We start from the raw sequence: 62,982 nt of genomic DNA on the forward strand, positions 1-62,982 counted from the left end.
ATTGTATTTAAAAGCTGAGGTGCCGCGCCGCTTATGCCAAGGCTGGTGGGGCCGGCTTGCGGCATTTAGGAAGCGGCACCTGACCTGCGCACTCTTGGCTCTTCTGCTGATCTGCAAGCGCACCAGCACAGTCAGGGCAAGGAGACACATGGACGATCCATACTTGTTCTAGTACTATGCTTCGCCTCCTCCTATTGGTTTTGAACGCAAGCACGTAAGTGGCGTCCCCTGAACCAGACTTCGCCATCCAATGGCACGCTCGGAATCATCGCGGAGAGAGGTGAGAGTCCGCGAGACTTTCGTCCCTCGCTGCCCACGCTGCCCACTCCTCGCCACTATGGAGTGTCCCAAAGTCAAACGGTGTGATCGCGCTCTTTTAGCACGAGGCCAATCCTTCTCCGGGTTTTCATCTCCGGGTTGAACTTGCGGGGGAGGAGGCACTGACCTCCTGCGCGAGACCGCTCGTGCCCAAACCCCGCAAGACTGTAGAACGACCGAAGAAGATAAATAATTTCGATGGAAATTTTCCTACACTCAAAGGAAAGAGCTTTTACTGTCTTCTTCCCTTACGAATGTCGTCGGTTGGGAATGGGACAGAATGCTCGCACCACCGAATATCGCCACCATCCGCGCTCTCCCTGAGTCCCATCTTCCTCATGTAAAGAGGACTGCCCAGCGCCCGGTCGATGACCCTGCCGCGCTGGTGTTGGAAGCCTGGTCTCAGGGGTTGATGACGGGCTCACTCGTTATCATGGCTGTGGTCACGCTTGCAAACATGCGACGCGGGGTCTTGCTCCACAAGCTGATTCTCCTGGAGGTACAGTCACATCCCAGTCCAATGCGGGGGACTTCTGTCACTAATTTCCAGCTGTGCTGCGATAGTTGGTTCTGGCGACTGGCCATGGCACATTCATCTTTGCCCCGGATCCAGTCTACGGATGGTATCTCGCCTCCACTGCGATCGGACTCATCATCTCCTGGTCCTTGCACAATGTCATCGCCTGGATGAAAAACAGGCCGTTCATGAGTCGCCCGCTGTCGCTTTTCTATATCGGGACGATCGTGCTGGTCCAGCCGTACTGGGCGACAGAGATCTACGCCAACTTCGCGCACTTTAACAATATCAATCACACCGTTTATGAAAAGATTCGGCCCTGGGAAGCACTGTTTCGGTAGGCCTCACCGATTGTCGATGTGGACAACCCTGTTGATAGGTACTTTAGGGATCCCTGGTGGATCTACACAACATGCAATCTCTTCTGGGTAGTCAAAACGCACTACAACTTTGGTATAATCGAGCTGGTGCGTGAATGCCCTCGCTTCGGCCTGATGCTGGGCTCGATGTGCCTGTCAATTGTGTTCATCGTGCTGGATGTCCTCAGCGTGACTGGCGTCCTCCAGGCTGCCACGCCCCTGGGCATCAACCCATTCTGGAAGGCAAGTCCACACCACCGGCAAGATTCCCACAGACTCTGGGCACACCCTGACGAAGGTTCCATTATAGCTTTGCTTCGTGTTCAAGTGTCTCTGTGACGCCATCATTCTCGACGACTTCAAGACAGCGCTGGACAAGCTGAGCTCGCGATGGATGATGCGACAGGGGGTGGTGCATTCGCTGGGTGAGTACTCTCCTGAGGATTTCCGTTTGTACCTTCCAAGTCGATGTGCTCCTATCTGACAGAATGGTGCTCGTAGATCTGAGAAATAACCCGACCTTTATTGAGCAGCGACCACAACCTTTTGATGGAGATAACGTATCACTGAAACTGCCACTCAGTGTACATATTGCGTGAGGGCTCATTTTGAGAAATACAAGCGTTTAAAGTCAATCCGCGCGAAGAGACAACCTGTCAGTGGTGCTGACTGCCAGGTCCGTTATCACAACTTCAACACTCAGAGACTATGATAACGCCACCCTCACCGTCCCTGGCTTAACCGGGCTCACCGGGAGTAGCATTTGGTAATGATTATCCGGCCCAAATCCAGGTCTCACGGATGGCGCCATGTTTGCAGGCCGAATAATCGGCGTCCCGATGGGGTCCGGGGTCTGGTCTGGACACCCTGGACCCGACGACGGAGCCCTTGCAAGCCATGATTGGATTCCCGGGCACCACCATGGCTGCCGAAAGCGACATTACATCGGACCTCAGCTCTCCGGAACGTAGCAGGGCGTTGCGGTCGATCCGTCCAATGCCTTCGAGCAAATTCTAGCGGCAATTAGTGCTTTATCTTTGCTCCACAGCTTGGCAAGAGATTGGCGGCCGCGAACCTTCGATGGTGCATTGGCGCTGGACGGCGCACCCCGCTGCTGTTGCCCGACGGCCTGAGCGCTCTGCAGCCTGCACTGTTCAGAGCACTCGGGTGTGGTCGGCACTAAACTAGGGGTGGGTGAGCCTGGCCTCCAATTCGAGGGCTCTTGTGCCCCGGCCTCCTCCAGAGTGCCCCTCCCCGCATCAGATGAGATTGGCATGTTCTTCGCGTCTTCTGGAAGGAATCTGTCATGGACAGCGCCATCAGATCCGGGTGCCTCCAATCTCATTGGCTGGCATTGCTCAAAGCCAGTTCAGTAGAGCACCATACACTACCTCCCTCGTCCAGCGGGATCAGTAGGGGTGTTTCATTTCCTCAGGATGATCACCATTAGTAACTGTTTGAGACTGTCTAGAAAAGCCGAGTACATAGTATAGGCCTCGGACAGCATTCACTGCTGTGGTCCGCGCCCGGTGATGCCCTCAGCAGACAGGAACCAAACAATGAACCTCGACCTACCCCCCGGGCCTGATGGCAGGAGACGCCGAAGTCCACTTGCCTGCGATACATGTCGCGAGAGACGGACAAAATGCGATGGCCAGCGGCCAAAGTGCTCTTTTTGTCTCGCGCGGAGCAAGGACTGTTTCTACCAGGGGCCGCAGGACCCTCCTCCATCGCCGTTAGTGACACGCTGTCTCTACTAAGCCCCATATCCTGCTTCTAATTGTCTGACTGACCTGTCTAGCTTGAAGGTCGAGCTGACGAGGATATGGACGCAAATCGAGCGTATCACGGTTGCGGTGCAGGGTCGGTCACTGCCTTACCTCCAGCTGCAAAGCGCACCCCTTTCTGGAACGGCACAGAGATATCAGTCGCCCTCTGGTCGAGACGAGTCGCTTGATTTCCCCTTCATGATCTTGCAGAGCGAGGCGTTCATGGACTTGCTTCGTCTCGACCCGTCCCTGTCTGTTCAGCTCGAGCAGTGGGAGCGCAGAAAGGAGATGGTGTCTGTAGACTCATCTAATGTCCCCATCGTGATGGATGATCTCCATCGTGCTTCGGAGTAAGTAGAACGGAACGGTCCCTGCGGATAACCCTAGTCCATCGTCGCAGAAACAACGTACTAGGTTGTCTGACTGGCTCGACCAGGCTTCTAAAGGCATTCGCCGAACATATCCACATCTGGTATCCGATCCTGCATGCCGACTACACGGATGAATTCATCCAGGCAGTCACGTTGTTTTTTCCCTTCTCGGTACAATCGTGCCTTAGTCTTCTTGTCCTGGCCATAGGGTGTGTGGTGGAATGCGACTCCATTGCCCAGGCTCTGTGGACTCGTCCGGAGAGAAGATACATTCAAGCTGCGATGGAGATGCTTCCCTGTGTGCTAGAGGACAGTACTCATCGAAGCGCACAGTGTCTACTATTGTTTGCGATATATCATCTCTGCTGTGCGCAGCCGTGCCAGGCTCACGATTTTGTGGCAATGGCGTCGTATAAATTACAGAATAGTATGATGAAGTGAGTATCCTCACTGAGATCGAGAAATGAGTGTATCCAAATATTTACACTGACCGATAGTGATTTCGACGCAGAGTCCGATCCCATGCAGTTGTCAATACTAGGGAACTGCTTCTGGTCAGCTCTACTGATAGAAAGGTTGGACGACCACAGCTCCTCGAGTCAAATGCAAAGCTAAATAATAGAATATTTAATCTGCAGCGAGCTCCACGTCCAACTAGACCTTGTCGACAGCGGTATCTGGAACATGAGCTCATTCGCCCCGGCACCAACAGCCCTAGAAACCTGGACCTGGGCCTGGGGCCACTCTCACGACACAACAGTCCACGGCAACGAGCACATACACCTCTATACCCCACCTGCCGGCAGCGACCCGTCGTATTTCATGGCCGAGATTGCCATGCGCAAGATGCTGCAGCGCTGTACCTGGTCGTTCAGAACTTTGTCCCCGGGAAATCATGTGTACGCACCAATTATGGCGGCTGAATTGGAGCGGCAGCTGGAAGAGTGGCGCCAGCTTCTCCCAGAGAGTTTGCGCTTTGGTATTGGCAGCGGGCGGAATTCAGTTTCAGCTCCGGGTTCGGGTTCAGCGCAGGTCGCGTTCCTCCGGACGCAGTACTTTGCTTTCAAGGCTTCGATCTACTGGTCAGCTGTGTATGAGGCTATCGCTGCAGGATCAGCGAGCGCTGAGCTTCTTGCTCACTGCCGTACGTTTTTCGACGCGTATGGGGAGTTTGCTGCCAGTGCTGTGGCAACTGCTAGTGTCTGCAAGCCCAATACCTGGACTCTGTATACGAGGTGAGTAATTCTTCCACTGCTCAGCCGGCGAGACCTCAAAAACGTTCAGTAACTGACCTTGACAGTATATTTACGATTTCTATGGCGGCACTAACCGCCCTTGCCGAGCCTTGTCTACTTGAAGTTGTCCCTCTGAGCGTGGCTCAGGGCCTGGAGCTGACGGTCGACGCCTTCAATAGAATCACGGATGTCAGCCCCTCGCTGGCGAAGATGGGCGAAATACTAAGAGAGAGGACATTGAGCTTGCACGGGGCGTCGGCCTTCAGTTAGAAACAGCATTCGTATTCCGAATAGATATAGACATTATAGATGATTTTTATGACAAGTCTTTAGACGGAGTCAGCTTATCATGCACTTCACATTCACTAGTTTGGACCCTGCGATGCTCCTGAGAGCTGAGGGGCGTACGTCTACCACGCGGACGAGACCAGTCGTACCCGAGACTCGCCCGACCAGAGAATCACCTGCCGAGCCGAGACTCGCAGACTTTCCATTAATCCTACACGCCTAAACTAGTCTCAAGAGTGGGACCCGCTTTCCTCTGAGCGTGGACCCCGGCCGGGGTACGGATGGCTGGCTGGAAATGAATTCTCGCGGAGGAACCCGATAGCCCCGGATGCCATCCCCAGAGCAGCCCTTCGACCCCGGCCACCGGGTAAAGGGGGTTTGGAATCGGGCGTCGTTGTGTTTTTGCATATGGACGATCTGCGAGCCTGGCGAGTCTTGCTGGTAGACTCCGCTTGCCGATCACCGCGGGTATAAATACTTGGAGTATCGCAGCACAATAGTTCATCTGAACGCAAGCTCCTCAAGATACAAGCCAAAGCTCTTATCTCCTATACACTTCGCTCGCGTCATGGGATTCCTATTCAAAAAGCCAGAGGGAACAGAGGGGAAAGCATGGCCAGCGATCCTCATCAGTGGCTTCGTTGCATTCGGCGGCATTCTATTCGGGTAAGAGGCCCGTCTATCATCTTCCTTCGAGAATTGTCGTTCTCACTCTCGTCAAGCTATGACACAGGCACTATCAGCGGTATCCTCGCCATGCCCTACTGGGCCACGACCTTTTCGACCGGCTACAGGGATAGCACCGGGCAGCTGAATGTCACATCGAGTCAGTCTTCGGCCATCGTCTCGATTCTCTCTGCGGGGACCTTCTTGGGCGCTCTTGGTGCTGCTCCTATCGGCGATATATTGGGGCGACGCTGGGGGTTGATTGCCTCCAACTCGGTCTTCGTGCTTGGAGTCATATTGCAGACTGTCGCGACGTCCATTCCGCCGTTTCTTGCTGGGCGGTTCTTTGCCGGCTTAGGCGTTGGGTTTATTTCTGCCTTGGGTATGTTTCCCTTTCTGGGATTTCTTCCTCTGCACGGGTAACTTCGGGTACTGAACTGTCCCTCAGTCCCTCTATACCAATCCGAGACAGCCCCAAAATGGATCCGCGGGTTCATCGTCGGCTCATACCAGTTCTCTATAACTGTCGGCCTCCTCCTTGCCTCCGTGATCAACAATTCCACGCATCTCCGCAACGACACAGGCTCCTACCGCATCCCCATCGCCGTACAGTTCGCCTGGTCTATCATCCTAGTCGGCGGAATGCTAATTCTTCCCGAGACCCCTCGCTATCTCGTCAAACGAGACAACTCCAAAGCCGCAGCTCAGAGCCTCGCCAGACTCCGTCGCCTCCCGGAAGACCACGAGGCCGTGCGCATGGAACTGGCTGAAATCCAAGCCAACCATCAGTTCGAAGTCACTCTGGGGAATTCTGGGTATCTAGACTGCTTCAGAGGGAATCTTGGGAAGCGACTTATGACGGGGTGCCTTCTGCAGGCGCTGCAGCAGCTATCGGGTATCAATTTCATCATCTACTACGGAACGCAGTACTTCAAGAACTCCGGCTTCCAGAACGAGTTCATCATCACTCTCATCATCAACTGCGTCAATGTTGGCTCGACAATTCCAGGCCTCTACGCCATCGACAAGTGGGGTCGTCGACCTGTTCTTCTTCTCGGGGCGATTGGCATGGCTGTCTCGCAGTTGATCGTTGCTGTCGTTGGAACCACAACGACAGGGCAGGACAGCAGCGGGACCATCATCGTCCATAACGTTGCGGCGCAAAAGGCGGCTATTGCGTTTATTTGCATTTATATCTTCTTCTTTGCTGCTTCTTGGGGGCCGATTGCCTGGTGAGTAATCTATTTTATTTTATGTTTTTTTGCTTTGACTCCCACAATCCATTCTTTTATATCGCATGCTAACAATGGTTGAAAGGGTCGTCACCGGCGAGATATTCCCCCTCAAGACTCGCGCAAAGTCTCTCTCAATGACTACAGCAACAAACTGGCTCCTGAACTGGGCGCTGGGCTTCTCAACACCCTACCTGGTGAACTACGGCGAGGGAAACGCAAACCTGCAGTCCAAGATCTTCTTCATCTGGTTCGGGTGTTGCTTCCTGTGTATTCTCTTTGTGTATCTCATGATCTATGAGACGAAGGGCTTGACGCTGGAGGAGGTTGATGAGCTTTATAACGAGGTCTCCAGTGCTAGGGCCAGTGTGGGGTGGAAGCCTAGCATTACCTTTACTCAGAGGAGGGAGAAGGCTGAGGTTGCTCATGCGGAGGTGGCTGGAGAGAGCAAGGAGGGTGCGTGAGTAATTGTACTTCTACTTTGCCCTGGGAATGGATGGTTAGGTATGCGTTGGGTAGGAGTAGGGTGAGAGACTGTAGTGAGGAACGGTATTGGTAATCAACAGAGCACTGGATATTGGTTGTATCCAAGTACTGTAACTGTTTATTGGAGCTAGATGTTCCTTTTTTGGCATATAGATCAAGCAAGCTTGCGTCCATGAAGTTATCCTTTCCTATACGGGGTCGTGAAATTCACCTTATTCTCAGGAGTAATCGGAAACTTGCAGCAATGAAGACTTTCAGTTCCCGATTCCAATTCGGTATCGCAATTTAATCACGCAACATCGTAACACCACGCTACAATCGCCCTAGTTGTATACCCTGTGCATATAAAATTAATATACTATATGATAATATAGTTCTGTTTATATATTTTTTATTGTATGTCAATAAGGCTATTTATTGTTAGGATATAGTTCTTTAAAAAACTAATATATATATATGGAGAAATTGGACTGAGCATCGGCATGGCTTGGAAGTTTATACTCGTAGCATGTATTTCCAATGGCAGACGGACAACGAGACTTAGTATTCTTTAGGTTGAGATATAAACTCAGCCTATAAACAGCTTTAAACTAGAGACTTTGGCTGTGTTTCCTGCAGTGCATATTCCCTCTCCCGACTCACGGCCCGAAAGTGTCGAGGCGTAGTCCCGCTCGCGTATAACTCATCCATCGTTTCAAAAGACACTCCCTATTCACGGCATCAGCGAAGGACAGACTACTTTGCGAGCCATGAAAGCCTACCTTTGTTTCTGGGTAGAGAAACCATCCTCCAATCGCTGCAACAAGACCAGTCCCCAGGAAGATGAACCCGACCTTGCCGCCGAGGTTCCCTGCATCCGGATTGATCTAAAGAAATGTTACAAACAAGCTCAGACAAGGGAGGCGGGCGTGCATACCATATACGGAATTGTAAACTGCATAACGAGCCCCCAAACAGCATTCGTGATCGTAACAAGGCCCTGAGTTGTGCTTCGCAGTCGCACCGTGGCAATTTCCGACGCAAGCACGAAGCCGACTGCGCCAATGGACAGCTGATATATGATTGCCCACATATAAATAAATACGACGATTCCCCAGCTTGCTTTCCCTTGATCGGGGACGCATCCCAGGATGCCAATCAGGAGCAGCATACAGCAGAGAACGAACTGCGGCATGACAATCATTGTCCGGCGTCCGATGATTTCCGTAAGAGGGAAGGCGGCCATGCTAGATAGGAGCATCACAACGTAGAGCACAATCGAGGCATTGAAATAATCCTTTACACCGATCAAATCCAGGAAGTACGTTGCGTAGCCGATTACGAATGTCGCTCCAATTAGTTGTTGGCCGCTCGCTGCGAATATCGCTGTTAGGGTTCGCTTGCGGTTCATACGCTGAAAGCACTCTGCCTCGCTGGAGATATCGAGACCGAAGATCGTTCGCCGGTTCTCAGAGACACTCCCTTGGATGGATAATGCATGGCTATTCTCTGATTCCATGCGTTGGACCTCGAGATTGTAGAAGGTGTTGTTCTTGATGCCGTAGACTCTCTGTAGGGCCTTCCGGGCCTGTATGGGCATTCCCTTCCGGACTAGCCAGTACGGGGACTCCGGGAAAAAGAACCAACCGGTCGTCAAAATAGCTGTAGAGGTCAGGAAGGTTGTTAATGTTTGGGTCGTGGCATTGTCGTACCTGGGAATGCATACATCCCTACCACCGGTAACCACCACTGCCTGTCAATCAAGTGTTATTCTCATGTTCACTATATAAATGGGAATCAATGCTAGCTCACCACTTTCCACTCAGATAGCTACTTCCCCTAGACACGGCAGCACTGACATGAAGTTAGCAGGATGATCGCAGTCCTCATCTAGAAAGTCGACTCACATGGCAAACTGTCCAAAAACGATACTCGTATTGAAAAAGCAGAGAAAGAACCCGCGAAGTTCAGGCCTACATGTCTCTCCAATCCACAAAGGGGAAATGGTGAACATCAACCCAATCGCAATACCTATACTTCATCAATAATCAAGCCAATTCACCAAGGACAGCCTACAAACCATTTATTCCACGACCAGCGAGGTGCACGCGCCAATCAGTTCCCAACTGTTGGAGGAGAACACCAACAACTGAGATAACAGCACCGACCAGAATCCCGGGCTTGCGCCCATACCTCTCCAGCAACGGGGCAAATATAAACGTCGCAACTATCTCGCATGCAGGGGCAATAGAACTCCACGCTGAAAGGTACCGAGCCGGCAAGATGTGCGATCCATCAGGCTGCAGGTGTCCGAATTGTGCCTGGAATTCCGGAAGTGCGGCCAATTGGCCACCGGCGACGATATCGAACCCTTGCATGACCACGCCGCTAGACACCCAGAGACCTGTGAGGCACTGAAAGTCAGATATCAGTCGGGAGGTAAGGTGCACAATCGTGGCAGACTCACACCAGAAGAAGAAACGTTTCTGGGTCCGGAGCATTCGCCACCGCTGGCTTGGGTCGATGACCGAATAGTCAATCCTGTTAGACGTCAATATTGCCCTTCGAGTAGGATGTAAAGGCATTACCCGTTAACTTGAGCTGTCGCGGCATTGGCCATTTTGTTCTGTACTATCTTGCAATGGGGATCGTGGGCAATTGATCATGGTGAACAGCCAGCAGTCACGTCTGTCGTGGACAGTTTTATAGATCTCACGGAAGGCGGGGTCCCCAGATCAGCGACATACTCCGTATGGGGGAGACCAAGATCTACCAAAGCATACTCCGGAGTAGACTGAAAACAACAGCGTGCAACTGCAGACTCACAACGTCCCGAAGTGGCGGCTGGTCTCGACCATCGCGGAATGCAGCCCTCACTCCGCGTCCGGGCCAATTTAGCGTGATGTAATAAATTCAAAGTTCCAAAATATACTCAAAGCTTCTTTGGTTGGTACTAATCACAACGGAATCTTCGGTGGGTATTCCAATACGGGGACTCCACCAGATCGCGGGATGAGACTTCTCCGTTGCGGTCAGCCAGACCCCCGATGGCCAGGAAATCAAAATTGAATGTCTGGGGATTATTGAGGCGGCAGAGCTGGATTATGCGGGCAAGCTCCAAATTACATGCCTTCCGAGTCCGCACTGTAAACCCATATAGATCCTTTCTGGATGGTGATGAGCGAGATGGGCTTTTCGCGTTTTCCGGGTGGCAGGCTGCGAGCTTCTCTGGAGGCCGACGCCCTTCTTGGAGAGCCGACACCAAGTTGAAGCGGTGCGAAACTGTCTGGAAAATAGGAAGATGCATTACCGTTTAAGCTGTACTAACTTTAACACCTTTATGTATGTCTTGCTATGCAACCTGAATGCGACTTGTTGAAGGAGATTCGCCAAAATATGTTAACCAAGTCTCGAAAATGATCAATGATCCGAAACCCCATTTATAACAGTCCTCATTGCTGCATAGCTGCCGCAAAATTGAACCACATCGAACAACGCTCCCGCTGCTCCTGGGGAACAGCCTCCATCTCCGATGAGTTCGTCTGCAGCTTCAACCGCTGAGGTGTCCCAGAGCCCCAAGGCTCCCAAATAGGCGCTCTCGGCAGGCGAAGACTGTTCGGGTTCAAGTCCTGGATGAAGCTGAGGTAGTAGTTCATCGTGACGGGAATGATATTCGCATTAATTGTGGCAAAGGAATACTCATGTTCGTTGGTCTGTCCTAGCCCGAAAATAGAAGGTAGCTCGAAGACATGCGGTACGCCCATGCCTTTGGCAGCCTCTGTTGGATCACGAACGTTGAACCGGTAGTTCCAGACGTGATCTGGGGAAAAATGTTTCGACATACTTGCTGCCATCAAGTTCCCCGGGCAAATGAATGTGGATTCGCCATAGGCTTTTGCTGCAGAAGGAAAGTATGCTTTATGCATGTTAAGCGGATCGGTTTTCGGGTACGCCTCTTTAATTTCGCTGAGTTGATTCTCATCCAGGCCTGGGTAATTATTCTTCATAAACTGCGCCACTTCATCAGCGCTAGATGCGTTATAACCAAAGGGTGTGCCTTCGTTAGTGTCGTCGGTCACAATCAGGGGCACGTGAATCAGCCTATCTTGTTCGAAGAGGTTGGATAGCCGGTCGGGGACGAGGGTGCCGTCTACAATAGGGAGGAAGGACCACAGTGGAAGAGGTGAGTCGCTCCCGCCGGGAAAGGGTTTCCTAACGTTATATTTCTGGATTGTGGCAATGTCAACGGAGCGTAGACAGGACAGGGTATCGGCAGACCCATTACAGCCAGTATCGTTGACCAGGAGTTCGTATTGGAACGCCATATCCTCTACTGTGCGCTGAGTCGGCCAGAAAGGAGACTCGGCCACGGCACCCACAAACAGGTTCGAGTTATGGCCGCCATACGCGGTCAGGTGGTGAGCGACGGAGCCAGCTCCAGCTGAATCGCCGTGGATGACCACATGGTCCGGATTCCCTCCGAATTTGTGGATGTGGTTCTGCACCCAGCTGAGGAGCTTGCGTTGGTCGAGTAGACCAACATTGAGGTCGCCGCTGGCCCGCATTTCTTCGCAGGCCAGGAATCCCAAGACGCCGACGCGGTAATTGAAGTTGACGAAGACAATATTATGTCCTGAATTCTCCACAACTTTGGTGCCATTATAGTTGGCATTCGTGTTATCCGCGTACCCACCCCCCTGAATGAACAACCACACAGGGAGGTTGGATGTCGCGGACGTATTAGTCGGCTTCCAAACGTTAACAAAAAGACAGTCCTCTGCGAGATTGTCGCCAACGGTTTGCCCGACACCAACACAGATAGGCCCGAACTATTCCCGCAATTAGTAAATGTACTTATCCAAAGTCTCAGCTTTGCACCTGGGACGCCGCGGATTAAAGCAAAAGCAGTATTACCTCTGCCGCGCTCTGCACTTCACTGAAGTGTTCCGGATCCTGGGGAGCACGAAATCGCAACTCACCCAACGGTGCCTTCGCAAATCGCATTCCCAGGTATTGATCCACGCCATTGCTCAGCGAAACTCCCTGATACGTCGCGTAGTCCAGGTCGATGGTCGGGGGTTGTGATGCGATGGTCGGGGGTTGTGATGCGATGGTCGCTGGCAAGGAAGGTGGGCTCGATGACAAGTCTCTGAAGAGGGCGGTCATTACTACCAATGTTGTGGCTATCAAAGCGAGATAACTTGGGACGTCAGCAATTTCTCCTCTACATTCTCCGACACATGGCCGCCGGATGCGTCTCGTGGACTCTTACTCACACGGGCGGAGAAGGCGCCTTCGCGCGCTCAATCTTGTCTCCCGCCTCAGCCTCAGCCAGAGACTCATCGAAGCGTGTCCCCTTCCATCTTTCCAGAAGCCCACAGGAGGGCAAGAGCTTCATGGAGAGCCGGATTCTCGGCCGCGAGCCTAAGCCCGCGATGTTTTGTGATGAATTCAAGGAGAGAACGGAATCAGCTCAACGCCCAGGTTTCCTCACCGCCAGCGGCTTAGATAAGATCACTTGTTCGGGCTCCAAAAACTCCGATGATTTATTTCCTTTTTTCCCTTTTTTTTGCAATTTTGATATTGCTTCCTTAGTGAGACCATGCTCAATCCTTTGGCTGAACTTGCACGAGAGAAACTTGCCGCTATTAATCTAGATATAACTAAGTAGACAACTCTCCAGGGCAAAGTACCTGCAAATAGAAATTGGTAATTGGATTGGGCATGTCTATAACGCGTGTGCATGAAGCTATGCACAGCATCTATGGGCAATTGTCAGGGTTAAAGGCAGCCTGAATCAGGGATTTCTCGAAGACAAAAGCTCCACGAATGAGTTCTGTCAGGCTGTGAATGAGACTGCTGCTTACCTTCATGTCGTACAGTTAAGGCCATGGGATCTCAGACAGAGTACATCCACAAACTGCCCAGGTGCTACTACCGCATGAAATCAAACTTTGACACTGAGTGTGAAACCCCCCTTCAGAACCCTGACCCCCGACATAACCACAGCAGCAACACACCCAGAAACTCCCCCATAAACCCACAACCCAGTCCAATCCAACGGCTCACTCCCACCAAGAATAGAACCCGCACTCGGCCCCCCTGCCAGCAGCCCCAACCCGCCAATAGCGAATCCCTGACCGATACGCGTGCCAATCATGGACGGATCCTTGGTGAGCATGCGGAAGCACACGGGCGGCATGGCGACCACGACGCCGCTGAAGAAGCCTGTTACGACGGATTCGACGATCATCCCCGCGGCATTGTGTACGCCTAGCATGCATAGCACGGTTACGCCTAGGAAGAGTGTCATAGGGACAATGGTGTTGAAAACGCCGATGCGGTCGGAGAGGGCGTTGGGGGCGATTCGTCCGAATACAGAGCCTGCGTTGAAAATGGCCACCATGTAGAAGGCGAGTGACGGGTCTGTGAATCCGCGGTTCTCCGGGTAGAAGGAGATGTAGAAGATGAGGACGGCGTTGCCGATGAAGAGGATCAGGACACTGAGTGTGAAGAGCATAAAAGCCGTGTCTGTGAAGGCGGATATGTCGATTGCTGCGCGGGGTTTTGGGATCGCTATACGCGTGCGCATAACGCATAGTGGTAGGATGAAGGTTGCTAGGGCGAGGAAGCTGAGGGTGCGCACGGCCCAGGGGAAGCCGATCTGGTTGAGGAGTCTATTGAAGACGATTGGGTATATGATACCGCCGAGGGAGGAGCCGGAGGAGGCGATTCCCACGGCAAGGCCGATGCGTGTTCTGAACCAGGTTGGGAGGAGAGATACGGTTGGGGTGAAGAGGAGCCCTCCACCGATGCCGATGGAGAAGGCCTGGGCTAGTAGGGCCTGCCAGAATTCGGTGCACAGTGAGAGCATCATTAGTCCGAAGACGATCAGGAAACTGCCAGTCACGAGAAGGAGGCGGAGGTGGCCACGGTCGTAGATAGGGCCGGCCACAAGGCCTGTTAGCTGCAGGAGGAAGGACTGGATGGATCCGATCCAGGAGATGTTGGACGAGGATGCCTCGAAGAGTGCGCCGCTCTCGTAGTATGTTTGAAAGACGGCAAAGGTGTTGATCATTCCCCAGGTGTTGAAGAAGAGGACGAAGCCGGCTGCCACCTGGAGCCACGCCATGAGTCCGCCATCAGGGGGCGCGCTTGGGGGAGCCGGTAAAGGTGGTGTCGGTTTTTCCTCTGTTTCATTGCTGGTGCTGGTGTTGGTTTGTGGAGGAGCGTCTTGGGCGCTAGGTTGAACAGCCATCTTGATGCAGGTTGATATACGGCTGCGAAAGGCCATGTGTTGATCGTTACGGGGAATCTTATATGGGGGGGTATAGAACGAAGTAGGGCAAGGCTTGTCGGGCGTTTCTCCGCCGTCACGGGCGAATCTACGAGTGCTTCCAATCACAATCACAAGTCCACAACAATTAGTAATGCCTTTAATCATGCTTGGCCCGTCACGGCGGAATAAATGCATTAATAATCCTGTTCCGGGTCCAAGAACCAAGTCCTCATCTTCCAATCCCGCGCAATGAGTGACCTACAACGTGTACCACCAGCCCTAACAAACCATGGCAAGCGCAGAAGAGTGCGCAAAGGGACGCACTCATGCTGGGAATGCAAGCGACGCAAGATCCGCTGCCTCTTTGCCGACCCAGGCAATGCTACCTGCATCAGCTGCCAGCACCGGAGGATCCCCTGCGTCAGCCAGGAGATACCAGAGGATCTCTCGGCTGCCAGACGGGGGAATAGACAGCTTGCCGATCGCGTCGCTCGCATTGAAGATGCCATGAAAGACTGGCTGGCGCGGTCGCATGCGCCTTATGATTCCACCCAGGCTAACCCTAATCTCACGCCTGCAGAGGTATGCTGCTCTCGCACGGCATCTATTCTCTGCTAATCATTGACAGAATCTCGAGGAGACAATATCTCAACCTCACTCCCTACTGCCCTATCAGAATGCCCACCCTGGATATGGCGATGTTTCCGGCGAGGTTGCTCTTCAGCATCTACTGGCGGCATTGCCGGCACCCAGAGATGCACAGATCCTCCTCCGAGAGGGCGCGCGCCCATCACTATACGCCGAGCTGACCAACAGCCAGCCACGAAGAAGGCTGATCCCAGAGACCCTCGCAGTGCCTCCATCACCGCCGGAGTTCCCTCCACGAAACCGACACCCAGTTCTTCTCGCCAAACAGATGCTTCTATTCGCCATCACGCTCCAAAGTCCCTGCGGCGATGAGGTTCTCGGCCTGTCAGAGTCCCCAACTATCCTAATGCATCGGTTACACTCAGCAGCCACGACATGGGTCACGACCAGACACGAGATGCATAACACCGCCGATTCCCTAATCTGCATTATACTCGAGGGCGTCTTTGAGACCAATGCAGGCAACCTCCGTCGCGCCTGGGCCGTGTATCGCCGCGCCTTGACGGTCGCCCAACTTATGGGCTTGCACTGCTGTCCCAGACCCCGTTTGCCATGTATCGACCCGCAACTAGATACGGACCCCGAGTGTCTGTGGTTTAGAATTGTCTATATGGACCGCTACCTCAGTCTGCTTCTTGGACTGCCACAGGGTACAACTGATCAGACGATGACAGATCCTGCTATCTTGCGCCACGAGACCCCTCTAGGTCAGTACGAGCGGCACCTCACCGTCATCGCCTCTCGGACCATCGAGCGCAACCAGTCGCGTGTTAATATAAGCGAAGACGCCACCACACACGCGCTCGACGCAGAGCTATTATCTGTAGCACAGAGCATGCCGCCAGCCTTCTGGCGCGCACCAAACTTCCATGCACTCACCCCAGGATCCCCCGAGGCCCTCGTCGAGACACTCAGATTAGGCGCCCAAATCTACTACCACAGCCTTCTAATCCACCTGCACCTCCCTTACATGCTGCAGCGAAGAGAGCACAACGATAACAACAACATTAAATCTCAAGTCTATTCCAAGAATACCTGCATAAGCTCCAGCCGCGAAATAATCACCCGATTCATCGCCCACCGCAGCTTTAACCCCATGTCCTCCTGCTCGCGACCGGTAGACTTCTTTGCCCTCGTCGCGGCAATGACTCTCCTTCTTGCGCATATCGATGCTCATCCTTCTCATCAGGCCAGGGAAATGGTGAACAGCCTCTCGCATCAGCGTCCAACGGACCGTGCTATGCTCGATCAGGCTCTGGAGCAGATGGATCTCCTTGCCCATCTTAATAATGATGATGCGTCGCGGCAGAGTGCCGCCCTTATTCGGCGGTTACTTGATATCGAGGCTGATGCGGCAAAGGGCAATAGGTATACGGTGCGGAACGTCAGTATCACAGTCGATGTTAGTGGCGATGGGAATGGGAGCAGTCACTCCCCGGCAGAGAAAAAGCAATCGAGGGGCGAAGATGACGATTCGAAACTCTGCTTGGAGATACCCCACCTAGGAATTCGCATTGCCCGCCAGCGCTGTGTCTCTCGAGAGCCTGGCATAGACAATGGTGTTGACATGCCGCAAATCAGCTCGGGTTCAGGTGATTATCTGCTTGAGTATGTGGCAGTTTCTGGCGACGAGCCGTCGATGCGGCAGAATTCAGAACCCACCCTTAATCCACGCGATCTACATCTGCAGGTGCAGGAGGCTTCTAATGAATTGGCGTTGCAAGGGGTTGACATGGCTTTTTTTGATAGCCTGATGAGGGGCACACCGTGCATTGATAGGGCAGGCTAAGAAGGTCCATATCTTTCCCACTCGCCAGGATATTAATCTCTTAGTAGACTACGGATTATAGTATGAACTGCGCCTGTACTGACGCTCTAGGCTTGAAGTGCATTGTCCGCGAACAGGTATTGAATAAGAAGGATTCCAACGCCGGAGATCACTAACCTTAACCAGCTACAACATGATAGTCAAACCCCTACAACCCGTATCAGGCACACCGGGAACCAAAACCTACCCCAAATCCCTGCAGGGCCTGGATCCCCATGCATCTCTCAGATTATTTCTCCGTGGTTACATCCTTTCCAGTTCCAACTTTGTTTCTGCTGCCCATCATTTCTCGGCAGTGAGATGCTGAGGCTGCCAAGCTCCCTGCCTTCAACAAAGCACAGAGTCGTATTCTTCAATGAAGATCCAGAACCGGGCAATGTCCACTCAGGATCTGTCGTTTCATCACGCCGAGACCCCTGCCAAGCACCGTTACATTTGATATGTCTCGGCAAGCCGTGCATAATCTATATTGGGCAATTCCCCGATACTGAGGGCTTGGCTCGCAGCCATCGTGCTCGGAATCCTGCGGGTCGGTCCTTGTCTGATGAAGAACCCCCCTTTGGCTGTTGTTTCGAACTGGAGGACGGGATTGTCCCCGACGAGGATCTGGTTCCTGAACGCCCCAGGAGGGCTAGGATTGATTTTTGTCATGATTAGCAAGCGGATTGATTTAATTAAGCCGGGTGTATATAAGGGATGTTGGTCCTTGCGTGGAAAAGATAGGCAAGATTCCAGACTCTCCCACCATGCGTTCCTGGGCAGCTTTCCTCGCTTTACTTCCCGTTGCGCTCGCGACGCGGCCGTTCCTCAATGAGCCCGACACCGGGTACGTCCCCACCTCCAACCAGTAGTACTAACCCATCCATACTGAAACCTATCCAGAATCGAAGAAGTCCTCGGTGACACCCCCGAAGGCACCCTCCCGGATCTCGAAAACATCGTCGGCCTCCCAGACTTCGACTGGGCCGCACGCCGCTACCTCAACGCCTCCTCATACACTTACTACCGCCTCGGCGCCGCAGGCGAATGGTCGTACCGCAACAACCTCGAAGCCTACGGGCGGTTCCGGTTCCGACCACGCACAATGGTCGACATCCGGGGCATCGAGTCGAGGCTCTCGACAAGCATTCTGGGATATAACTTCTCCGTACCCTTCTACATTAGCCCCTGCGCGAGAGCGGGGCTCGCACATCCGGATGCGGAGGTTAATTTCATGAAGGCCGCGAATGAAGAGGGGATTCTTTATATCCCTTCGTTGTATGCGACGCTTTCAATGGAGGAGATTGCGGCTGCGAAGCCGGAGGATGGATCGCAGGTGCACTTCCAGCAGCTTTATCTCGATAGCAACGATACGGCAACGCAGGAGTTATTCTCGCGGGCGGAGAAGCTAGACGCGAAGGCGATTGTGTTTACCATTGACTCTGCGGCGGACGGGAACCGGCAGCGGGGCAATCGGTACAGCCCTCCATCTGAGGAGACGGAGTATGTGCTGTCGGACTGGGAGTACTACGCGAAGATCCGGGAGATGACGAAGCTGCCGATCATTCTCAAGGGGATCCAGACGGTTGAGGATGTGCGGTTGGCGGTGCAGCATGAGGTTCCGGCAGTGATCTTGTCGAATCATGGTGGGCGGCAGTTGGATAGTGCGCCGTCGCCGTTGGAGATTGCGCTGGAGGTTTATGAGGAGGACCCCGAGTTGTTTGAGCAGATTGAGATTTATGCCGATGGCGGGGTGAGATATGGGGCGGATGTCCTGAAGTTGCTTGCGCTGGGGGTGCGCGCTGTTGGGGTAGGGAGGCCGTTTATGTTTGCGAATGCATATGGCGTTGAGGGAGTGAGGCATGCAATTCAGCTTCTGAAGCATGAGCTTGCCATTGATGCGGGCAATTTGGGCCTTCCGGACTTGAAGAAGATTGATGCTTCTTATGTGAGTCCATGCCCTTACTATTGCAGTTTTGGTGGCTAACGTTTGCAGGTCAAATGGAACAGCAATGGGTGGTATACCTAGTGAAGCATCTGATGTGCTCCATGCGATGTATTATGGTCTTATTACTTATTCTAGAGCGACAATGCCATAGGCTATATTCTATGATTCTATTCTCGTCTAAAGCCCACCAGCTATATAACCTTCCCTTCTATACTTGTGCGTCTAATATATTATCAGGCATCCGCTACACCACAGCTGGACCCCCCCCCCACCCCCCGGATTCCGCATCGGCGGTCCCGCCAATACCCCTGTCTAGGTTCGCGGCAAACATCCATCAATGGCATTTTCATTAGTCGCCGTTTGCCTGGTGAGTCGGCATCTTGATAGTAATAAGTAGTAGCTTATACAGTTTAACGGGTATTATACAAGGGGTGTTAGGCCTATAAAACATGAAGTTAGTTAAATTTAAATCTCTTCACCATAATTTTACTAATATTATTAATTTAGGTAAGATAAATAACCTTAATTCAACATAAAATATGCAAGAAAAACGTCAAAAATACTACGCTGAGAGGTTGGGGGAGGTTTGTTCCGGAGATGCGCGGATTTTGGTGGAGCGGTGAACACGTCCGCCCCAGACTTTGCACGTGGGAGATTCTGGTTGCGAAAAGCTCGCAGAAGACATCGGCCCAGTCACTCGAAAGAAACTGCCATTGCGGCCTGAGTGTCACCGGGTCGCAAAGAAAAGAGAGGAAAAGAACAGAAAGGTGACTACAACAGGACACCTAACCTGTAACACTTCATTTTCTTTGCACACAATTTTGTTCAGTTTTAAGACTTACGATTATTGCAGGATACAAATATGTCCGCGAGCTGGACAATGCAATCCTTGCGATCGCGTGCTGGGCGAGGTTTGCCAGATCGGACCTCTTGGCAGAGTCTTCCTGCAGAAATCCAGGATCTCATATTCGACGAATTAATTCCTCACCGTTTGTCCAGTCACCCAGTAACAGGAGCGTGGGGAGAGCTTCTCCGCTGCATGCTTGTCTCTCGTATGTGTTTGCCTACAGTTGATCCCCGCAGGAAATAACCAACTCGGATTTAAATCATGACAGGGTTCTGGAATGTATCCCTCCTGGACACGCTTGTCAGAAAGCATTCACTTGCTGCGATCTTACAATTCGCACCCGAGCCGCTCGCACTCAGGGGGCTGCAAAGCTTTCTCCTGCTCAAACCGCCAACGCAAGCAGGAATAGACCAGAGTACCGTCGACGCGGATGCACACCAGGCTCCACGAACATACCCGGAATCATCGCCCGAGAGACTGGGTGAGCTGCTGGCGATAGCCACGCGTCGCGGCTCGCTTCCCTGTATGTCTATTTTGTTGGAGAATGGTGCAGACGTTGCCCGCGCGAACATACCCGATGACAACTCTTATAACAGTTTGCTCCACGATGCCGTCGCCAATAAGTGCCTGTCCAGTGTCAAGCTCCTCCTTCAGTACGGCGCTCCGGTGAACGTCCCTGGCCGTAGTGTCCCCAATACCCCCCTGGGACAGGCTGCAGTGACTGCATGGCTCGACACTCCTCCCGAACCTCCTGATTGGGCCGTAGTGACTGGGTTGTTGGAGATTGTACGGTTGCTACTGCAGGCTGGAGCTAGCTCAAATATCACGGTGTTCTTTGGCCAGTCCTATACGGCTTACTCTCATTTACTGGAATTCGCCGGGAGCAGGCACCCCTGGACAACAACACTGACCAAAGCCTTGCTGGATTACGCGACGGACCTTGACCTCGCAATTTCCAGTTTCCCACCAGAGTCCAATCCACTCACGCAGGTGATCTGGACAAGAGATTATGACCTTATTCAGTCGGCGCTGGAGCGAGATGACACGCGGCCTGCAGTCAAGAATTACGTCGAGACCCGGGCTCATTGTCATCCGGAAATGAGGAAGTTCCTGGAAGAGAGATATGGATTCAGACCATTACTGTGGGGTATGAGAGAGACAGTAGCCGGGAAATTTTCTCGGTGGCTATCCTCTATCCGATCGTGAGCCTTTTTACTTGGGTGTACTGGGTCAAATTGAGCATAATTAGCTCTCGGAATGTACGAAAGGGACGGAAGACAAAACCGGATTTTATGCAATACAGACTTGAACCCCCGGCGAAGAACTGGAGCCGATCGCATCGTAAACTGGAGAATGCGGCGCTGAAATTTGGATCTGTCGATTGTGCTGCCAAACATCGTGAGAACAAAACCTCATGTAGGCAAGCGGGCCGGTTACTCACAGATACCTAAAATGCTTGAGTCTGTTGACGCATAGCCATCGCAATACCGGATTTGTGAAGGTTATATATTTTGCGAATCGCAAGACATGTAACTGTACCACAGAGAGAAAGTGCAAACGCCGGCCATATGCAATAATAGGCTAGATGAGACGCTGAGATAGTGGTGAGATAGTGGTGAGGGAACTCAAGCCGACATTCCTGGAATTGGGCTGGACGTTGATGCCTGGATAATGTGCAAAAGGGGGAGGAGAAGCTCTGGTGGCAATGCGTGGCGAGCATAAAGCTGACCCCAAGTTAATCCAACAGCGGCGTCCAAGGAAGCAATAAACCTTGAGAGATTTACGGGGGGCTTAAGAGTCTTGTCTTAGTCGCCTCGGAGAGCAAACAAACAGGATATTAATAGGATTCTTCGTAGCGCTGCCGAAGCTTAGAGCTTGGGCGAGCTCGTAACCCGAGCAAGCTTCGAACGCGAGCAAGCATAGAACCTGAGCGACGACAGGAGGCCACATCAGTATTAGACCCTTCTCACCGCAGCGCTACGGCATTCGTCTGCAAAGAATGGCATATACCAATGATCTCATGTCAGCATTTTGAGACGGGATGCCAGTCTCGGGACTGTTATAGTCTTATCTCATGTAAAGAGTTGTGATGGCCAAGATGTGACTGTATTTGTCATAAAACAGCAAGCAAGTAGAAGACAGGTAAAGACCTATACCGTGTAGCACAAGAGAAGAGACATGTGATTAAATTCTTCAGAAGAGTGAAACGGAAGAGGCCTCTCGTCTTCCCTCTCTTGTGTCTGTTGTCTCAAGACAGTCGTGTCACGTGGGTCATTCGTCAGTTTGACCTGTGTCAAATAGCCTGGGCTACTCTTTGTACTGTACCAATGGCGAATACGGGTTATTTGACCCAGCCAGTCTGACTCGTCCTCATATTTGATCTATGCCTGCTCATGGCACGGCCGATAGTAATAGTCCCTATTCTAACCTATAGCTCTTGACCCGGGCTGGTTAAGGAACTAGGTCAAAAAGTTATATACAGCTTGCACCGGCCACTACCATGGGTCCCCCGCATTCATCGTCAGCCACGGGATCCGGCGTAAAACTGAGCGAGTTCTCGAAGACTTCCTCGGACTCGTGGACGTGCAGGATGGCCATGCAGTCTTTCACAACCCCATGCATCCAACCCCTTCAGAGTCAAGTCGCTACATCCATCCTCATTAGGTGGCTGTCAACACGTTGAGTGGAAGAGACCGCCGACAGGTTTTGTCTCAATAAGCTTGTTATAGATCTCAACGGCAGCCTTGGTTTCTGCAACATGGACCTCGACGCCCTGGTCTGCAAGGGTTTGTAGCGTTTCAGGCATAGTTTTGAGCCGCTCCTCCATGCCAGAGCTGAGCACGACGACGGTTGCGCCATGGTCGAGAAGCTCCTTGACGTCGCCTGGCTGGATACCTGGCTCGTGGCGAGTTCCATACTCTCCCCAGTCCCATGCGCGACCACCACCAGGGTAGAGCTTGAAGTCCTTTCCGGTGCCGATACCTTCGACCTCCATTCGGCCCCATGAGACGTGGGTTACCATGGGGGAGACCGTAGTGGAAGCCGCCTCAGTTGGATTGGGAGTGTTGTCTGAGCTCCTGTCCATTGTGTCGATTGTAATCCAAGCCCACTGTCAATCAGGGGCAATATCCGGTATATAAGAGATAACGTAAGTTGGTTGTTCGGGGGCGGGGCGGCGGGGGAGGAGATGAAGTACGCTCGTGAGTTTGACCAGGCTAGGGGACGAGCTACGGACAAAGGTGGTGGTTCACGTGGTAACATGATTCCTGACCAAGCCGATCACCCGACCAAACTGATCACTACCTTAATTTTGACCCTACTATTTAATATGTTAAACTTTAACTACCTACTATACTGCTCAAATTGTGTTAAAAGTCTTAAAAATTCCTTAAGCAAGAGGGTAGGATTTAACTTTTAAAGCAAGGACCTGTGAATTCCTGGTTGTGGTTAGTTTTGCTGCTTCCAAGATAGCTACCCTGCATACTATATTGTTATTACTACTTCAAGGCTCCTCCAAGAATATAAGAACTGTCCTTGCTGCTCTTCTCCTAACTTCTTCTTCTTCCTTCATGCCCCCTCCCATATTCTGCACTCACCTGGGGACACTCCAGCACGACAGATATCTGCGACCGCCAGAGCGACCACATAAGCTCTACAATATGGCGGAAGCCAGAGTCCAAACCGGCCGTCAAGAGAAAAAGAAGTGCCAGTGCGCAGCAAAAGGAAGTTGGAACCAATGGCGAAAGAGCAGCACCGAAGAAAATCAAGTTTCGACACTATCAGCCTCTTCCACTTCATCAACCGGTTACATCTGGAAGATGCCTGACGCACTAAGCATTAATCAAACGTGTATCACACATGTGAATTGTCACAGGGCTCAAGTTGAGACCCACATTTAGTGCAGTATTAGTTGATCTTGGTTGTCTAGGGTGTAGAACGTCTGTTATTAAGAGCTCCCTCCCTTATGTCGCCGCTGAGAATCAGATCTCTGGCATGGTTAGCCGCATTGTGCGGCTAGAACTTGACATCCCTTCAAATTTAGGAGGGATGTCCAAAAGACTGAGAACTCACGACGCCTTACTATGGACAATGGTGAACTTAATGTGAAAGCTTAGATAGACTTAATACCAATCTAGAAATTCTCAATATTCAATGTTCCTCCAATGCCTGGAGGATAATCTACCTTAGTCATGAAGATTTTATAATAACCTAATAATACTCTACTTCTTCTATCAATGAGTTAAGAACAACCATTAATTCTACTCTCCAGGGCCCCGATACTCCTTAGGTTAGAGCTAAGTAAGATGTTATAGACTAGTATATAAGGTTGACAAATGAGATATAGTAGAATGAATATATAAGATGAAAAGATCAAGAGCTGCGCAGTTGAGAACAGGTTGAAATGTCCTCAGAAGTTAAGTAAGACGCAATGTTGCGATTTTGTCGTCGCTAGAGACCACAAAACTAAACATCAAACTTATAGATAACGTCAAACATGAATTGTTTACGAATCGATAAATTACCCTGGGGACCTCAGATAGCTTTCTATGCTTGGAAGCTATCATAGTAGCGTTGGTCTAGAAACTCTTTGGATAAATGAGGGTTTCGGTCTGCCAATGGTGATGGGTCCACATCGGCAGGGACAAATCCCAGCCCAAGGTAGGCATATCTGTTCTTCTGTGAGATTTGACGGTAAGCCTAGGGTTTCTAATTTATTTCAGGGAATTCTAAGCAGACAAATCAACTCACGTGGCTGTGATATTGAATCTCAAAGTCTTCGAATCGTGGCTCTTTAATCGCTTCCATATAATGGAGGGCGCTCCCAGGCCATACAGAATCGACTCTGCCTGTTTTTTTATTTTTATCTGAGAAGTGAGCATATTTGTTAGACACCACACATAATATACTCTACGGAAGTCCCGGAAGAAAGGGGAGCAAATGTCAGAACGTACACCAGGCGTTGCAGTTGTCCTCCCAAACACTTCCATTCATCCATGTCTGAGCGTGATCATTAAATTCATCTGTCGCTGTTTGCTTCGGAACCCAGTACTTAATGTTCTCGCGTTGCATCTTTTCAATGATTTTGATAACGTAGCGCGTCACTGAGGAAAGGGGTCCTGAACCAAACATAAGCATATTCAAGCACGCAGTCGACTTCATTGGAATTCTATCGACTCACCCATTAGGCTGCCATTTTGGACAGGGAAGGTTGGGCCTCCAAACACTTGGCGCAGGTTAGGATTATCTCACATGGCAACATGTACGAACTAGAGTGAGTGATCACTTACCGATATAGTTCGGAATGTCTGGACAAGCAAGCTGGTAAAGAAAAGTTAGAAGCAAGCTCGAGACATCCGACGGCGTTTAAACCCAAAAGTTTATTCACATACCCCGAAATAACCTTCAGGAACTGTAGCCCACTTGTCGCGGAGGTCGATGCGATTCAGTCCAATCAAAGGGAACGAGGGTCGATAAGATACGTCTAACAGCGCGTTGTAAATTAGCAATTCGTGATATCGTTAATCAGCCATGACCTTAATTGACAATATAACATACCGAATCCGGTAGCGCAAATAATCGTATCGCACTGCCGGAGGATCCCGTCGTCGCCAATAATGCCATCTTCGGTAATCTTCGCAACACCGGTAAAGTGAACATCCACGTTGGGCTTTTGAATACTAACGAATAAATTGTCAGACCCGTCTTTCATTCGCAACAAATGCCTTTCTGGATAAGTGCTAGGCTCACGCTTCGATATAGGGGTCACCTGGCGTAATTCTGCGGCATCCGACGCTGAAGGATGGAGTAAAGCCAGCCAAGAGACGGTCATCTTTGATGAGTCTTCTCATACGGGCCAGTAGTTGCTATATATATCTGAGTCTAGGATGTTCTGTTTTAGACTCAGCAAAATCATACCTCGCGAATGATCTTTTGAGCATCCCCGTAACGGATCATCATGTTGAACATCTATCAAGAGCAGAAAACAGTCAGAAAACAGTCATTTGGTCGGGAATGAACATTCAAAGTGGATAACTGAGACACTGAGAGCCCGATTTACCTTCATACCGTTATTTTCAGCGCTTTTGCAATGAGCAAGTAAAGCATCCTGATCGGATCGGAATTTTCGCTTTTGTTCTTCCGTATCTGTGATATAAATTTAGAAATTCGGCAACTGGTTCAGCAAGTCTTGAACCTACAAGCGTAGACAGCAGGGACCTCGCTTCCATCCAGGGTTGGGCTGACGAACCAAACGGGTGTTCGAACAAAGATGTCCATATGATCCACGTACGGCTGCATGCCAGGCACAGTCTGGATGCTACTCGCTCCACTGCCGATCACGGCTACTCGTTGTCCTTTCCACTGCTCCGTCTGGTAATCATCGGGCCATCTGGAGATATTAGATATGATCAACTAGTTGTGTCAAATAGCAATCGATAACTTACCCAGCCGTGTGAATCATGCTGCCCTTGAAGGTGTCGACTCCAGGAATATCTGGGAAATCCCATCTCGACAGAATACCATATGCCCCAATCAAAAGATCGCAGTCATCCTCAATTTCGTGGACGACTCCATTTGCATCTCTTTGACGGATCTTGACATCCCAAATGCCTTTGTGTTCATCAAAAGTGGCAGCTATAACTTCGGAGTTGAAGTGGAAATATTTACGAAGATCGAGCTTCTCCACCACGTCAAGAAGATAGTCATGAATAGCTTTGGCGTCGGAATTGATTTGAGACCAATCTAAAATGAATTTGACGATCAGCATACTGAGTACTTCATCCCATTCCATTCATTCCAGGTGTTTTTCTTCTCTGTTGTTCTTACCTGGATTCAGTGCGAAGTTCAGCTGATAACTTGCACTTGGAACATCACATGCACAATTTGGATAGCGATTATTGAACTACCATTGCATCTCCATCAGCACTCTTTTTGATATTCTTTATCGCAGGAGACAGACTTACCCAGGTTCCTCCAATTTCTGGGTTTTTTTAATAGATCACATGCTCCACGTTCCGCAACTCACGTTCCAGATAGTAAGCCAGCGTAACACCACTAATGCCCCCCCCAACCGTGATAACCTTGAGCTTGCGGTTTTCGGAAGCGCCAAGGACTGTAGTTGGCACATGATATCCGGTGTTTGAATTTTTGTGGAAATTTTCGGAGAACCTCTCTGCGAACAGATTCCCTGGTCGCGTTGTAGGTGTCTCGGTGGCATCCACACCATTGATAGAACCCATGACGAGTGCTCAGAAGGATTTGAATGATCTTATGTAGTGACAATGTTGATGTATGGCAGTCTTGAGCGGGTGACTAGGCGGGAAACTCTGGCCGCTTTTTATATGTCCTCCGGCGACCCGTGCAGCTTTTTTCATCCAGCCAGCCGGATTGGAGGAGCCAAGAGAAGATCGAATTTTGTAGTTTCCAGATATTCTGGGCAAATTTGTTGAAAACCCCGTGCCCTCGCCTCGGATAACGTTCGGATGAAGGAAAGCGAGGCAACACAGACCGAACCTCGCACTGTCTTTCTTCCCTCTGCGCCGGACAAAAGGGTGGATCACAAGGAATGCACATGCGGAACGAAGCTGGCACTTGAAAGTTGTGGGGATGTTTCGAACTGCATATCCGCAAGGAGGCAACTCGATTGAAAGCCCAAAACATGATCCAAGGGCGGAATGAAGCCCTGTTCCGTCACCTTGTTCGCACAACCGCCTTGGACATGTTTACGACAAATCAGAAGCATAACAGTCGCACGCTGGCTACCCCACAAATTGGAACTGCGTTTCTCCATGTGGAGTAAGAGGGTTGTCCTTAATATGGAAGATGGAAGCAATCACATTGGTCAAAGTCGCACAGTTCCCTCAAACCTTGTATTCTTCTCACGTTTCATATGGGGCTGTGGATCGGCCAATCGGAAGAGGGTCAGTCGCACAGTTCCCTCAAACCTTGTATTCTTCTCACGTTTCATGTGGGGCAGTGGATCAGCCAATTGGAAGAGGGTCAGTCGCACATTAGTTCCTTATACTGAAGTTTGCACGAGAACATCCTCGAGGTGAAGTGAGCCAGAGAGACGAGAATTGAGAGGAACCTGAAAGGATCAATGAAAAGCGCGCTCCTTCACCTTCTTTTTTCTGAGCCCAGAATTGTTCAGAACTCAAGATTCAGTATGGGTGCTAAGTATCGCGTTGTCCAATTCCACGCGCTCGATAATACATTGTTGCGTGGGCACTTGTATAGCGGTGGTCAAAGACGCCCATGCATCATCATGACTCCAGGGGTGAGTGTTTGAGAATCCTTATTTGCGAATTGTGCCTTTCGGATGAAGCAAGAAACTGATCTCAACTTTTACGAGAGCATGGTTAGTTCAGTGGACTCAAGGAGCAGTTCTTGGGCGACTTCGCCGCTAGATTTCAGCAATCTGGGTTTACCGTGCTTGTCTACGATCCTCGGGGATGGGGAGAAAGTGGAGGGACGCCTCGAAATGAAGTCGATCCCCAAAAGCAGATCCAAGACTATTATGACGCCTTTGATTTCGTGTCCGGGCTCCCGGACGTGGATCCTGGGAAGGTGGTGTACTGGGGAAGCAGCATGTCTGGAGGTGTTGTCCTACAGGCCGCCGCATTCGATCCGAGGATTTCTGGGGTGATTGTTCAAGCCCCGTTTGTTTCGGCTGACGCCCAGGTCGGACCAGTGGCTTCTGCGATGGCAGATACCCTTTTCAAAGAACGTGCAGCAGTGCGCGGGGGTAGCAGCCGACAGATGCTGCCAGTGTTTCCTGAAACGATAGAAGAAGCACGGAGCGGAACATCGCATGCTATACTCAACCAGCCGGAAGCTTTCATTTTCATTGATGAATGCAACCGGCAGGGCAAGCGCCTCGAGCGTTATGTAACAGCAACCACCCTTCTGAATGTCATGACTTTCGAGCCTCGAAGTTTCATGAGGAAGATTTCACCGAAACCTATTCTAATGGTGGTTGCCGAAAATGATCGAACTACCTCGATCGAGTCTCAGCTCGAGGCATATCAGTTCGCGCATGAGCCTAAAAAACTGAAAATCGTCAAGGACGCAGGGCACTTTGAGATATATTTTGGTGAGAAATTCGAAGAAAACATTAAGGCGCAGCTGGAATTCCTGGACGATTTATTTATTTGAAACCATTGCCGTCCACCTTTCTTGCAGCAATGAGAGGCTGCTACCATGTCTACGGATTTATCTCGGGATCATTCTCCACTATCCTCCTCTCCTCCTGCCACATTGCTTTTGAGGATGGAAGGGAATCTCTTTTGTGTACGTAGCCGATTCTGCCTCGCAAAATCCCCCATGGTTCGTGAATGAGTGTACATTGATAATATTCAATAAAAAAGCACATACTTCACTTGTGTAGCGCTATGGAAGACAGCAAAATTATCCGATATGCAAACGCAATAAGTAGCCGTCTCTAGTAAGCAACCCCACCCCCTTTCGGAGGGTTGGTCTGCTTCACCTCAACGATAAATTTGAAGCTATCTAGAGTATTATACAACAATGCCTTGCGAGTCCCATACAAAAGAGGCTAATTGTTATCTTTACCTTCCTGCCTATCTTCTGGTTCAATCAGAGTTTCTTTATCTGCCTACGTTGGCGAGAAATCGAGTCGTTTAGCTCTCGCGCGCTTTGCCTGACGAAGAATTTAACGCTTTCCTTCCTCACTCCGATATTAGATATGGCGATTAGCGTCTTCTGCATCTAATAGGCCAGTTTCTCGAAGCTTTTTTTATCGATTTTCTTACATTTTGAAGCGTTCGGTAGCGAAGAAATAGCTATAAATTATCTTGAAATCAACTAGCTTGTTCCGACGTCTGCAAAGGACTTTTAAAGATGCGGCCTAGATAGAGTATAAAGCTTTGATTAAGCTCTGGACTATTATCAATGTAATCCTGCGCTTTTCCAATACTTCGACGAAGTCCTCGTATAGTAGATAGCGACGATACTAAGCTAGATAGCGGCAGTGGCGTAGTATAGATCTGAAGCTCAGGTGTAGGACTTTTTGCCCTTTACAGCAGTCCTAAAACCTCTATAGGATTAAATAGGTAGAGGCCTCGCTTTCTAAAAGCATCTCAAATTATCCGCGCTTTAAAAATTTGCTTGCGTACGCCTGGAATCTCCTTTAAAAAGGCACCTTTGTCGTCGGTTTCCACGTCTAGCCCAGCAAGAAAATTGTTCCGCTTTCAATAATAGTATTTATTGTTATGGGATGAACAGGGATGGATCTTCCTATCTAAGCGTGCCGTGTGAACAAGAAGGAATAGCTGAAGAACAGGAAGTCGAGTAGCGGTCAGATGTCAACAAATAGGGCGAGAAGACGGTATGCAGCGGCAGAAGCGAGGTCCTGCCAAGCTGTACCTACTGGCTCGTACAAGCCCATAGAACTCATAACATTTATACACCTGAAATGGCTGGCCATCGAGCGGTTGAATAAGGTGTGTAGTATAAGATAGAAAGCAGTACGGAATTATAGAGTTCTGCTTACAGAACTCTAGGAATTCGTATGTTAAGTAGGAACCATAGCCATCAAAAAGTAGTAACCGCGGCTTATTTTTCTGCTGAAGACGGGGTCGTGTCTAGCAATCGAAATGATGAATCCAGTCAAAGCCAATTACATCGGTAGTATAGCCTTTAGGCGATAAAGCTATACGGAAGTTGCTAGGAATCTTTAAATCGTACCATCGCGCCATATAGAAGGAGCCTTTAAAAATGAAATAAGGCGGTAGAATAAAACCGTCTGTAGCGATATATCTTATTGCAGACTAATTCTCCTATCTTTTTGATACTCTGCCTCGTATAGCCTGATTAGGTCTAGTCGTAACGACCTTTTGGGCTTTGCCTTAACCTAATTGGAAGGTAGTTTCGTCGAAGTTGTAGATATTTCAAGGCGGAATCCGCGAGATATAAGGCTCTAAAACATTAAACCAATGCTGAAGTAGCGTAAGATCTTCTGCATCTAATCCCTTTTTATCCTTCGGTTTCTGTTTAATTAATTTGAGGTCTCTTAGGAGGCGTTTTATAAAGCGATAGACCTAGGCGTTGCTAACTATACATGTCTTAATCGATTGAATTCCGCTGGAGAATTTGATTTGCAGCAACTTCAATCATTACAGGCGTAGGAGGAGAATAAAGTTAATACATTTATCGAATCCAACGAATGAGCGCTTTTCTTGCAAATCGTTAAGCGCTTTAGTTAAGGTAGGACGTGAAGGTCGAGTTGCTCGTCCTTGGAGACGTTGCCCGAAGTCGCTGGTAAGGAATATCGGATTCACGCGACAACGCGCTAATATTCGGATTTTCGACGCGTCTAGCACCTTCGAAATGCGACTCTCGATTCCAAATTGGAATTCATGATGGTGGTGGTGGTGGTGGATAGCAGCTGAAAAAGCCTTCAAATTTATCGTTGAGGTGAAAATTATCGTTGTGGTGAAGCAGACCAACCCTCCGAAGGAAGGGGGTCTGCTTACTAGAGACGGCTAAAACTTAGAGCAAATCTCTTGAGCGTAGAAGATGCTGAGCTTATCCAGATAGTAATTCATCAACCCAGCACAGAAAGTGTGTGAAATATACGTAGGAACTGGAATGGATTTTCTCGGTGATGATGGCATAAGAAATTTGTGGTAGGCAATACATTGGCATCTCCCAGACATGGGGCTTGCCAGAAAATCCGAACCTATGGTAAATTTTCAAAACATCACTTGAAAACACGAGCTACAGTAGTAGGCTATGACGAGTGTGAGTGCCCACCCAGCACGACAGAAAAGAAGGCTGATGCCCCAATTCGTTCAACTATCAAATGGCTTGAGGGTGTTTGCCATACTGTCGCGGACGATCTCCTGTGCCCATGACGGAAATCCTCGAACACCGGAGAGGAGAGACAACCGAGCTGGGAGAATAAGCTGACCGCCGCGCCCTGAATAAAGCTGACTGACGATGGCCTCGGCGACCGTCTCTGGGTGTAAGCAGAATTTGTTGAAACTGCCATCTTTGACTAGTTTCTCAACAAGCGGAGTTTGAGTCCAAGTCGGGTGAACAATGCTGCCGATCGAACAAGATCCCATAATCAGTTTGTTTCAAGGTAATCCAAGAGCGTAGTCACACCATGATTGACATTATAGGAAAGACTCACCTTGTGCGAACCCTCGGAGCGTTATATTTATGCTTCAGCTCCTGTGTAAGTCATGCAAGAGCAGCGGCCTTTGACGAAGAGTAGCTCACGTTCTGAGCCATTGTAACGAATGAAGCCATGCTCGCTACTGTGACAATATGACCGTGATTATGTTCAATCATGGCCGGTAGGAACTGCTTCACGAGATAAAAATGAGCTAGTACGTTGGCATCAAATATTTTCTGGATCTCTGAATTTGACTCGTTAAGGATTGTTTTGCCGAATCCGATGCCAGCATTATTGATCAAAACGGTTGGATTGCCGTGCTGCTCACAAATCGTTCGAGCGATCTCTTCAACCTTCGTTGATGATGATATATCTGCTTGGTAAAAGAAGACATCGTCGGCTGCCATTATCAGGTCAGCGAATGGTTTCCAAAGCGCCTGGCAAGAAAAAGCGCCTGGCAAGACAATTACCTGTCTTTCCCTTGGGCGGGGCAATGTCAAGTATCACGATCTGGGCGCCACTTTCTACAAGGCGGGCAGCAATTTTAGCCCCAATCCCGCTAGACCCTCCAGTAAGAACAACGACTTTGTTCTTCCAATCCCAATGAGAATTTGGCGTAAAAGCATTCAGATGAAGAGCGGAGAGCCGATCATTGACTTTGCGAAGGACTCCTAATCCAAAGAGGGCGGCAATAGTGTATTTTAAGCTCGGCCTCAGAGCAAGGGTAGATGTGACTGAAAATGATTGCAAATCTTCGGGCTGTTTCGTGAGGAGGTAAAGCAGCGGACTTGTTAGGATCGGCTGCAAGAGAATTTGCAAGGGATACTTCGAAAGTCAACCCTTCTCTTGGCAACAATGATGACATGACGGTTACGGCTCTCTCACACAGGATTGGAGTTGTTGCAAATGTGTGCGGTGAATAGAGTGAATGGTTTTGGTTTAATTCTGAACATGATTGGAGGAACTTGCGTTAATTTAAATTCCTTGTTCCCATGGCACACTCGGAATCCTGAATGCGGAGGTAAGTACTGAAACCATGCTCTTCCGTTTCTCTTCCGCTCCATGGGCAGAACGCCTGGTGGCGGAAGCAATTGGGGTCGGAAACGTGCGACTTTCTTGTCTCCGATTGGTGGGAATCACAAAATGTTGCACCCGCAGTTAGTCCACAGCGGCAAAGCATCCCCGCACTCCCCCAGATGCCCCGCATATTCATTCCAGAACTTGGACCGTGAAGGTTTTCGTTTTGAGTTCAAATTTCATGCAGCGAAAATCGAGATAAATATTCACTCCCCGCAGCCGAATGGGATGTTCAGGTATTGGTGATCATCGCGTCCCAGGAATATTTAAGTAGGGTTCGACGCAGTCATCGCGAGTTCCACAGTGATCTATTTTGAAGCCGTCTTCTTTTTGTTTGGCTTAGACACATGCAGGATCCAACGATGGTTGAAGCAAACATTGTGAAAAAGATGGTCAAGCCAGTCAGAATGCCATGGTCGTCGGGTCGCTTGTTAACTGATGCTGAAAGGGACCGCAAACGAAGGGTGAACCGTGAATCTCAACTTCTTCGCCGGCAAAGAATAAAGGAACGGCTGCAGGCGTTTGAGTCGCGGCTAGGCAAGGTAGAGGAGCATTATGACCAACTTTGCCGCTCCCAGCCTACGGTGAGGGTTTTTCGGCCCGCCCTTTGTGTCCCTCGAACTTGGGAACGCCGGCTCTAATGGATCTCTTTCTCTATCAGGCGCAGCCCCCTTCACAACCATCCTCTCAGAACAGCTCTGAATTTGCGGAAGAGCCTACATTGGGGGGCACTTTCGCATCAGCCCAAGATGCCCCACTAGCCTTTTCAGCCCTCCGTTCAATTCGCATCATCCAGACCCCCTCCACGGCAAGCCTGCCATCCCTCGTCTCCAAAGCTAACCAGAATACTACTCTTCGTGATTATCTTGAGGAAGCGCTAGAGAGTGTGTATTCGGTGGATCCACGACAGGTCTGCACGAATGATATTCACAACCAAGATGCCTTGATTCGAGGAGTTGTTCTGGGATGGAATGATCTTCAGAAAGAAAGCTTCAACTGTCCCTTATGGAGAATCCTCTCATGGGCAGATGAGTTGTTAACAGCCAGAACTGCAATAGCCACTAGGCTAGCCCTACTTCGGGGAGCGCACCTAATGCTCATGGTGTGTCAGGCTGCTGCCGGATGTATTTATAGAAAGATTTGCTGACTTTCTATAGAATCTTATCTCTCCAGATCGGGTTCCAAGTCTTCCGCGATGGTTTAGACCTGGGTGTGTATGGCCTGCTTTTTGATTATCCCATCACCTCACTGATGAATTGTGAACAGGAAATTTCAACTTTATATCTCGCATCATGTAACATGCGATTACTTTCCATGGTAAATATTCATCGTCTTTATTCGCCATGGAAGTGTGGTGGCGACTTGGTCCCTTCCAAAGCGCCCCTGTGACCTTCTAAGGAATCAACAGACAGTGCTGACCGACGACAGGCCTCAGTTCCGGGATCGGCTGATAATTTATGATTACCCAAAACTGGATGATGCTCTCCTGAGTCATTTCGTTAAGAATGTTCATTTTGCATGGTCATCCTCGCCAGCTCGTACGATTGAAATGGATGAAACTTCCGGCAAATACCGATTCTCTAATCAATTCCTCGAGGCCACCCAATTGATGCAGAACTTCAAAATGGGCCGGGAATTTTTCGAAGTCTATCCAGCAAGCTTTTATGACATGAGAGTCCTGTCAGACCCTTAGACAAAGTCGCATCGATTGTTTCGATGTCCATTTCCCTTGTGAACTAAACAACAGGAGTTTCGCAAGCTACTCCGGCTGCACCGATCTATCTGTCTTTAGTTACAACTTGTTTTCAGAACGGATTATTGCCGCAAGAAGAAGAGATTTCGTTCTCATAGCAACCCGAATCAATCCGGAGGCGAGGCATCCGGTAGATTATCCGTAATATAATTGACGAACGATAGTAACGAAGTTAAAATGATATTTATATCGTCACCGACAATGTCAAATTGAAGACGGATCGAAATGCCTATCAAATGCCGACTCCGTTCCCATGAACGCTGAGGGGACCCGTGGTTGCAAGTCCTGCCACCGCGAGTATGTCCAGTTTGCCATACATCGTCCCACTTAATATCATGCGGATCCAATCCAGATATGTCCAATTGTTCGCTTCTGATAAGTGCTGTTGCAGTACACCGTTCAAACGCTACATCTACAACACAGGGGGAATCTTTCGCAGTAGATAAGAGAGATGACTAAAGTTATGATGGAAGCTCAAGCGGGGGTAGTTGGTGTACACAGGTCACGGCAGCTGGTTCTAAAGGTCAAGTGACCCATACCCTGGCATGTAATGCCAAGCAATCAATAAGCAAATTTCGGGTCGCGCGAGTTATAAATAATACTACTATTTTTTTCCTTTCGCGCGATCCTTTCTTATCTTTTTTAGTAGATAGTTTACTTTTCTTTTTCTTTTTCTTCTTTTTCTATTACTACTGCCGGGTCCTTTATTAGAGTAGTTAGGAGGACGGGCTATAGAGAAAAGAGAACGGCGCGCCATGGTCGAGTAAGAGTTGAACAATCTTATCGTAGCTATTCTCAGCGTGTGATAGGTCAGGGGCAGCGCCGCTAGTCAACCCGAAGCGGCCCTTGCCGGCTAAGCAGCTACCATATTTGGCGCTCCTGGAGATATGGGAAATGGCAGACTTGCAATATTTCAGGCGACCGAGACATTCCTAGACGCGTATTCCTCCTCTAGGGGTCTAGAATGGGCTGCCACCGAGCTTAAGTGGCTTGGGCAGCGGGGCTGTGGGTACTCCTCTTCTATGCGAAGGAAGAGACTGTTACGGTCAGTGGCGGTCTTGCTACACACATCTTGTCCAGGAGGTAACGGAGTGTCTGCACCCCAGGGCGGCGCCGATGCACCCAAGATCTGGTTGTTTTGCTCTCTACCGATATGCACCTTGTACGCATGGAATACCGCTTATCTTGGCTCAGAAGTGTAGGGTCTTTTGGAATTATGTTTGAAACATCCCTTTAACTGTATTGCGTGTCAAAGTATGCTCAACTTTCTGGACAGCCTCGAGTTGTTCAAAGTAAAACGTCAAATGAGTGTACATGCGCAATACGAAGTTCCCGCGTCACTCGAAGATACAGCAGAAGAAGTGAAACACACATTCAGCCCCGATATCCTGTCTTCCCTCGCGTGTCACAGCTTGGACGGCGCATGTCGCCAATGCATGCTACACTACTCAAACCATACCGGGGGACCCGGGATGACATAAGATGTGGGCTGCAAAGACTCAGTTAGCCTTACAACCAGGCACGGAGCGAGAGTTTCAAGCACACATACAGGAGGATAATAGTTGTTGAAATGGATTCCAGGGTCCTCATTGCTATAAAGTCCAGGAATCGCAACCAGGGGCCCAGGGTTGCCATTGCCACCGCCGGTCACCTGGACCTGGGCGCAGTTGAGGAAGAACTGCGCGCTGTTGGCGTTGGCTGCATTGTGGACACCGATGTGCTCGATTCGAAGCAGATACGAGCCATTGGGTAGAGAGGGGGGCAGTTGGAAGGAGTAGCTCGTGATGCCTGGGAAGCAAGGTAGCAAGCGTTAGCTGTTCAAAACTGTCCGCTGGGCATAGCAAGGAAAGGTAAACAGTAATTTTAGGGGAATGACTCACCAAGTTGAGGCCACTCAATCGATCCAGAGGAAAAGTCCGGCCCCCATTCGTTGATCTTGAACCAAACCTCTCCATCTCCATCAAAGTTTGAAGGGTCTCCGGGTGCCTTTGCCATATATACCAGCATAGGTCCAATATGGCCGATAGAATTGCTTAGAGTAAAGCCGACCTGTAGGAGGATTAGCCGTCAACCTTGAGATATAGATTGTTTATATGGTACCGTGGATCCTGCTTGAACCACAGCGGTCTCGGTCTGGGGACCCGACGCAAGGCCGCCCTCGTTGCATCGCATATCAATGGAGTTGAGGTCCAATAACGGGTTGATGTTGTTGGTGTTGAAGCGCACGTATTTGAACTCCGGCGTGGGTGTGCCATCAACGATCAACGAGGGGAACTTGTAGTGGGCCATAGCGGACCGGGAGAAGAGCGCAGCCGTGGTGAGAAGAGTACTGAGCTTCATTTTGAGACTCATGCTTGATGCCTATAGATGTTGCGGAAGAAGTACTTGTGTCTTCTGAAGACGCGGACTGGAAGGAGGACGGGTGGATTTATATAGGTTGACGATCAAATCAACTCAGTCTCCTGATGAGAGGCGACTGAAGCTCAATTCTCCGATGGTGTACATGGTAGTACACCATGGGATAGTGCAACTGGAAATTAAACCGTTTCATCATGCGCGAAGTATGTCCGAGCCTTGATTTCATTTCAACCAATTCCATACCCCTAGCTTCACCATCCCAATGGATCCTGGCCAAGCACTGCAAAATGTATTCACCGAGACAGGGTGCAGTCCTCCTGACACCTGAAGACGACGCAACTAAGCCCCAAGCCTCGTATTCATGCCCATGCCCCCACTGATGTCCAACCCCCATCCGCCGACTGCACCCCGAAGAAGGCCCGCGCCCCCGGATTTCGTTTCTCCACATTCTGCAAGCCCAGCAAGACTATTCAAGCTGATGATTGCTTTTCCGAACTTTCCGACAACCCTGTCCCTTGTGAGACAACTGCTTTGCGAAAGCGTGGGATTCGTCACACATGGATTATTATTATACAGGCCATCTGCCGGATTGTACGAAACTGAAATCCCTCGTGTAAAAGGCACAGTAGAAACTCCTCTGAATTGAGTGACGGCATCTAATGATACCGTTAGATAGAGGGAGAGGGTGTGGGGTTTGATCCTTCATCACTCATATCCTGCTACAGATGCCAGTTGAAGGAAGATATCCTCTTTGAGCACCATGCATGCGTAGATTACGCCGACCTATTATAGAGTCCCATCCCTTTCACACAACAACAAGTACAATTGGGAAATGAGGTTTAGATTATGTAGCCAGTGGGTAAAGAGTTGTGCCAGGAATTTTCAGCACTGAACTCGCCTGTATTCAGGATTGGGGCTCTCAGCTGGAGGCAACGCCTAACTTTGTCTCGGGTTGGCGGGATTTACTAAAATTACTGAATTTTCAGCGCATGCTGCTGACTGATGAAGTATCGCTGCAAGTAAGCCAAGGTTGTCTTGGGAGATAGTATACCCTACAATGACACATATGGATGGGTATAACAGGTTTTTGAATGCAAAAGAAAAGGATACTCGTGGTAATATTTGGTTTCTTGGAGGACTAGTTTATATCATTGGTCTCAGTCGCACTTGCGTTCTGGCCGCGCAACTGTTCAACCCTCCCCCGTTCCGATAAATAGCTTCCAAACCGCACGCCGAATCCATCGGGGTCGGTGACGATGAAATCCCGGAGGACAAGCAGCCGGTCTCCAAGTTCCTGCTCAATTGGATACCCCAGTTTCTTGCACTCCTTGTACTTAGCATCCACGTCTGGAATCATGATCCGGATATTCCCGCTACCCGGTTCCTGGTTGGGCCTTGCCTTGTCGGACCCGGGCTTCACCTTCAGAAATAGCAGGCATCCATCCCAGGAGAATTGTGCAAAAATACCGGGATAGCTCCAGTCGAGGGTGAAACCGAGAGACTTGTAGAATGCAATAGAGCGCTCCAGGGATGTAATGTATATTTCAAGGACAAGCTGCTGGCCGGGGGTCGCGTATGGCGTTGGATGCGGAGGTTGCTCGATGGTGGAGGTTGGTGTCATCTTGACTGATGTGTCTTCCGGGGAAGTTGTCCGTGATAAGGATTGATATTTCTCAGCGGATCAGGTTGGTACTCGGCGTATTTAAGCACCATGGTTCTGCATTTTCCGTGCAGGACGTGTCCGCACATCCAACTTTGGGTGGAATGAGTCATAATAGGCCACGTTCGCTTCTGGGAATACGAGATGCTTGCATTCACGAGGGAGTAACAGTGTTCGGAAAACTTAAAACCACCAATCGGAAACAAAATCTGAGGACCTGTGAAATTTACGCCGAAAATGACAGCTTTTGAGGCCAGAGAAGGCCAGCTTCCACCGGTAACTTTCAACAGCGACCTAGCGGCTGGTCGCTCTGCTGGAGGATGGGTACCGAAAGGAACAGAAGAATGAAGACAGAGAGCTCACGGCTCGGTGGATTCGTGATGATTTGAATGGGTGGTAGGTGGGATTATCCCTCTCCGGAGAGGAGAGAGAGAAGAAAAGAGAGAGGAGGACAAAAGCGAGGCTGATGATGAAGCAAGCTCGGCGCCCTGCCGTCATTATTCTTGCTGGGCAGAAACTCGACGCTTTAATTCATCAAGCGGCCATCACCCCTCAATCCAGCAACTGTGAAATTCTGTCCACAATGTTGTAAATACAATACGCCTTCATATAAAGCCAAAGACCCTTCACAGCAATCAAAACCGAGCGCCAGAGAAACGTTCTCGTCTGAGTGGTGTTATACAAGGATGTCCTAGGTATATGCACATTTACTATGGTCAATGGCCTTGGTGCCGCTCTTCGCACCCCACAGCATGGCATCTTGGGTTGGACATGTCGTCACCTAGCCTGCTGAATGTGAAGCGAGCAAAATACGGTTCATTGATCCTTGAGCGCTATGTTCGATGATTATTCCGTACAAGACCCAGACAATCCAGTCGAAGGCACTCAAGGACTTGTTTGTCTATTGCATGGAGGTCTTTGAGCTATGATACATAATCAACCATCTCAGCTACCTTCATAAGCATTTATTGGTGGGAACGGGATGCTGGAGATAGGCAATCCCTTGCACGCGGCTAATATGAGACTTCCGAACGTCGTGACCTGGTGAACCCGACCCGCTGCTAGCATATCAGAGTATTCGCGAAGAGACACCATTGAGACCGGCCTGCTTGAAGTGGCTTTTTCCCAGCTGTCCTCGGATGGTGCATCCCACAGGGACGTGCGGACATCGAAAGGTAATGCGTCCACAAAGGGAGTTCGCATCGAGTAGTTTCGCTTCCCCAGCGAATATGCGCCACATAATATATAGGAAACGATGATAGTCCGCCGGACACTTTCTGCAAACAGCCACGCCCGTCGTAGACTCAAATCACCGGGCAACTGGATCGGAGCCTGCTCCCAGAGTCGTCGAGCCAGGCTCGCAAGCATGCTGTTGGTGTATTCCGCATACTCGTCATCTTCGTCGCCATGGAAGATCAGAATGCACTGGGCGAGAATTAAGGCTTGGATGCAGGCAAGGAGCTCTTCAAACGTCGTCACCCGTTCGGCCTGCTGACGAATCTTCGCAGATTTCTGCCTCACGACGCATGCGATAATCTCAAAAGGCAAACTTGTCTGCTCGGACCCGCGAAGCAGTCTGCAAATAGTGTGGATATCGCGGATGGGCTGTGGAAGGGATGAGTCGTAGAGATGAGGATGGATGAATAACGTTTTCATGCCCTCAGCGAACGTGATAGGGAATTGCCGCATGCCATCTATGAGAAATTGGATTATGGCTCGGTCATGAGTCTTGAGAATCTCCACTCGCAGCGATGGGCGGATATGAGTAGTGCCATTACATTTCATGACCTGGCCCCGGCACTGATTGGTTTCGGACAATGCCTGTGCCTTTGCTCTCACAGCCAGCGGGACATTGATATACTCGCAAGCGATCCTTTTGGCCGAGCATCTACTGCACCTGGGCAGGGAACGATCACAATGGCGCTTTCCCTTGGCGCATGCCTCGCACGATCTGCGAAGTGTGATTGGATTCGGCGGCATTAATACAGACGAAGTCAATTACATGGAGATGCGATATGTCATACGATAGACAAGAGTTATTGGTCGTTAGGAAGACAAACATGGATCATAATAGGAGGGGAGGAAGGAAAGGCGAAAAAGGGTCCAAGAGATTCGAAGACAGAGGATTGATAAGGCTGGGATGGATGCTTTTTCTAGGTTGATTTGTCATCGGTTATGAAGTCGAAGCTCTTTCAGGATTAGTCTCCGCAGGTTGCGCTAACTGAATTGAGAAAGATTTCTGGCTTGGGATTTTCGCTGGAGAGAAATTGCGGACAATCCTCGCCAGATGCCGTTTAGCCTCCGCTGAACTTCTCATCTACCTTACGACTCAGATGATGAAGAAGTGGATGAATGACAGATGTCACTATTGTGGTTGATTTATAATGCAGTGGCTGTGTGTGCTCTCCAGCAATATATATTGTGGTGAGTCTTGCCTGCTACCTGATACTCTTGTAGACTATTATTTTTCAATTCTCTCTTTCTCTCTTGAACAAAATCAACAAGACAGGCGGTTCAGCACAACACTGAGATCGAATCTGTTTCACCACCATGACCGATGAAATCAAGAGTGTCATTGTGATGGGGGTACGTGGGCAGGATCCTTCAATTCGATCACCGGTCCAAGTCAAATGCTAACTGCTGCATCATATCCAGGCCGGAGGCAATGTTGGCGCCATTCTGATACCAGCATTGCTGGAGGCAGGATTCACGGTCTCTGCCTTGATTCGACCATCCACAAACGCCACCTTCCCAGCTGGTGTTGTAATCCATAGAGCCGAATACAGTGATTTTGCGGCCCTGGTTACGGCATTCCGGGGGCAAGACGCCGTGATCTCCGCCGTAGGCACCTTCAGTGTTCTTTTACAACAAACAGCTGTGGATGCCGCCGTGGCTGCCAAGGTCAAGCGATTCATTCCTAGTGAATATGGCGGTGATACTTCTCGACCGGAGAATGTGAGCTTTGAGTCCTTTCCGGCGGAGAAACGTAAGGTTGTCGCGCATCTTCAGAGCAAAGAAGCAGAAGGGTTGACCTGGTCTGCAATCTGCACTGGGGCCTTCTTCAATTGGGTACGTGGAGCGAATTCAAAGCCCGTAAAATAGAGTGGAGAGAGTGACAGTGGAGGCTGACGACTTCCCATGAAATACAGCTCCTTGAACTTGAAAATGCTGCTATGGGCTGGGACCTCAAGGCCCAGAAAGTGACTATCTTTGACTCTGGGAATCAGCCCTTTGATGTTTCCACTTTGAGTCAAGTTACTCGCTCGATAGTGTCGACGCTGCAACACAAAGAGGAAACGAAGAATACCTACGTCTACGTACGGTCTTTCACAGTCACTCAGAACAAACTCTTGGCCACCTTGGAGAGACTTTCTGGAAAGAAATTCGAGGTTGCCAGGGAGAGTACGGAAATGATTGCTGCCCGCGGCCTGGAACATTTGAAGCAGGGTGATTTTGAAAACGGATACCCAGAGATCGTGACAGCTGTCGGGTATGGTCCGTGGGGATTTCTGGACTTTAAAGAGCGCGCAGAAAAGTGGAATGAAGTTCTTGGGCTACCCAAAGAAGAGAATTTGGATTCGATGATTGAGGAGGTTTTGAAGAGGAAGAATATCATATAGATGAGCATGGATGTTGCAAGTCAGATCCTTGCTCTCTGTTCGATATCAACACTTTTATGACTATATTTACATCGCAAATAACACTGGAGCTTCAAGATGGCCAAGTTCACTGAGGATATACCATCAGTGGAAGTAGATAGAGGCAGACAACTACGACTCCTTCCAAGAACGCTCCCAACTAGCGAGTTCTGCCTTGAAGTCCGCTTTTCTTATGGAGAATTAAGACTACGCGACATTTCCATTTTGCACTGGAAAATGTCTCAATGTAGTACGCTACTGTATGACACGCAAGGAACGTCGAGTCGTCGTTGATTCTAGAAAGGAACAGCCTCCGGAGTTTGCGGAGATGCGCTGTGGAGTGTACGGATGCTCAACAATTTGTACGGGGAAAGAGTAACCAGTGAGGCATAGGGCTTGTCATCGTAATAGATGCCTAACTGGAACATTGAGCCGGACAATGGGCTAGCACAATGCGTAGTACAATGCCCGATTAAACAATCGACCACTGACCGTCGTACGCAGTATTGATATTCCAGCGGCCCAGATCTTTCGCATTGTCCATCGTCACTTTCTCCCCTCCGACTGTCCAGTTCTCGATTTGCAGACCCATGGTAAGATCCTCAGACCCAGGGTAGGTCGTATCATCTGTTGTGGCGATGATCGAGTCCCCGATCGGGACACTGCCGCCAATCAGTCCGTCCAAGTACTGCACACCCGTGACCTTGAAGTCTGCGTAATTCTGCAGCGGAGTCAAACGGAACAGACCAGGACATGGGCCCTCGCAGACAACATTGGAGATGCTCATGCTGATCGTCATGGAGGGGTCAAGGTGGGGTTCTCCGTTGTAGATGGGCGAGGCGCCAATAATGGCAGAGGGGACGTAGGTTTCACTCTTGCGGTAGCGCGTGTGGATGATGTGCAAGGTGTCAATTGTGATCCCATGCACATCACGCGGCTGCCATCCCATCTGGATAATGGGGTCGTTGAACACCTTCCAGATGACAAGATCTGTGGCTGATACACCTGAATGGTATGTCTTGATTCCGTCGTCATTGCAGTGGTAGAACACATCATGCACGTTGGCGTCTGTGTACATCTGCAGCCCATCTGTTTGCATGAAAAACGCCCCGACCTGCTTGTAGTCGAAGACCTCCATGGAGATATCTTCGCGATCGGTGCTGCCGTCCTTCAGGTCCATCGTGTTGAACGGGGGCGAGCTGATAGTTGGACCGGCACTGTGCCAGACCTGGCCGCCCTGGACCCCGCGGTGCCACCACATCCGCAGACTGGTGAGATCGCTCTTCTCGGCAACGTACCCCTTATCGGCATTTGCTTGATAAACGTAGATTTCACCAGAAAGGACGCCGTGCCCTGTGGCGTAGAAGTCCTTATTCGCTGTGGTGTACTCAACGGCACCCTTGACGAAGGCACCTGGAGCAAGATGCACCCAGTAGGTTGAGGGATCCAATTTGATATGTGCAAGGCCCAAGGGTTCCGAGTCGATCCAGTATACGCCGGGAGGGAAATAGACAATGGGGGCACCGCCGATGTCGGCCACGGAAAAGGCACCGGGAACCATGACTTTGGTGTCGGGGCCGTCGAGGGCCGGGATCAGGTCATCAGGGAGAAACGCACTGGCGAAGATGACCAGTGCATTGCGTGGCTCAACCCCTACAATCTCACCGGAGCCATCGGTTGTATAGCCATTACCACTGGAGCGGTAGGTGAAGAGGTCGTCTGCAAACTCAACAGAAAACCGATGGCCACTGGGACTCGCAGGAACCCGGATAACAAGGGCGCCTGCATCGTGCTGGGTGTCGAAAGCGAGGGCTGTCGGACGAATGATGACATTCTCATCAAGTGACTGGCCATCGCGACGCAGAATCCGCACATCGACGTCTTCGCTATGCTCGAATTGACTCCAGGCCATATTGATACCCTCGTCGAGTTCGATGGAGATGCCATCATCGCCAGAGAAGGTTCCATCGCTGTCACCGGGCGTCATGATCTTGCCATTGCCATTCCGCGGGATGGCCTCGTAGACGAATGAATCGAAGTATTTGCCGGATCCTGCAACCGCGACCTGCACGAGGTACTGGCGAGACTGCCTCACGGCGTCCGGCGCCACAGCAGAATTGGAGTTAACCTCACCAGTGTCATGCCACCAGGTACACAGGTCAGTGCCACAGTGAGCGCTAGCGGTCGAGTTTGATTGGCGAGGCAGCACAAGACCATTGGCAATGCCGATGGCCAAGGCCCCGATGGAAAAGAGTACCTTCATTGCCATTGAACAGTGATAATAAAGTATATCCCAGTGGAACGAACAGAAACGAATGTGATGAACAACACGAGGACAAGCAAGGTCAACCACGACAGTTAAATAGTTCTTTGTCAACCCTAATCTAATGTCAGGCTCAGAAGACCCCTCACTCCATTCAACTCTATACAGAATGCCCGAGTCCCATGGCCAGCATGAAACCGCACCTCCACGGTGGCTAAATGATGATCAGCCCATTTTCATTTCCGACAAACCCTACTCCACAAACGTAGAGGAGGGCTGACGCCGAAATAGAGCCGTCGGCGGCTCATGCCGGTGCCAAGGCCATTACTGCAGCCTGAAAGATCACAGACCCGCCGCCCAGTCAGAATGTGGAGACCCCAGACCCCGCACCGGATCACAAAGTCCAGTCGGTCCGTCCTGTGGGATCGTGCCCAGACGACTCCACGATACTGGGATACAACAAGGGGCCATAAGGAGCATCTGAGGCACTGTCGTCACCACTAAACCCGGCGTCAATGCGATATTATGCCAGAGAAGGGCCGAAACTAGGCATTCTGGGCGGGGATAGTCGTCGGGCGCATGCAGGTTATGTTGATGACGATGGCCTTTGGGAGGCAACAGTCCGTTAGCGGAGGGGTTTAGCCGAATAAAAAATTGTACACAGCCTTCGCTTGATGGAAACTCCCATGGGTGCCGATTCCGGTTGGGCGACGCAAGTGTGTGGTTGCGTCTGGGGCCTATTTTCTTCAAATCTTGTTGTGTATAGAGCGGTGCCACGTTTGAATCGTTGGAGAATATAGCTAGTCCCAATGAGAAGAGCCGGATTGTTCAAACCCTCTTGTACGCACACACACATACATACACACACACGCACACACACGCACACCCACATCACAGTAATACAGAAATGTAGTCCGATGATATTCCAAATCGAAACCGACACAGAATTTAAACCCCATACACGATATCATGATAACCCAGACTGTTAGACCAACTCAGCCTCTGGAAGATATTCCCACTCCGCAGCCACCGCATCAGTGTGCCGTCGTTGCTGCTGCTGGTGGTACGGCATTTGTGTATGGGCATCCGCATGGATGGCGCTCGGGTGCGAATGAGAAGTAGTCTTCTGCTGCTGCTGCTCCTCCGCTGGCACATCGGAGTGAGAACATTCAGGATTATCAACCTGTTCGGTGGGCGTGGGAAATGATGCAGGGATATGACTAGCCTGCAGCAGATCCTGGGATTTCTCCAGCAGCGTGGAAAACAGGTATGACTGGCTACCGCGGGTCCGCGAGAGCACATTGAGAATGCTCTTCACTAGGTCCCTGATCTCGGTTGCGGAGGATATCGATAAGTTTGAAGTCGACGAGGATGCTTTGGAGAGATGCGGTGCGAGCTGAGTTATGCTCTCGCCGATGTCGTATAGCTTTTGTTCCTTCAAAGAAGGTTAGAACAATATCTTTAGGACTCGTGGTTTGGCGCATCAAGACACGTACCATGCCGATACCGTGAGCGTCGACAGATGGCAAGGAGGCAGAGGAGAGACACGCCAGCGCCATTCTTCCTGAAAGCAACGGGGTCTGGATAGGTAGAAGTGGCCGAGCGATGGCTGGGTCTCGCAGGTGGAAGGAATATCTCTTGGCTAGGTAGTTCCAGAGGCAGACCAGGAGCCACTGCTGGCTGATGATGATGTCTACCTGGTGGGTTTCTGATACCTCGTCGAGGAGAGCAGGAGGGTTGGAAAGGGACTGGTACATCGAGTTTATGGTCGAGCAGTCTTGGGAAACGCAGACGATATTGGTGTTCCAGTCGTAAAAATCAGGCACTATTTGTTCGAAGACAGCGATCAGGCTCACAAAGCCATACAGTAGGGCGGGAACTTCCGAGTTAAGGACAGAGGGTTTGCGGATAGTAGGACGAAGGATGACAGGCCTCCCTGTCTGGAGAGCATATGCTCTACTATCTGGTTAGTCTGGAAGTACCTTTTGCGCACGATTGAAGTCGCAAACTACCCACCGTTCAGTGATAAAGACTAACCAGAAGATCCGCCGGCGGACCTCAACCTCAGTTGGCGGAAAGTCGACATATACTTCGTCCCTGTCCAGTTTCAGGATCTGCAAGAAGGAAATCGTCTGGCTCAAGTAATGCCAGGCGTAGTTGGCTTTGTTCAGGTTCCCGTAGGCACAGAAGAGGAAGAACATGGTGAGAAGGGAATCGACGTGTGGATTCTCCAGAGCGTCGTATTCGCAGACTGCTCTGACGGCTTCGTTGATCAGGTCCTGCCCCGAGATGAGATTATCACTGGATGATTCATATTCCCCAATGTCCAGATTCAGCTGCAGGTGAGTCGCCGCAGATAAAGCAACTATATATGCATACCGTCGCGGATGCAGCGCTTCAGGATCCGAACAATCGGCCAGGAGATTGGAGTCAATCACTGGCATGATCAGGTAGAGATGCTGCAGGAACAGGCCGACGTGCGCCCCGAGCACGGCAGACGGTATTCGCCGTTTTACATTGCCGCGTGCGGAGGTTGCCAGACTCAGGACGCCGTGCTCCGTCGATGACTGCGACCTTTGAGAGATGTCTAGGGAAGGGGTCGGCGACGTAGATCCAGTGCTTTCAACATTGCTAGAATGCATAATCGGCGCGCTTGGTGGATTAGTCGTCGTTGTTGTTGTGAAGAGGTTCTGGTGCTGTGGAGTCTCCAGACCTCGCAGGAAGTTCAGGACATGGGCACTGGACCCTTTCGGCCCTTTTCTGCGGGGGATGCTGGTGTAGGCGCATGCGAGATTGACATCGACACATCTCGCGCAGGGTCGCTCACGGTTGCAGCGAACCTTGCGGCGCCGACAGTTGTCGCAGGCCATCGATGTTAATCGCTTCTTTTTGTGTACGGGTGCAGGCGCTTCTGGGGTCTCCATGATGATTGGTTTTCCCTTCCATATCCGGCGGAGAGCAGAAATTGCTGGGGACGGGAGAAATGTGGGGGAGTTGGGGTACTAGTATTTCTGCGGCTATTCGGGACTAGGTACAGGTGAGCCCTAAGAGCGGAACCTCGTGATAAAATGGGGTGGCTCAGAAAGTTTTGTGAACGGGCCTTCTTCGGAGAGACTGCGGCTGGACTTCAACTCTAAAGTGTCGCTAGTTTAAGCAGACCAACGCCTCAAACGCACCAAGAGAAACCAACCCCGCCTCAATCAGCTTGTTTCCGATCCGCGCAGGGTAGTTGGACAGGATCACATGGCCCGGCCTGGAAAGAACGTTCGGTGGCACAGTCCAGCTGAGCGCGTGCGGGCCAAAGTTCAGCACAACCAGCGCCTGCTGCGAGGTCGCCGCCCCAGAACGAACAAAAGCAAAAACACTTGGATTCTCAGCGTCAACCAATCTGAAGGATCCGTAGACCAGGATGTCCGCGTACTGCTTGCGGAGATCGAGAATCGCCGACCAGTACGAGTAAACGCTCGCGGGGTCCTTGGCTTGCAGGGCGGCATTGAGTTTTGCGTAGTCCCGGTGCACGGGAATCCACGGCTCGGCTGTGGAGAAGCCCGCGTTGGGGGAGTCGTCCCACTGCATTGGGGTGCGTGAATTGTCGCGCGATTTGAGGCGATACTCCGCCAGGGCCCGCTGGTGGAGATCAGTGTCCTCCGGGTGCGAGGATGTCAGTCTATCCCCACCGTGTCAGCAGAATTCTCTCCAGCATCCAGAGTGCAGATTCTTACTCCTTCCAATGATTGAGCGTTTCAATGTCTCGATAGTTTTCGAGTGGCCAATCCTGTGGCACATTCGGCATCCCCAGCTCTTGGCCCTGGTAGATGAACACGGTGCCGCTCTGGGTTCCCAGCAGTGTCGCCAGCATCTTTGCGGAGAGCTCTCGAAACTCGGGTCTATCCGAGGCAAAACGAGATACGGAGCGGCCTTGGTCGTGATTCTCCAGGTACAGAGCGTTCCAGCCGTTATTGTCATGCATAAACTGCTGCCATTTGGACACAATAGCCTTGATCTCGCCCAAACCCCATTCGCGAGGGCCGAACTTGTCTGTCGCGCCATGGTCCAGGTTCACACTGCAGCAAGGTTTAGCACCGACGAATGCTTGAAAATGGGGGAAAAGGGGGCGGAAATACATCTCAAAATGAAAAGCCATGTTGATCTCCTCGCGATCGTGACCGACAGCTTTCAAAATCTCCGCGGGATCACCAACGTCCAGCATCTCACCGACGGAGAACGCGTCGTACTCCTTGAGGATCTTCCCAATTCCCCGTAAATACTCGTGGAGTCGCGGTCCAGACGCATAGAATTCCTTGCCCGACTGCCACGGCGAATCGGGGTTTGTCAACGGTGCATCCGGGAAGGACTGGTCCTTGCTAATGAAACCGATCACGTCCATGCGGAATCCATCAGCACCGTGCTCAAGCCAGTATCTTACAATCTCGTGCACAGCCTCTCGGACTTGGGCGTTCTCCCAGTTCAGATCTGGTTGCTCCCGGGCAAAAAGGTGCAGGTAGTATTCCCCGGTCTGTTCGTCGTATGTCCATGCACTCCCTGGGCGACAACCGCCTTGATTAGGACTCAAAAAAAAAGAACAAAAATTCATCGTGGATGGGGAACAGTACCTCCAAAATATGACCGCCAGTTATTTGGCGGATGTCTCTCACCATCACGGAACACCGGCTTTCTCCAAATATACCAATCGCGGTACTCATTGTCGGTCGACGCCCGCGACGCCTGGAACCACTTGTGCTGATCGGAGGTATGGTTGACAACAAGGTCGAGGACCAGCTTCATCCCCCTCGTGTGGATCTCCGCAGCTAGCTGGTCCAGATCCTGCAGTGTTCCGTAGGGAGGATGGATTGCATAGTAGTCGGAGATATCGTAGCCCATGTCTACCTGGGGCGACGCAAAGACAGGATTCAGCCAGACGATATCAGCACCAAGATGCTTGATATGGTCCAGTTTAGAGATGATCCCCTGGATGTCGCCAACGCCGTCGCCATTGGAATCACAGAAGGAAGCCGGGTAGACTTGGTAGACGGAGCTATCCTTCCACCATTTCTTGAGCGTATTTGGGGTGGGAGACGGGGATGGGGTATATTCGAGCGAAGGCATCGTCAGTGATTCGATTGTTAATGCGTATCGGTTTTCAGTCCTCCTCCTCTTTTTGCGGCCTGAAGACAGAAGGGGACATGTTACTTCGATTTTAGACTGCCAGCTGTATATCCATCTCCAGTTATATACCTGCCAACTGCCACATGATGCCTCCCTTTTTAACCGCAGATATGCCGAAGAATCCCCGTTCCTTTCTCGGCTCTTACCAGTGGGTTTGCTCACGATGTCCGCGGTTGGATCGCTGCCCCGTTCCCCAAATAGTAATTCCGCGGATTGTCTTGCATGGGGGCACGTGGAAGATCTCGGCCCTTACTCGGTCGCTCTTTTGCATTCTTACCTCCCTTTCCGTTTCACTCTGCGCAATAATGTACGGTGTCCTCCAGCCGAACAAAAAAAATAAATAAATAAAAGAAAATAAAATAAAAATAAAAAAAAACTGAATATGAGCTTGACCCTTCGTGGCTGCTCTCATAAGGGCGTGGTGACCAAGACGCTGGAAAGCTGCGTATCATGAGTCTCGACCATTGTCACTAACAGAGAATGATGCGGTGATCCAACGGAGCTAGCTACTGTGGGTACTGTGAAGGTGCACGCGCTGGTGGCTTCGAACCGTTTGATGTCGGGGGTGGGGACGATCACAATACAAAGATTTCTAAATAATTGGTTTTCCTGCTATTCTGTTCACACATGGCTTGTAAAAAAGTTAATTATATTGCGACTGCAGTAGCTAATTCTTGACCTTATCCAAGATACTCATCAGAGTCTTCTCGCAACGGTTCCGACATCACCACCACTAACAAGTGAAAGAAAACCTGTTAACACGTAGTGTGCATAAGCCCTCAGCCCGTCATCCCCCTGCAGCATGCCCACACATGCTGGGCGATAACCCGCAGTTCGGAAGCACAGACATGAGAACCGCCCTTAGCCGGATTTCCGCTCCTCGGTGACAGCATCCGCATCCTCGTGGAACAACTGGACCTTCGTCGAGGCGAACTTGCGGGCGGAAACCTTGCGCTCGAAGAGCGCATCCATCTCGGCGTACGTGCGGCCGCGGGGCTCGGGGACACGGAAGTACGCCCACACGCAGCAGCAGAGGGCGAGGCCGCCCCAGAAGAAGCCAGCCTTGCCGCGCCAGTTCCATGCGTCAACGTTGAGCATGTAGGGGATGATGACGCCGTTGACGATGCTGAAGCAGTTGTACAGATTGCGTGCGAGCACGACGGTCTTGATGCGGAGGCGGGTGGTTGGGATTTCAGACACGAGGGAGTAGCATACGGGGCCGACAGTGGAATCGTAGAAAAAGGTGTACACGAGGAGCATGGAGCCCGTGGCCCAAGAGGTGGCGGAGGTTTCAGGTGCAATAGAAATGAAGCCAACAATGAGGAGCAGGCCACATAGGATTGCTAGACCGTAAACATAGAGTGGCCGACGCCCGATGTAGGACATCAGCACCCAGGACAGAACAGTGCCCACGAAACCAATCGCATATTGGGCCAGCGACATGTTGAACGACTGAGAAACCGCCAGACCAGCACGTTGATAAAAGACAGTTGAGTAAGCCATAAGACCAGAACCACACAAATTCTGGGCCGCCCAGATGAGGCATGAGATCTCAGTTCGGCGCAGATCATAACCTTGGAAGCAATCCCAGTAGGAGGTGCCGGAAACAATTTCCTTCTCCATCTCATTTGTGTGGACCATCATTGCAACCGTTTCGTGGGCGTTGAAATCGGCGTCCCCTTTTGAGGTGAGTCGAAGTAGGGCATTGACCGCATCCTCAGTTCGGCCTTTGCGTACCAGCCACCATGGGCTCTCTGGTGCGAGGACAACCCCAATGAAGATAGGAACCGGCCAGACCCATTGGATAGCGAATGGGATTCGATACGCCCATTCGTCCGCGCGTTCAGACAGGCCTTTCAAGACACCAGACGCAATCAGTTGACCAATTACCCAGCAGAGATTCACATAGGTTGTCAAATAGGCACGAAGCGCAACCGGGCACACTTCAGAAGCATACGTTACGCTGAGAGTTTGGTAGATACCAAGTGGAATGCCCATCAAGATCTCGCCAACCAGAAGAGTCTGCACATTTTGCGCAAAGAACAAAATAAAAATAAACGCCGTTGTCGCGATCAGCGATCCCATCATGGTCCTGCGGTAGCCGAACTTCTCGGACACAATTCCATTCAGGAACAGACCAAGGATTTGTCCACAGTTCATTGCGTTGGAAAGCCCTGCCTGCCAGGCAGCAGTTAAGCCGTAATTGCCGTCCGACATGAGGTTACCGTACTTTCGATTGAACGCTGGATAGCCGTAAAAGGAGCCCATGAGGACCACGTCGTATCCCTCCATGATAATGGCGGCAGAGATGAGGATCGACCATCCCACAGCCTTGGGGTACAGCTTCAAGCCTGCCCATAGGCTCATTTTGTGTTCCTTTTCGGTCGCGTTGCGGGCATCATGGATGACATTGTCCATGTCGATGGGGACTTTAAGGTCATCCTCGACATGCTGGGCGCTAGATTTGAACTCCATCACCGCAGGGAAGAAAGGACAATACAACAAGCAATGGAATGTATGAGAGCGTGTCACAGGAGTGAGATGCGAGGGAAAAGGTCACTAGAGGCGAGGGATTGGAGCCCCTTATAGTAGTCAGGGTGATGGCTTGTTGCGCTTGCCCATCGCCGTCCGCGGTGGTGCGTTCGGGGACCTGGAGAGCGAAGGCATATGGGTGAGATGGAAGGCAAAGCGGCCGTTCTTCGGCATAGTAGCTCTTGGATATGATCACTTCTGGTTTGCCCCAGACTCTTGGCAGCCGACGATGGTCTCGAAGGCTGGGGACCCGGTCAAGGTTTGAGCTCCACAATCGGCCCTTTTATGGGCCCCCTGCGGGCCTTTTGCGCAACCTGAGTGGTGGTGGTCGACACAAGCGAGGCAATGAATGCTCATCCATGGATTCGGCCCATGTCTCCTTGAGCGAAGGCCCAGGCTTCCCAGCAATTTCACATTTCCCTTTCCTCACCATGGAACGTTCGATCAATTTGCGAATGCGGGGTGACAGGAAATTGCGGGGCTTGTCTTGGGTTCCATCCCGATCCCTTGTTTCGCGAGCTTTTCATGGCCCGATGCGTCGGTCCACATGCTGTCACCGTGCCCGGCAAACCGCAGCGCTCTGGTTGGCATCGTGCGAAGTGCTCCGGGGACGGAAGGCGGATCTTGTCTCCAGGGCTGTTGGCTCGCAGTCGCTTCCCCATTTGCAATTGCCCTTCAGGATGTTCTCAACCCAGTCTTCTCGAACTATGTACACTGGGATTCGCTTCCTGACCACACGCGGTCACCAGGTGAAGCTTTCCTCAAAGAAATCAATCCTACTGCGCCTCTGCGCCTCTCTGCATACCCTCCGCACATCATCACTAAACCCGCCCGGGCCACAGCAAAGCACTCCCATCGCCCCAATCTGATTCTCCACCTCCCACGCCAGCACCTTCTCAAAGCTCGGCCGCCCGTGAAAGACCTGCCTTTCGCCCTGATCCAACCCAATATGACTGCTCCTCTCATCCCTGCTGTCGCACACACCAGTGACGTAGATCAGAATCTGCAATACACGCGCTGATCTCTTCCTCCGACTAGTACTCTCTTCCTCCTCCTCCTCCTCCGCCGTCCCAATCCTCAAAGTACTGTCAATCCAATCTTCAACACACTCCACATCCCCCAGCGATCGAACAGCCCAGACAAGGGTAATTCTCTTCGTGGCGACCGTTCCATCAACCTGTCCGCGCACAAGTCTCTGCAGATACAAGAGATGGTGCGTAATCCCAACACCGCCCGCGAACAAGATAACAGTCCCATACGAATCAAGCGAATGAATACCCCCGTACGGTCCCTCGACAATAGCATGGACCGACAGGGTCTGGTTCACGCTCCGCCGGACACGGCGTGCTAGTGTCTCTGTAAACCCTGTCCGGCGGCGGATGAGGATATAAATTGTGTCTCGCTGGCGTTTCTCATTATTGCTCTTCTCAGTGTCAGCATCGGGGGTGGTGTCGCAGGTGTCAAGCAATTCCCAATTCTCACTCCAGCATACCGAGAACGGATGCGAGGTCCACAGCGAAATCGAGGGGATGTACAAGTAGAGATGCTGTCCGGGTGTAATATGCCACGGCCGCGGAATGTGCAGGGCTACTTTTAGTAAGTCGTTCGGTAGATATTCAATTACGGCTGTGGTCGGGACGCGGCTGCCGTTGCGGTAGAGAATTGTGGCAATGCGTGCTGCGCGCTGTTCGTTTCCAGCTGGTTAGTTAGTGTCTCTGCAGGTGGTGGAGGTGCAAGGGGTGTGTTTCGAGTACCTCAACCCCCCAGAGAATTATCGCCGCGAGCAGAAGTTTGTGAGCTGCATGGCCTTCCACATGGATCCACCCAAAGATAAATGCCACCGTCACTACGGCAATATGAAGGTGCAAAAACGTCTCATAGAAGGCGTGGCGTATTGGAGACGGAGAATGGACAAGGAGGAAGACAAAGGAACTCGCAGCCTGAGATGTAGCCAGACAATTAATTAGGGAGAGCAACCATAAGCAAGGACTTGTACAAGGGTGAGCTCACAATCAGTCCCGTCTGGAGGAACCAGCTGCCCTTAAATGCTACTCGGACTGCATCCCAGCCGCCTATGAGAGCAAAAGTGAATGAGTATCCATGCCCACAGACGCTGAACCGGAGCAGTATTCCACTTACCGTGTCGCGCTTCAGGAATACACCAGGCAAAGACATGAGCAAAGGACTCCAAAACAACAATGCGCGCAAGCCACCGGTGAAACAAGTTGCACGTATCGTAGGAGATGCGAAGGAGACAAATCAGCGGATTATTCCTGCCAGCCATCAAGACCACTGGTATAAGATTCATGGTCGCCATCGTGCCTGTTCGACGTCGGACCACAGCAGCAGCCAGGTCGGTACCATACGGCACATTCACTGTACACAATGCCACATTCATCGCAAGGATTCCTAGCACAATACACGATTGAGAGCGGCTAGGCAGCGTGCCCATGTTTATGGCTCGAGAGAGCCGAAACTCACAATAATGCCGCGTGCGAAATAGTGGCGCATACAAGAAATGCATCCGAGCCGCTGCAAGCCACTTTGATGCGGGCACAAAGAACTGTTGTCGGTCATTCGTCAGACATGCTACTTGTCGTAAATAACATGAGAGGCTAAATAAAGCTCTCCAGACGAGTAGAAGTGTAGCGAAACATGCGATAGCTAGCAGGGCGTAGTGAGCAAAATCCGTGTCCACCTGCTGATAGTATAAATCTTGCGAATTGTCCCGGTGGTCGTGTTTGTGGTCGACTTTCATTGTGATTGATGGGAGTAGAGCCAGAACGATATCCGTCTTAGTCCTTTAGGAGAGACTCTGTTCTGTTAGCTCGCGTCGGTATCTGCAGATGGCGCGCTGTGGGTCTGGATAGGGGTTGGCGATCAAGGCCTCAATAGACTATAGATAGCAGTATGCAAGCAGAAAGGCCGCTTGATGCTAGTTGCTAGGAAGAGATCGAAGTGCTCATGCTGGAAAGATATTGCGGGTTGCAGAAACAAGGGGTTGTGGAATGCCGAACATTAGCTCCACTATATTTATATATATTTGGACATGTACCTAAGCATATTATCATCCTCATTACTTCTTCATAGTTCACAGTGCCATGGTCCACAGGCTTCCAACGTCAGGCAAAGACAGCGAAAGCGTATACGATGGGAAAATCACAAAAGGCGTCTGGACCACTCCACCATTTTCTGCACCTCGGGTACACTCCGGGTATATTTCATGCAGATGCGCAGAATAATTCATTGGAGGGCCCTGTCGATCTGCACACCCGCAGAAATTTGGCGGTGTTGAAGACATGCAACAATGATGGGTTTGAGGTGTGTGCTTTGGCAAGTGAACGTGGGGAAGAGACTAGGGTGGGTATGATTTTGCAGTCCTCGGTACAGTACTACTCTACCGCCTTGCATCGACGCCGGAGGACTAGAAAACGGTAGCGCAGACTTTGTAGCTCGTCTTGCGCGTTTCGAGTATCACGGGGCAACTTACAGTTCTCCGTCGGGGTGTGGTTGCGAATACAGAAAGCCAGCGGGGATTCTGCGAGGTCTTCACATTCCGAAGTTCGTTCTGTTGGTAATCAGTTGAGCAGGAAGGGACGCTCTGATAATCAATACGCTACAAAAAAATTACAACGCAGTTGTCAAACTGATGTACAGTGCAAATTGCAAAAATATATATAGTACAAACTAATAACTAATACCTTTGCCATGCCCCGGCTCCCCGATCGCAACTGGCAATTTCATTATATCCCGACCGTTCCAAATTGCGCTGAAAGACACGGAATTTGGACGCCTTCGCGTGCTTCGCGAACAAGATGTCAATCTCAAGATAACTCAGCCCGTACGGCTCGGGGAGCCTGAAATAGCACCACACCAGACAGAGGGCCGTGGTGCCGACGAAGAAAAAGCAAGACTTGCCCTTCCAGTTCCACGCGGATGGACTCAGCATGCGCGCGGCAAGGGTGTTGGTGATGATACTGGTGATGTTGTAGACCACCCGCCCCACGACGACAGTCTTCACTCGGAGTCGGGTGGATGGAATCTCCGCCACCAGCATATACCCAACGGGTCCAAGCGTCGCTTGGTAGACGGCAGTCAGCACGATGATCAGGGAACCTAGGGTCCACGATTGTGCGGCGGATTCGGGCATCAAGCTGACGCAGCCACAGGTGATGAGGATGGCCAGTGACAGCGAAGTCCCCGTGAGAAAGAGGCGCCGGCGTCCGACCCATTGCAGGAGGAACCAGCAGACGACGTTCGCGCAGATCGAGACTGCATACATGCCGACGGCGAGATTGAAGGAATTGCGCACCTGGAACCCAGCTTGCGCGTAGAATGGGATGGCGTAGAAGGTCAGTGTCGAGCCGCAAACCTGTTGCGTGACCCAGACCATGGTGGTGATCTCCGTTCGCCTGCGGTCCACGCCCCGGAAACAGCTCAGGTAGGTCATTTTGCCATTGTTCTTCCCGTAGTATTTCTCCACTTCGTTGGTGTGTTTCATCATTGCCACAATCTCCTCGATGCCCAAGGCGCCCGCGCCCTTGCTTGTCAGTCGCAAGAGTGATTTCCGAGCATCGTCCGGCCGATCTTGGCGGATGAACCACCCTGCAATGCGGTATTTTTGTGAGAAATGCTGTCAGGTGGGCAAGCGGGAGGGAGAAACTAACAAGGGCTCTCGGGCGCAAATACAACCCCCGTGAGAATAACGGCAATGAACGCCCACTGTAGTGCGAAGGGAAGGCGATAGGCCCACTCCGAATCTGTATCAACCAAAGCACGGATCACACCGACGCCGCAGGTCTGCCCTAGAACCCAGCACAAATTGATATAGCTCAGGAATTGACCTCGGAGCGCCACCGGCATCACCTCGGCAGCATAGGAGACCGACAACGTCTGAAAAATACCCCATGGGATGCCTTTTGCCGAGTTAGCAGTGGCACTGTGCCTCGACAAGATTGCACTGGGGGAATTTAAATACACACCACATAGAATCTGTGCGGCTAGCAAAGTCTCCAGATTTCTCGCAAAGACTGCCAGGAAAACAAAAGCCCCCAGAACAAGTAGAGCATATATCAAGGTGCGCTGGTACCCAAACCGGTCGGCAACCACGCCATTTCCAAGGAGGCCCAGGATCACCCCGGCTTGGGTTCCGTTGATCAAGGCAGCTTGCCAGACTGACGAAATGTAATACTGACCCTGCTCATTGCCCGCGGTCGAGCCATAAGATCGTTGGAAGACCGGGAGAGTAAAGAAGCTAGTCAGAAGACTCATATCATACCCATCCATGATGATAGTCGACGATAGCAAGATGGACCAGAAAATCGCTTTGGGGTAGAGGCGAAACGCTTGACTGAATGTCATTTTCTGTTCGCCGCGAGTCGCCGTGCGGGCACCGGAGGTGAGGTCGCAGAGACCCGGAACTGCCTCTGACAGGGGGTTGAAAATGTCGCCATTGCTGAAAAACGACCGATCTGACCAGTGGCTTGAAACAAAATCGCTGTCTGATGAGATGCTGCGAGCATGCGATAAAGCTGGCTTCACTTGGGGGGCGCGCCCCGGAGGAGGATCAGAGCAGATAGTATCCATGCTCGTTTCATTGATTATCGCAAAGCAGTAGAACAAAGGGAGAGAATAGTTTTCTTATCCACAGGGTCCGAGAGGATAATCCCATCTGCATGTCTGGCTGTGGGGAACGACGCAAAAGGCCGGGGCTCGATTGCCACCTGCTCTTGGTGGCCGAATCGGCCTCGTACCTCCTGCTCGCGAGGGGCCGTGCATTTCGTGGGGATGGGAACATGTGGAGAGAGCTTGCCTTGTTTGGAATTAGACTTGGAATTGCCCCGGAGAACGCCCGCGAGTGCTGAAACCGGCTTCTGATCCTTGCATTTGCCTGATAAAACACACGCTCTACCGTTTCACTCTGTACTTCCGAGTTTCGATCACTAATTCGGATCGTATGCAACATGGCGTTCCCCTTCTTCCCCGAGAGCCATCCGTCCATGACCGTGGAGAATTACGCTTACATGCGACAGCTCTGGCAGCATCAAACAGCGATCCACGATGGCAGGCAAGACGCGGGAGAGCCAGCAGAGAGACCCGCCTCGTTGGGGGCGGGCAGCCCGTCGTCTGCGCAGTCCAGCCTACGACTTCAGCGAAGTGGAAGTGGATCTGGAGTCCAGCGTCCGTCAAAACTAGCCCGAATCTTCGTCCCTGCGAAACTTCGAAGGTCCAAGTCGGTGGAAGATCGGCGTGGTTCCAATGATGATCGCAACACTGGCGATGTCCCTTGCATCTCACCACCTTTCAGCTCCCCAACCACCTCAACAGCGACTCGACCAGGCACATCAACAGCTACTACAATCTCAACAACGACGACGCCCGCTGCCGACCCATCAAGGGATGTCTTTCGCTCATACTCTGCTCTACTGACAAATCCGTTCTCTCTGGATTTCGAGCTGAATCCGCTCCTCCTCAACATTAATCACCCGCTGCTATCAAAGCATCATACTAGGCGGCGTAATCTCAGGGTCCTTGACCTGGGCGGCATTGAAGGCAGTATGCTTACATCTTCTCCCGAATCCTTCGTGTTGGTGGCCGTTTGCTAATTCCGGACGAAAAAAAAAAAGGCGTGTACACGCGGACGATCGCTGGTCTACCATCCGTTGCCGTATGCCAGCTCACACAACCGCGGCTATCGACGAACTCTTCGCCGTGTTTGCCCTTTAAACCAAAGAGCTTCGATGTGGTCACGACAAGAACACTGTACAAGTTCATCGCGAACCCGCATCGACTACACACTCTCGAGCCGAAGGTGTGGGTTCAAGAAATCCATCGCATCCTAGATAAGGGTGGTAATTTTGAGTTCTTTTTCTTCGATTCTCGTCTCGGCCATGCAGGACCGCTCACAAGACAAATAGAGCCCTGTCTCTACGAGGAATATCGATTGTGCAGCTGCGGGCACCCTGACGGGGCGTGTGCGTGCCGCACTCCAGCAGCAACAGCTCCGGCCGCAGAGCCTATGACAGGAACCCAGTTTCTCGAGCTCCTTTCCAGGGAGGGTTTTACTATGGAGAAGTGTACAACGCTTCTGTTCCCATTCTCTCTCATGTCCTCCGTTTTCACCCAGGATGGACAGCAACTGAAGGTGAATCAGACAGACCCGGGGAGGGGTCGGTCGGAGGTGACTCCGCCACTTGCGTCTCTCATCGAAAGGATTGACGAGGAGTGCAGAGAGACTCAAACGGCGTGGAGATGCATTATAGGTTCGGTGCGGAAGAAATAGTAGAGTACCGGCTTGAGAAACATTGTATTTTATTCCGTACCATCGATTTCAGTGACGAGACCAGAAAACCCACCGCTCGGCTGTCCCAGTTTATGAAACACAAACGGATGTTCTTCGGCAGTGCGTAAAGCTAATCGAGCCTCCGGCTGCCCACACGAGTGCCCGGGGCTTGAAGGCTGCCAGGTGCGAAAATTACCAAGTTTCAGGTTAAGAGTCACCTGCCCTCGGGACCAGATATTCTGCTGGCACTGATTTGACACCTGATTTCCTATGCGGGGGGCCTGGTTGAGTTTGGGGAATGAGGAGATGGGAAAATAATGGGCTTTGGCCGACGTAGCGCCGACATCACTCGCACATTGTGTGTTATGGAATTTGATTTACCGTCTGCCTTCCGGAATGCTGCAATCTTGAGGTACAAAGCAGATGTGGTGTAGATCACACCAGGAGGTGCCTCTGAAGAAAGCTACGGCTCGACGATCGCGGCGGATGAATAAATGCCCATCTTGTAGCAGACCATTTTGCTCGGTTCATGAATATACTCTCTGAATTCCCCGAAACTATACTGTTGAGTCACTCGTATGGATGACTTGCCCCGCGAAACACTCAGGAAAGGCGTCAATTCAAAGAGATTGGGCAGAGTGACCCGCTTCCAAGATGTGGCGTCTTCCATCTCCGAGCTTTCCTGGGGAATCCGGGGGTACTCGGTCTCTTCTGCGCCTTGGCCCCGGTATGCGCATTTGAGCTCCTAGGACCATCAACCAGGCTCTCCCGGGTATAGATACCGGGTGGAAGCACGATTTCCTTGGGTAACAGAAGAGACTCCATCTGAATATCTTCTGAGAAGCCCGTTCGACTGCCTTTAAAGCGATATCCCGACGATGAAAGCCTTCCTAACTGCAGCCATGTTCATGGCTGTTGGCGGAACTTGCCTACCTTCCCCCAGCGGGAACGCGACGGCCTGCGATTCTAACCTCTGCACCTGGTGGCATGACTCTGGTGAAGTCAACACCAAAACTAGAGTCCAGCCCGGCAATGTCCGCCAGTCTCACCGTTACAATGTTGAGGTCAGCCTTGCCGGCACCGATGACTTCCGTCCCTCCTTCGTCTACGAGTCAATCCCAAGAAACGGCAACGGACGCATTTACTCGCCCTGGGACTACCCCAACGACGGCACTCTGGGCAAGGACGTGGATGATGGAATCAGCATTGAACCTGATGTTGGCATCACCATGGCATGGTCACAGTTCGAGTATGCTCAGGATGTCGATGTGAAGATCACGCGGCGCGACGGCCAGAGCTTGGGCTCGACCTCCAATGTGATTATCCGGCCCAGCTCCACCAGCTATTCCCTGAGTACCTCAAGTGATGGCGGGATCATCATCCGCGTGCCCAAGGATGACCGCGGTCGTCGGTTCTCTGTTGAGTTCAACGATGATCTCTACACCTACCGCTCCGATGGACAGAACTACGTCTATTCCGGCGGTGATGTGGTCTCTGTTGAACCCAAGAATGGTCTCCTTATCCTTGCCAGTGCCTTCCTGCCCTCCGACAAGATCCCCCGGATGAACAACGACAACACCAAGACCATGACTCCCGGTCCCATCAATGCAGGCGACTGGGGAGACAAGCCAATCCTTTACTTCCCGCCTGGAGTGTATTGGATGAACTCCAACCCACAAGGTGATAAGCCCAAGTATGGGGAAAACCACCTCAAGCTTCACCCAAACACGTACTGGGTACACCTCGCCCCAGGCGCGTACGTGAAGGGTGCTGTCCAGTACACGACCTCGAGCGGCGACTTCTTTGCCACCGGTCACGGTATCCTTTCCGGAGAACACTATGTCTATCAGGCCAACCCTGCGAGTTACTACCAGGCCGTCAAGAGTGACCAGACAAGCCTTCGCCTCTGGTACCACGAAAGTGTGGGCCGACAAACCTGGCACTGCCACGGCCCAACCATCAACGCTCCCCCCTTTAACACGATGGATCTGCACGGAAACAGTAACGACGCCAGCGTCCGCATCGCAGACTACAAGCAGGTCGGCGCCTTTTTCTTCCAGACCGACGGACCGCAGATGTACCCCAACAGCGTTGTCAACGACGTCTTTTACCATGCAAACGATGATGGTATCAAAGCCTACTACTCCAACGTCACCGCCAAGCGCCTCACGATCTGGAAGGTCCACAACGACCCCATAATCCAGATGGGCTGGGACTCGCGCCAGGTAGACGGTGTCGTTATCGACGGCCTTGATATCATCCATACCCGCTACCGCCGCTCCGAGACCGTCGTGCCGTCTGCGATTATTGGAGCATCCCCCTTCTATATGGACGGCAAGACACCCGACACCAGCAAGTTTATCAGCCTTTCTATTTCCAATGTTGTTTGCGAGGGACCCTGTCCATCTCTCTTCCGCATCCAGGCTCTCCAAAACTACCGGGACTTCGAGGTCAAGAATGTCGCGTACCCTGATGGCTTGATCACTGGCAGCTTCGGTCTCGGCCAGAGTATTATCCCCTATGTACCGGGGATGAGAATGGAGCTGCATGTGGAGAATTGGACCATCCGGGGGGAGAAGGTCACCATGGCTAACTTCCAGTCGGATCGCCTGGGCCAGCTGAACATTGCCGGGGAGTACTGGGGCCAGTGGTCCATCGAGTGAGAGATCATTCGCTTTACGGGCCCATTCTTCCGGGGTGTATGGAGGATACTCCCTCTCGCGTTTGGCTGGGAACACTCCAAGTCCAATTGAGCAGTGCCAGTGATACGACTGGCTCTTATTGATTTACTGAGTACACATTCTTTTCTTGCTACACTTAGCCACGGACAAACTTATAAATTGAATTTAAAATGTTCTGAAACTACCTACCAACTTACTGCTTCGTTGAGAGGATTTCAAAACAGAGGTTTAATGAGTTCGACTTGATATTCTGGCGACCTCAAAAATCAACGGTGCTGATAATAGCATGGTTCAAAATTAAAGATACCGCAAGAACTGGTAGCTTTCAGGAAAATGTCGCTCAATCTCAGCCAGACACCAAAATTCTTGCGTCGAATATTTAGCAATCCATAACACTAAAAAGCCTTAGCATTCAACCTGCTCATCATTAACCTTCCTTTCAATGGAGGGAAATATCATGTTCGGTCGGTTCGGTGTTCGAGGCGGGGTTAAAAAGCCGCCATCAGTGCCGCTGCAATATGCCATGTTTCCGCTTCCCACTTGAATGCCCTAATATACGAGTCACAACCCTAGAGTTCGTGGCCGCCATGGACAATGCCATCCTTCATGGGGTGTTCCGGCACTCAACTCTAAAACGATGCATCTACGACTGAAAGAACTGTGTGAAGTCGTAAAGCAGAAGAT

The 62,982-nt window shown here is 51.0% G+C and overlaps 26 protein-coding genes across 26 annotated transcripts; 11 read left to right on the forward strand and 15 right to left on the reverse strand.

Moving 5' to 3' along the window:
• Positions 1 to 54: 54 nt before the first annotated feature.
• BJX67DRAFT_391216 (uncharacterized protein) lies at positions 55 to 1,793 on the forward strand (the record flags this gene model as incomplete). Its single annotated transcript, XM_071034744.1, has 5 exons — positions 55 to 817; positions 883 to 1,172; positions 1,224 to 1,437; positions 1,505 to 1,619; positions 1,696 to 1,793. The coding sequence occupies exons 1-5, from the start codon at positions 599 to 601 to the stop codon at positions 1,791 to 1,793; spliced, it is 936 nt and encodes a 311-aa protein (XP_070881411.1). The 5' UTR covers positions 55 to 598.
• A 960-nt stretch (positions 1,794 to 2,753) lies between these two features.
• On the forward strand, positions 2,754 to 4,839 carry BJX67DRAFT_375235 (uncharacterized protein; the record flags this gene model as incomplete). The annotated part of the gene is made up of 6 exons (XM_071031662.1): positions 2,754 to 2,929; positions 2,996 to 3,313; positions 3,400 to 3,771; positions 3,832 to 3,909; positions 3,973 to 4,569; positions 4,635 to 4,839. The coding sequence occupies 6 exons, from the start codon at positions 2,754 to 2,756 to the stop codon at positions 4,837 to 4,839; spliced, it is 1,746 nt and encodes a 581-aa protein (XP_070881412.1).
• A 361-nt stretch (positions 4,840 to 5,200) lies between these two features.
• BJX67DRAFT_296499 (sugar porter family MFS transporter) lies at positions 5,201 to 7,505 on the forward strand. The gene is made up of 4 exons (XM_071026887.1): positions 5,201 to 5,523; positions 5,580 to 5,905; positions 5,972 to 6,755; positions 6,841 to 7,505. Exons 1-4 carry the CDS (start codon positions 5,426 to 5,428, stop codon positions 7,217 to 7,219), a joined length of 1,587 nt encoding a protein of 528 aa, XP_070881413.1. The 5' UTR covers positions 5,201 to 5,425; the 3' UTR covers positions 7,220 to 7,505.
• A 142-nt stretch (positions 7,506 to 7,647) lies between these two features.
• BJX67DRAFT_296507 (putative MFS alpha-glucoside transporter) lies at positions 7,648 to 10,017 on the reverse strand. The gene is made up of 9 exons (XM_071026888.1): positions 9,809 to 10,017; positions 9,688 to 9,761; positions 9,301 to 9,624; positions 9,128 to 9,251; positions 9,033 to 9,074; positions 8,933 to 8,973; positions 8,158 to 8,882; positions 8,003 to 8,107; positions 7,648 to 7,949 (listed from the first exon to the last, which is right to left on the reverse strand). The coding sequence occupies exons 1-9, from the start codon at positions 9,838 to 9,840 to the stop codon at positions 7,827 to 7,829; spliced, it is 1,590 nt and encodes a 529-aa protein (XP_070881414.1). The 5' UTR covers positions 9,841 to 10,017; the 3' UTR covers positions 7,648 to 7,826.
• A 488-nt stretch (positions 10,018 to 10,505) lies between these two features.
• Positions 10,506 to 12,662, reverse strand: BJX67DRAFT_366253 (Alpha/Beta hydrolase protein). Its single transcript, XM_071030376.1, has 3 exons — positions 12,497 to 12,662; positions 12,135 to 12,420; positions 10,506 to 12,049 (listed from the first exon to the last, which is right to left on the reverse strand). Exons 1-3 carry the CDS (start codon positions 12,616 to 12,618, stop codon positions 10,673 to 10,675), a joined length of 1,785 nt encoding a protein of 594 aa, XP_070881415.1. The 5' UTR covers positions 12,619 to 12,662; the 3' UTR covers positions 10,506 to 10,672.
• A 505-nt stretch (positions 12,663 to 13,167) lies between these two features.
• On the reverse strand, positions 13,168 to 14,478 carry BJX67DRAFT_385578 (monocarboxylate permease-like protein, mch4; the record flags this gene model as incomplete). Its single annotated transcript, XM_071033892.1, has 1 exon — positions 13,168 to 14,478. The coding sequence occupies one exon, from the start codon at positions 14,476 to 14,478 to the stop codon at positions 13,168 to 13,170; it is 1,311 nt and encodes a 436-aa protein (XP_070881416.1).
• Positions 14,479 to 14,748: 270 nt separating this feature from the next.
• BJX67DRAFT_391220 (uncharacterized protein) lies at positions 14,749 to 16,936 on the forward strand (the record flags this gene model as incomplete). The annotated part of the gene is made up of 3 exons (XM_071034745.1): positions 14,749 to 15,081; positions 15,212 to 16,706; positions 16,740 to 16,936. The coding sequence occupies 3 exons, from the start codon at positions 14,749 to 14,751 to the stop codon at positions 16,934 to 16,936; spliced, it is 2,025 nt and encodes a 674-aa protein (XP_070881417.1).
• Positions 16,937 to 17,721: 785 nt separating this feature from the next.
• BJX67DRAFT_391222 (S-2-hydroxy-acid oxidase) lies at positions 17,722 to 19,067 on the forward strand (the record flags this gene model as incomplete). Its single annotated transcript, XM_071034746.1, has 3 exons — positions 17,722 to 17,801; positions 17,858 to 18,902; positions 18,951 to 19,067. 3 exons carry the CDS (start codon positions 17,722 to 17,724, stop codon positions 18,981 to 18,983), a joined length of 1,158 nt encoding a protein of 385 aa, XP_070881418.1. The 3' UTR covers positions 18,984 to 19,067.
• A 943-nt stretch (positions 19,068 to 20,010) lies between these two features.
• On the forward strand, positions 20,011 to 20,955 carry BJX67DRAFT_385581 (ankyrin repeat domain-containing protein; the record flags this gene model as incomplete). Its single annotated transcript, XM_071033893.1, has 1 exon — positions 20,011 to 20,955. The coding sequence occupies one exon, from the start codon at positions 20,011 to 20,013 to the stop codon at positions 20,953 to 20,955; it is 945 nt and encodes a 314-aa protein (XP_070881419.1).
• On the reverse strand, positions 20,935 to 21,696 carry BJX67DRAFT_366264 (uncharacterized protein). Its single transcript, XM_071030378.1, has one exon. The coding sequence runs from the start codon at positions 21,467 to 21,469 to the stop codon at positions 21,197 to 21,199; it is 273 nt and encodes a 90-aa protein (XP_070881420.1). The 5' UTR covers positions 21,470 to 21,696; the 3' UTR covers positions 20,935 to 21,196.
• A 342-nt stretch (positions 21,697 to 22,038) lies between these two features.
• Positions 22,039 to 22,943, reverse strand: BJX67DRAFT_366265 (Mth938-like domain-containing protein). Its single transcript, XM_071030379.1, has one exon. The coding sequence runs from the start codon at positions 22,832 to 22,834 to the stop codon at positions 22,421 to 22,423; it is 414 nt and encodes a 137-aa protein (XP_070881421.1). The 5' UTR covers positions 22,835 to 22,943; the 3' UTR covers positions 22,039 to 22,420.
• Positions 22,944 to 24,294: 1,351 nt separating this feature from the next.
• BJX67DRAFT_391224 (flavin-containing monooxygenase) lies at positions 24,295 to 26,987 on the reverse strand (the record flags this gene model as incomplete). Its single annotated transcript, XM_071034747.1, has 13 exons — positions 24,295 to 24,426; positions 24,499 to 24,614; positions 24,702 to 24,866; positions 24,929 to 24,973; positions 25,038 to 25,068; positions 25,140 to 25,231; positions 25,306 to 25,427; positions 25,498 to 25,613; positions 25,808 to 25,893; positions 25,947 to 26,137; positions 26,193 to 26,490; positions 26,575 to 26,650; positions 26,751 to 26,987. The coding sequence occupies 13 exons, from the start codon at positions 26,985 to 26,987 to the stop codon at positions 24,295 to 24,297; spliced, it is 1,707 nt and encodes a 568-aa protein (XP_070881422.1).
• A 1,025-nt stretch (positions 26,988 to 28,012) lies between these two features.
• On the forward strand, positions 28,013 to 28,902 carry BJX67DRAFT_385584 (alpha/beta hydrolase; the record flags this gene model as incomplete). Its single annotated transcript, XM_071033894.1, has 2 exons — positions 28,013 to 28,024; positions 28,111 to 28,902. The coding sequence occupies 2 exons, from the start codon at positions 28,013 to 28,015 to the stop codon at positions 28,900 to 28,902; spliced, it is 804 nt and encodes a 267-aa protein (XP_070881423.1).
• A 2,657-nt stretch (positions 28,903 to 31,559) lies between these two features.
• BJX67DRAFT_375243 (uncharacterized protein) lies at positions 31,560 to 32,926 on the reverse strand (the record flags this gene model as incomplete). The annotated part of the gene is made up of 5 exons (XM_071031663.1): positions 31,560 to 31,812; positions 31,904 to 31,944; positions 31,993 to 32,288; positions 32,359 to 32,622; positions 32,890 to 32,926. The coding sequence occupies 5 exons, from the start codon at positions 32,924 to 32,926 to the stop codon at positions 31,560 to 31,562; spliced, it is 891 nt and encodes a 296-aa protein (XP_070881424.1).
• A 230-nt stretch (positions 32,927 to 33,156) lies between these two features.
• On the forward strand, positions 33,157 to 34,358 carry BJX67DRAFT_296599 (uncharacterized protein). The gene is made up of 4 exons (XM_071026889.1): positions 33,157 to 33,549; positions 33,627 to 34,067; positions 34,123 to 34,175; positions 34,232 to 34,358. The coding sequence occupies exons 1-4, from the start codon at positions 33,313 to 33,315 to the stop codon at positions 34,284 to 34,286; spliced, it is 786 nt and encodes a 261-aa protein (XP_070881425.1). The 5' UTR covers positions 33,157 to 33,312; the 3' UTR covers positions 34,287 to 34,358.
• A 1,804-nt stretch (positions 34,359 to 36,162) lies between these two features.
• Positions 36,163 to 37,058, reverse strand: BJX67DRAFT_375244 (lytic polysaccharide monooxygenase auxiliary activity family 9 protein; the record flags this gene model as incomplete). Its single annotated transcript, XM_071031664.1, has 4 exons — positions 36,163 to 36,207; positions 36,268 to 36,506; positions 36,599 to 36,767; positions 36,819 to 37,058. 4 exons carry the CDS (start codon positions 37,056 to 37,058, stop codon positions 36,163 to 36,165), a joined length of 693 nt encoding a protein of 230 aa, XP_070881426.1.
• Positions 37,059 to 39,338: 2,280 nt separating this feature from the next.
• On the reverse strand, positions 39,339 to 40,832 carry BJX67DRAFT_296606 (Zn(II)2Cys6 transcription factor domain-containing protein). The gene has a single exon (XM_071026890.1). It carries the CDS (start codon positions 40,714 to 40,716, stop codon positions 39,682 to 39,684), a length of 1,035 nt encoding a protein of 344 aa, XP_070881427.1. The 5' UTR covers positions 40,717 to 40,832; the 3' UTR covers positions 39,339 to 39,681.
• Positions 40,833 to 41,014: 182 nt separating this feature from the next.
• BJX67DRAFT_296607 (aromatic alcohol reductase) lies at positions 41,015 to 42,635 on the forward strand. The gene is made up of 3 exons (XM_071026891.1): positions 41,015 to 41,322; positions 41,392 to 41,805; positions 41,886 to 42,635. Exons 1-3 carry the CDS (start codon positions 41,287 to 41,289, stop codon positions 42,354 to 42,356), a joined length of 921 nt encoding a protein of 306 aa, XP_070881428.1. The 5' UTR covers positions 41,015 to 41,286; the 3' UTR covers positions 42,357 to 42,635.
• Positions 42,636 to 42,846: 211 nt separating this feature from the next.
• On the reverse strand, positions 42,847 to 45,117 carry BJX67DRAFT_375247 (glycoside hydrolase; the record flags this gene model as incomplete). Its single annotated transcript, XM_071031665.1, has 5 exons — positions 42,847 to 43,085; positions 43,122 to 43,347; positions 43,378 to 43,392; positions 43,426 to 44,631; positions 45,088 to 45,117. 5 exons carry the CDS (start codon positions 45,115 to 45,117, stop codon positions 42,847 to 42,849), a joined length of 1,716 nt encoding a protein of 571 aa, XP_070881429.1.
• Positions 45,118 to 45,622: 505 nt separating this feature from the next.
• On the reverse strand, positions 45,623 to 47,561 carry BJX67DRAFT_385590 (uncharacterized protein; the record flags this gene model as incomplete). The annotated part of the gene is made up of 3 exons (XM_071033896.1): positions 45,623 to 46,072; positions 46,134 to 46,593; positions 46,654 to 47,561. 3 exons carry the CDS (start codon positions 47,559 to 47,561, stop codon positions 45,623 to 45,625), a joined length of 1,818 nt encoding a protein of 605 aa, XP_070881430.1.
• A 220-nt stretch (positions 47,562 to 47,781) lies between these two features.
• BJX67DRAFT_375249 (glycoside hydrolase family 13 protein) lies at positions 47,782 to 49,743 on the reverse strand (the record flags this gene model as incomplete). The annotated part of the gene is made up of 4 exons (XM_071031666.1): positions 47,782 to 48,304; positions 48,360 to 48,701; positions 48,762 to 49,179; positions 49,251 to 49,743. The coding sequence occupies 4 exons, from the start codon at positions 49,741 to 49,743 to the stop codon at positions 47,782 to 47,784; spliced, it is 1,776 nt and encodes a 591-aa protein (XP_070881431.1).
• A 921-nt stretch (positions 49,744 to 50,664) lies between these two features.
• Positions 50,665 to 52,221, reverse strand: BJX67DRAFT_375250 (general substrate transporter; the record flags this gene model as incomplete). The annotated part of the gene is made up of 1 exon (XM_071031667.1): positions 50,665 to 52,221. One exon carries the CDS (start codon positions 52,219 to 52,221, stop codon positions 50,665 to 50,667), a length of 1,557 nt encoding a protein of 518 aa, XP_070881432.1.
• Positions 52,222 to 53,032: 811 nt separating this feature from the next.
• On the reverse strand, positions 53,033 to 55,093 carry BJX67DRAFT_391228 (ferric reductase family protein; the record flags this gene model as incomplete). The annotated part of the gene is made up of 4 exons (XM_071034748.1): positions 53,033 to 54,019; positions 54,090 to 54,275; positions 54,346 to 54,407; positions 54,475 to 55,093. 4 exons carry the CDS (start codon positions 55,091 to 55,093, stop codon positions 53,078 to 53,080), a joined length of 1,809 nt encoding a protein of 602 aa, XP_070881433.1. The 3' UTR covers positions 53,033 to 53,077.
• A 936-nt stretch (positions 55,094 to 56,029) lies between these two features.
• BJX67DRAFT_391230 (general substrate transporter) lies at positions 56,030 to 58,132 on the reverse strand (the record flags this gene model as incomplete). Its single annotated transcript, XM_071034749.1, has 4 exons — positions 56,030 to 56,940; positions 57,003 to 57,251; positions 57,318 to 57,790; positions 58,089 to 58,132. The coding sequence occupies 4 exons, from the start codon at positions 58,130 to 58,132 to the stop codon at positions 56,030 to 56,032; spliced, it is 1,677 nt and encodes a 558-aa protein (XP_070881434.1).
• A 1,267-nt stretch (positions 58,133 to 59,399) lies between these two features.
• Positions 59,400 to 59,706, forward strand: BJX67DRAFT_366284 (uncharacterized protein; the record flags this gene model as incomplete). Its single annotated transcript, XM_071030380.1, has 1 exon — positions 59,400 to 59,706. A coding segment is annotated over one exon (218 nt), but the record flags the coding sequence as incomplete, so codon positions are not given.
• A 362-nt stretch (positions 59,707 to 60,068) lies between these two features.
• On the forward strand, positions 60,069 to 62,477 carry BJX67DRAFT_391233 (dextranase). Its single transcript, XM_071034750.1, has 2 exons — positions 60,069 to 60,321; positions 60,561 to 62,477. The coding sequence occupies exons 1-2, from the start codon at positions 60,272 to 60,274 to the stop codon at positions 62,278 to 62,280; spliced, it is 1,770 nt and encodes a 589-aa protein (XP_070881436.1). The 5' UTR covers positions 60,069 to 60,271; the 3' UTR covers positions 62,281 to 62,477.
• The last annotated feature ends 505 nt before the right edge of the window (positions 62,478 to 62,982 follow it).

Source organism: Aspergillus lucknowensis, assembly GCF_044049455.1.
Source record: "Aspergillus lucknowensis strain CBS 449.75 chromosome Unknown BJX67scaffold_67, whole genome shotgun sequence".
Lineage (NCBI taxonomy): Eukaryota > Fungi > Ascomycota > Eurotiomycetes > Eurotiales > Aspergillaceae > Aspergillus > Aspergillus lucknowensis.

Coding starts and splice junctions, on each gene's coding strand:
- BJX67DRAFT_296599 (XM_071026889.1), top strand. CDS start 33,313: ATGCAGGATCCAACGATGGTTGAAGCAAACATTGTGAAAAAGATGGTC. Junction 33,550..33,626: donor TTTGCCGCTCCCAGCCTACG/GTGAGGGTTTTT, acceptor TTTCTCTATCAG/GCGCAGCCCCCTTCACAACC. Junction 34,176..34,231: donor CCGCGATGGTTTAGACCTGG/GTGTGTATGGCC, acceptor AATTGTGAACAG/GAAATTTCAACTTTATATCT.
- BJX67DRAFT_366253 (XM_071030376.1), bottom strand. CDS start 12,618: ATGAAGCTCTTGCCCTCCTGTGGGCTTCTGGAAAGATGGAAGGGGACA. Junction 12,421..12,496: donor AAGGCGCCTTCTCCGCCCGT/GTGAGTAAGAGT, acceptor TGACGTCCCAAG/TTATCTCGCTTTGATAGCCA. Junction 12,050..12,134: donor AAGTGCAGAGCGCGGCAGAG/GTAATACTGCTT, acceptor TTGCGGGAATAG/TTCGGGCCTATCTGTGTTGG.
- BJX67DRAFT_296499 (XM_071026887.1), top strand. CDS start 5,426: ATGGGATTCCTATTCAAAAAGCCAGAGGGAACAGAGGGGAAAGCATGG. Junction 5,524..5,579: donor TTCGGCGGCATTCTATTCGG/GTAAGAGGCCCG, acceptor ACTCTCGTCAAG/CTATGACACAGGCACTATCA. Junction 5,906..5,971: donor TGGGTTTATTTCTGCCTTGG/GTATGTTTCCCT, acceptor ACTGTCCCTCAG/TCCCTCTATACCAATCCGAG.
- BJX67DRAFT_296606 (XM_071026890.1), bottom strand. CDS start 40,716: ATGCCGCCGAATCCAATCACACTTCGCAGATCGTGCGAGGCATGCGCC.
- BJX67DRAFT_296607 (XM_071026891.1), top strand. CDS start 41,287: ATGACCGATGAAATCAAGAGTGTCATTGTGATGGGG. Junction 41,323..41,391: donor AGAGTGTCATTGTGATGGGG/GTACGTGGGCAG, acceptor CATCATATCCAG/GCCGGAGGCAATGTTGGCGC. Junction 41,806..41,885: donor CTGGGGCCTTCTTCAATTGG/GTACGTGGAGCG, acceptor CATGAAATACAG/CTCCTTGAACTTGAAAATGC.
- BJX67DRAFT_296507 (XM_071026888.1), bottom strand. CDS start 9,840: ATGGCCAATGCCGCGACAGCTCAAGTTAACGG. Junction 9,762..9,808: donor GCGACAGCTCAAGTTAACGG/GTAATGCCTTTA, acceptor GACGTCTAACAG/GATTGACTATTCGGTCATCG. Junction 8,974..9,032: donor AGCTATCTGAGTGGAAAGTG/GTGAGCTAGCAT, acceptor CTTGATTGACAG/GCAGTGGTGGTTACCGGTGG.
- BJX67DRAFT_366265 (XM_071030379.1), bottom strand. CDS start 22,834: ATGGACAGGAGCTCAGACAACACTCCCAATCCAACTGAGGCGGCTTCC.
- BJX67DRAFT_366264 (XM_071030378.1), bottom strand. CDS start 21,469: ATGCTCGCCACGCATTGCCACCAGAGCTTCTCCTCCCCCTTTTGCACA.
- BJX67DRAFT_391233 (XM_071034750.1), top strand. CDS start 60,272: ATGTGGCGTCTTCCATCTCCGAGCTTTCCTGGGGAATCCGGGGGTACT. Junction 60,322..60,560: donor GGGGAATCCGGGGGTACTCG/GTCTCTTCTGCG, acceptor ACCTTCCCCCAG/CGGGAACGCGACGGCCTGCG.